The sequence below is a fragment of the Paramisgurnus dabryanus genome, chromosome 12, assembly GCF_030506205.2.
Source record: "Paramisgurnus dabryanus chromosome 12, PD_genome_1.1, whole genome shotgun sequence".
Lineage (NCBI taxonomy): Eukaryota > Metazoa > Chordata > Actinopteri > Cypriniformes > Cobitidae > Paramisgurnus > Paramisgurnus dabryanus.
Genome location: NC_133348.1, coordinates 14,483,696 through 14,555,784, shown reverse-complemented (window position 1 = coordinate 14,555,784; position 72,089 = coordinate 14,483,696). Strand labels below are relative to the sequence as shown.

At 37.2% G+C, this 72,089-nt stretch overlaps 2 long non-coding RNA genes across 2 annotated transcripts; one reads left to right on the top strand and one right to left on the bottom strand.

Annotated features, from left to right (window-relative positions):
* The first annotated feature begins 37,816 nt into the window (after nt 1-37,816).
* LOC135738712 (uncharacterized) lies at nt 37,817-44,218 on the top strand. The gene is made up of 2 exons (XR_010528767.1): nt 37,817-43,265; nt 43,376-44,218. It is a non-coding gene; the product is annotated as an uncharacterized lncRNA (long non-coding RNA).
* Nucleotides 44,219-54,592: 10,374 nt separating this feature from the next.
* LOC135738624 (uncharacterized) lies at nt 54,593-56,379 on the bottom strand. The gene is made up of 4 exons (XR_010528723.2): nt 56,153-56,379; nt 55,947-56,010; nt 55,599-55,660; nt 54,593-55,439 (listed from the first exon to the last, which is right to left on the bottom strand). It is a non-coding gene; the product is annotated as an uncharacterized lncRNA (long non-coding RNA).
* Nucleotides 56,380-72,089: the final 15,710 nt, after the last annotated feature.

Sequence of the window (72,089 nt, the reverse complement as noted above, 5' to 3'; positions counted from 1 at the left end):
ACAGAAAAGGTACAGTTTTGGACCTTTATATCTGACAGTGTAACATTAATTACAGTACCATGGGTATCATTTATTTTTCTTCCCAAACATACTGCAAGCACTCTCTTGAGTTGAGAACTATGGGCTGAAATGAGAATTCAAGTGTGGTATATCACAGTGAAGTTTTGTGGATATTGTGATACAGTTTTGTGTGTGTTCTTGCATTTATATGGTCATATCATTGTGCCGTCTGGTCACGGCCTATTCACTTCAGTGACTCCTGATTGCCTGCCAAGTGTCTCTCTGGAGCACCGTTCCTCTTCATACATGGCCCTGCTAAACATCTTACCTCTACCCCTCACACATCTTTTATAAAACTAGAACATACAGACCAAGTTGCTTATGAGTCTGTACTAATACCGCTGAAAGGATTTGAGTAATTCTATGCTTCCAAAAAACATTTAATGAGGAAGCAGCTTAATGAAGCAAATATGCCGATTTATTCATGGGCTTGAGAAGTGTGTTTGAAAGAGGCCATAGGGCTAGTGGAGCTGGTTTAAATCTCTTTTAGCACACTGGACAGTGTCAAACTGAGGTTAGAATTCAGCCTTTCTGCAGATTTGTGCTACTGGCTACACAAAAGTGCCATGACAGCTTAAAAGGCCCTTGATACGCAAGCTGTGAAAAATCTGCTATGTTGGCATACAGTGGCTACTAATGTGTGCTGTATGGGTTGTGCACTCACTATAACATAACACCCTCTTCTTTGCAGTACAGATAACCCTAAAATCAGCTTATACTAGTGCTTATTACTCTCAGGCTCTCCATTTTATAACCGTGAAAGACGGCAGCATCTTATCTTTGGGTTCAGTAATGTCACTTCAATTGCAATGAAAAGTTGTCAGTAATTAAAATGCCTTATTTTTACAAATTTCACTTTAGTTATTTCATTGGTATTTAAGAAATTTGTCTTTCGCTGCAAAACCCTCTAAGGGGGTGTGTACACCAAAGCGTTTAAACGTGGCTGGCAGATGCCAACTGGAGCGCTTGCCAGGGTTTTTCAGCTAAGCACTTTGGTTGCTATGAAACTTTTGTTTTGTTTATCAGTCATTGAATTATGCGCCGGTTGGTTCTTGTGATATTTGTCCCGCCCCTCTTGCACTGTTATTGGACAGCTGAGTGAAAAGTGACATTGATGATCTAATGGCGAGTGCTTGGCGCTCAGCGTGGAGAAAACCAACCATTGAAAACAATTAAAAACATTTGCCTTTTTTGGCTAAACCTCCACTGCTAAATCAATCTGTGGACAAGACATAATAAAAATCATTAAAGATGCAACTCAAAACATTGCAAATGATAAAAGTCAGAATTAAAAATGTAAAAATGAAGAAACTGAACCACACATTAGGGGGCGCTGTGATGCATATGGCTGCAACAATCTTGTTGTATTCAGGTTAAAATACTCAAAAGCTGGGAAAGTTTGAATGTCATCCACAGTCGTTTCACATTGGTCTTTTGTGCACTTTGCTGAAAATACCAACAAACTTGTACTTCTAAATGGCCGAAGTCCGGGACTAAATTAAATATTTACCTCCTGAGACCTGAGCTTTAGTTTGACTTTTTTCAGATTTCTTCCAGCTATTTTGGGGCTAGGAAGAACCAATAAATATATTAACCAAATAATTTTTGTTGAACATGAAGCAGTGTAATTGTCCACGTTTGTTTACAACAGGTTCAAGTTACACAGAATTAAGTATTATGGTGCAAAAAAATGTGGACATCCAGGTCTTAGGAGGTTAAATATAGTTTTTGATAAACGTATATAATACATCTTATTTTTAACAAAGATGGCATTTAGTGGCTTTTGCATCTGAGCTCTTCATAATGTTTTGTGCACCCATCTACGTACTAGGCATGCACTGCAAATAACTCTGCCAGGCCCATCTCTCATCAAACTCTTTGTCTGTGAGTCATATCAGCCCACCCCGATCCGCATTCAGCTCGAAACAACTGCACTTCATCGCCACAACCATCAAACATTTCCTTATCAACTGCCTAAAGCTCATCTTGCTCAACCACCTCTTGTAGACACTCATTCATCAACATACTGGCCTGACAGCCGCATCTTATAAACACCAGTTAGCTCTCATCACCCTTCCTAAATGCCCATCTCAGCTGTTAGACCTTCAAAACAGGGCAACAGCATTCTCATATCAAATCTTTCCAGCATGCCATCAAATGACACACACAAAGCACGCATGGTTTAATGTAATATACTTGAGGAAACATACTGGGAACGGTATCAGGGTGTTTGGAGACAGAGATGACAGTTTTGAAAAAAGAGAGAAAGAGACAAAGGCAAAGAGAGAGCAGCCTGGCGAGAAAACATGGTGAGAAATGTGGGAGCCAGAAAAACAGTATGAAAAATTCAAATTAAGAGACGCCGAATGTGAAAGACAAATGACAGAAGAGATCTTTTTTAATACAATATCTCAACTGTTTCTCCTAGACTCAAATGAGATTAAATGGAGAGCAAAATGATACTGGAACTGCTCAGAGGGTGCACACCTAAAATGAAACGTCTGTCATCGTTTACCCACATCTTGCTTCAAATCTTGCTTTTCCATTTATTTCCATGAAACACAAGATGAGATGTTAGGCAAAATGTAACAAGCTGACAGCTTTAGTCATCTTTCAATTTCACATATGCACAAAAGAAATGATTCAAACCCCATGGAAGAAATAAAGTCATACTGGTTTGGAATGACAAAGGAGTAAATGCTAACACATTTATGTACACTAATCTTCCTGCCTTTCTTATTTATCTTCTGACAAATATACCCCAAGAATAACAACAATGTCTGAAAATATCTGAAGAGTTTGGTTTCAAAACGCAATAAATCCATTTTGACTAATTTGGGTAAAAATTTGTTTTCTATACCAAGAAAGTGACAAGATGAAAACCACTATTTTCTGTTACTTTCACATAGCATCTTTAGGTTATAATTACATTAAAATAATTCAAATCCATAATTTGATTTTCAAAGATTTATTATAAAACAAATTATTTTTTCAGCAAAATGCAATAAATCCATGACAAATTTTTTTTAAAAAAATGCTATAAATCTATTGAATCAATCTATAAATGTGCATTAATCTTTGCCATGTTATATTCATTTAGTTGACTAGTGGTATACACTGATTAAAAAATAAACATTAATGGCATTAATAAAAACACTTTCTGTCATATAAAGAACACTGCCATTGCTGCTGTCATCCTTGGGACGTCGTCACTTAAATTTATTGACAGCGATCAGCTGTAAAATGTTTTGGTCCTGCTCGATTTTCATTGACTTCGAGTAAAATAATGTTACGTTTTTAATAAGATCCCCTGGGGTCAATGTGTTAACATGATAGAAGCTTGATGCTGTTGGGAGAACAAGCAACAACCAGCATTTTTCCTTCACCCGAGTGCCTCTCACGTAAATTATTTGATTTTGATGGCTCACGTTTCTTCCCCACCACAAAAACACCACAGGTTTATCAATGCCATCAAAAGTATTATTTAGTTTTGTTTGTTTGTTGATCATGAAGTAGATGAGGAAAACTAGGATTCCGTGAATGTTCAAAGCACCGCTGTTATTGTTTACAATGGGTGAAATGGTGCGCTGTGATTGGTTAAGGGGATTTATACTCTGCAGAGAAGGAGGACTGCCGTTTGTCATGATTTTACAAAAAAAGTGAGAAAAGATGACGGTATAACACGGTGGATATCAGATTTTGCATAAATTAAAGAATTAACTTTTTAATACTGACCAGATACAATACTGATTTAGGCGGTAACTCATAAAAAAAGGCGTTTAACGCATTTTGGAACCAAACTCTTCATCTGTACATCTAAACATAAATAAAAATTAAATGTTCAAAAGTTTAATGTTTCAAACATTTTCCAAAAAAATTTTGTTCCTTCCGCTTCCGCAAAATTGTTTTATTTTACTTCATTTAAAGAACTGTAGGAAATCATCTAAAACCAAATTGAAACCTAAAGCTGAAAGTTGAAACATGTTAGTAAAAAACAAAGTGCATGACTCAAGCGGCACGCCAACGGGATATGCTTTTTAGATTCATTATGATGGGAAACAGCAGGCTCACTGTCACACCATAAGGCTGATAACTGGAATGAATTCAGGGTTACTAAAAAAATAGCCCTAAATTGTGTATCCCCCTGGAACATTTCACCTGAGAGAAAGACACCCGCATAGAGGTTGCACAGTATGTGCCGAGTTAATCAGACTCATGAAGTTTCATGAGCAACGAGTGTAAAGGGCCCAATAAGTCTGATTCTTGGTGAAAAGCGGGGAACCAGCCATTCAACTTCAACCTAAGTGCTCTCATGCAATCAAGCCTTGAATCAAAAATATATTTGCCATTCACAACATGTGAACAAGTCTAAAACAGCAACCCCATTGGGTTTCCGCGAAGTTTTTTGCATTTTGGGGAGAATCCTAATTAGAAATGGCCTCTCAAGTTCAACCATTCATCAAAATAATTATAATTGATGTATTTTTCTTCTCAGAGTTACCTACTACTTTTCTTAATTTAAAAACCCAGTATCCGAGGGATTCATTCAGATGTTCTGTATAGCGGACAAACGACACATTTAATAATGAAGAGGTTCGGCAAAAGCACATCTGCAAACAAATTGCGATCCAAGGAGAGGGGAGGATGTCCTCCGTGAGGGCCGATTGATTTCAGGTCTTTATTGGAGCAAGTGCGGATACTAAATCACTGCTAATTAATATGCTAAAACTTTCCCTCTAGCACTTATCTCTCACTGCAGAAGCCAGGGCTTAATTATTTTATTAAACCCACTCTGACAAGCAAACTCAAATAACCTTTGAAACCTTGCGTTGTATCGTACACACATACACATAAACATGCGTATAGCCTTTTGACTTACTAGACTTTAATCTTTTTGTATGTTGAAAGTGTACAATGTGTAGTACAGAGTAAAATTGATACAGTACAGTGCACAACATAATATTCACAGTCTGGGAGAGGTTTATAGCTAAGACTAAATTTAATTAAATAAGCTTAAAGGTCATGTGTGTATTTTTTCCGATTCAAAAATACTTCAACTTCAGCGTAATATGTAAAGACAACTGTAAGGAAGCTATTAATACCATCTTTCCTGAAAACTGTAATCAGGCATATTTGTTTGAGCATCCTGACTATAGCAACACTGGCTCAGCCAATCGTGTGAGTTTGGGGTGGGACTATTTTTTGGTCAAACCATGCAAAGGGGAGTTTTTGGAAAACCTGTCACTATTATTGCAAAAATCCAAAACTTGGTTACAACAGTAGGGGAGAGCAGGGGCGAAAGTAAAATTTTCCGGAAAAGAAAATTCATTTTAAAAGATAATGTTTTAGACAGAGATATATTTTTGCTGTGGTCAGTAACTCACAAGTATGGTCTATCAATCCCAGGTGGAATTTTGAACAAATGTAAAACGACTTCAGTATATTTTCCACTTTAAACATAGGTAGTGAATTGTAAATGTTGACCCTGTCAGCTGGGATGAAAGTAACACATATGTGGGTCAAAAGTAACACAACAAATCAAGAAATATTTTTGTGTTACACTTGTTTGTATTGAATATAGATGGTTTTAGCAGTAACAACATAAACAAGCGGCTGTCGTGGTCCGCACTTAACTTCCGGTATACTCCGCTAAGAATAAATAACAACAAAGTCCTTTAAACGTAGATTACCAACACATAGATTACCTAGGAAACCAAAACATTTGTTATTTTCGACGAGGCATTGGTTCAAGAGATCAGTTTAGCAACTAGTCAGACTATTAAAAAAAACGAAACCGGAAGTAAAGTTCGGATCCAGACGTGTATCACGTGCGTCCGATGAAACCGTCTATACATGACTATGACCTCATTAATATGTAACTGCAAACTTATTCTGTCATTTATCTTTGTAAAAAATAATGAAATTACATTTTTATTTTACATTTCAGTTTTATCAAATGTTTCAAAAGCAACCAAGAGTACAAACTTCAATTGTTGAGAATAATTTTTTTTAACAGTTTGAACACTATGAAATTGAAATTAAATCAAATTAGAATAATATCAATTTTCAACATATACAACCGTATTAGCAGCGGGACAAAAGTAACAAGTGTTACTTTCGACCCGACAGGATCTCCTGCCGCATTCAGACAGCCAGTGATGTTATCGCTGTGTGTCGCCTGTCTCTTTCAATGAGGCGTTTCTAAATCTGCTTGTCATAAACAAATGAGTACCATCCACGTCAGTAACTGACGAGAAAAGGATGACGTGAACTCCACTGCTTTGTTCTCATTGGTAGTCGCTCCCGAAATTCGCTTGACATTTGCATAAAGTTAAACTTTTCTTAACTTTTTCGCGGTGCTGGACATGTCCATACGGTCACCAATGGTCATTTTCGCTCATGCCGCCGGAAGTCGCCCGGTTTCCATTGAAATGAATGAAACCGCTTCTCTCGGCTACTGCTGGTCGATGGCTGTCTGAATGGGGCATCACATTTAAACACGATTTACTTTTATTTTGAAAAACTCTGAGAAGTCAAACTTCAGGAAGTGTTAGAGCATTAAATTACCTGTAGATTGATCAGTTTTGTAACACATGAAACGAGAAACAATGTGTTATAAGGAAAAAAAATGACCGCTTTTGGAATTTACTTATCATGGTTGAAAACACCTTTCTGGATCTACGCGCGGTGAGTAAATAATGCGATATTTGTCAGCTCTGTCAAGGGTTTGTGTGGTAAAGATGCTGTCATAGTTTGGAATGCAAATGTTATTAGGGCTCGGAGAGAATCGCTTTGTTACTTTCGTCCCACGTTACTTTTGCCCCGGTTCTCCACTACCTCAAATATCAATAACTAAAGGGCTCAATATAGTTGTGCATAGGTCCTACGGCGTAGCCTCCGCGTCGGTTTTCATTTATACTTTTGCAAACACGCGCGCAGACCTCTGGTAGGCAGTATACACGCGTGTAACCACAGTAGCAGTGTGACCGTCAAAGAAGAAGAAGTTTGGCAACTTAACCAACAAACGAAGAAGAAACAGCAACTTGTTGTGTATGATTTTGCGAAGACCAACAATGATGGAAGTAAATAAACAGTGACTTTTGGTACAGTTTAAGTTAAATCACTCCTCAACTTAGCCATTCTTTGTTTTCACCGAACCAAACAGAAATACCTATGACGCAGTTTTTTTACCGGACACGAGGGGTTTTGCTGTACCAATCACAGTGCTTGTGGTCCGCGTAGACCTGACGCACTGTTAAAAATATTGCGAGGTGCACGTCAGGCTATGCAGAGCTACGGCATACTTACGGATAGGATACGCCATAGCTACGGCATAGAACTTACGCACATCTATAAATCGGGCTTAATACACTAAGTACTTTACCGGTACAAATGCTAAAACGGCATCCCTGTCGCTCTTTAAAATCCACTTCACTAAAGTCAAGACTTCTTGGTCAGGAAGTTCGATCAGGTCAATGGAAATGTCACAAACCAATGAGAGTGAAGTGCTGTAAGGTGATAGTTTAGTGAAAACTAAAAAAATTACCATGTAATTTACTCACCCTCAAGCAATCCAAGATACGTATGTCCATCATCTTTCAGATGAACACAATTTGAGCTATTTCAGAAATCCCCCTGGCTCTTTTAAGCTCTATAATGGTAGCCCAAAAAAGTGCATCCATCCTTCAAAAAAAGTAATCCACGCGGTTCCAGGGGGTTAATAAAGGCATTCTGAAGGTAATCAATGCGATTTTGTAAAGGAGGGATGGAAATTTTTGGGGCTTGAGAGTCATGGACGCTGTTTTCTACCGTTGTTTGGAACGGTGAAGATTGGAAGTACCAAGAAATTTTGTGTTGGTCAAAAGGATGATGGACATGTGTATCTCGTATGGCTTGAGGTTGAGTACATCATGGGGTAATTTTCAGTTTTCACTTTAAGCCTGTCCACATGAGAGATTTCTGCCAGAATGACGTGCGTAAACTTGAGGGATAAACAATGATTTGCAATAAGGAAACTTAGAAAAATGTTAGAATGTTAACAATTTTAAAGTGGCACTCGCAACTCTAGAAAATCGCAACTTTTAATTTTCCGTCTGTCTTAGTATGCGATGTAACTACAGAAGAGTCAAGTTTTAAAAAGGAAAAATATTGAAACTCTTCGGTCATTTATGAGCGGAATGCTAAATGGTCTAATCAGATTCAATGGATTATGCTAAACTATGCTAAAAGTGCTACATATTGTTTTCATTTTCAGTGTTTTCTTTCTCATTGTAATTGTTGTTATTTTGAAAGTTGTCGTTCACTTTTACTGGCACAAATCTGATTCCGTATAGCAGTGGCTATAAGAAATTAAACAATTCACCCTTTATCTCATACTCTAAGCATTTTTTACTGTATGAACAGGATAAAAGGACTCGATCTGTCAGGAGGACCAACCTTTAGGGCACCTTTCAAAAGTGCCTTATTCCTCTACTGCCATGCAAATTGCCTTATCTAACTTCTCTACTAACCACAGAAAGCGAAATCTACAACTCGCCCTTCAACCACCTTATCACCCGAGAACATCAGGCCTCATTCCTCAACTCAAGTCTGAATACATAAATAAAGTAAACCCCGAACACGTCTGTTTGTCTGTCAGTGTTATTTGCACTTCAAAGTAAGATGAATGAAACCAGAGCGGGTGCCTCGTTGTCAAACATGTCGGGCCGAATCATTTGTTCGCCCCGCGGTTGTGTCCCTCTTGTTCGCGTTTGGCTGTGGTTAAACCTGTAGCATTGATGCTGGCTTATCTCTGCCACTCAGAGACTCCACACTCTCTCTCTCCAGAGATTCACCCCTAGAGGAGACAAGGCAAGGCACACATGAAACCGACAGGATGTACTGCTGAAAGGAGAGAGAAAGAGAGAGAGAAATAAAAGTAATATCTTAGAAATATTGGAAAACAAACTTGTTAGAGGCAAAAAAGGGCATAGAGATCTCTTGGGTGATTGTAAGTCCGTAGCCTTAGATGTATTTTTCCCAGAGACAACTCTGTTTATTTGTATACTCAATATGTTTCTAGTGTATTGAAATCTTTCCACAAGGGCTGCCTAAAAGACAAAATAAAATCACTGAAACACAATACTTAAATAGATACTTTACAGATAGCACCTTTTGCTGTATATTAGTAATTTGACATACATTTTTTGTTCTTGCACTTCAACTCATACTGAAGTTTACATATCATTTCCCTTCCTGTTCCTTTCTTTTAACACTTTCCTGGTGGCATTCCCTACCAATAAATCCAACGACACTAGCAAATTAATTTAATGCTCCACCAGTTAAAATCTTTCCTTTAATTAGTTTATCTTCTTGTTTCCTTCTGCATCCATATAAAATGTAAATGTTAAACATTCATCAATTTAAATGTTATAAAACTGTTACACTGAATGAGAATAAGAGTACCGAGGTGATCGTTGCATATCAGTGGACAGCTGCATTTCTTCATTACATTCAGAGCGTCACAAATTCAATCCCAGGTCACTTCATTGTTATGCATTGATAGGCTAGTCAGTGAGCAGTGTAATGTGTCTCTGTGGCCTGAGACCTCTCTTTTGTTTTAATTAGGTTCTAATGTGAGAGAAAGAGAGATGACTGAAGGGATGCCAGTGAGACGGGAAAGAGATGAATAGCATAGTTTACTGTCCATTATTGTATCGCATGTCCTAGAAGATAAATTATATGCACCTAATAGGCACTGATTCTTCAATAGGAGAAAATATACCCATACAAAAACAGATTTTATATCCCTTAACAGAAAACAGCAATATGAGACACCTTTGAAAAATGTGTTTCTAGTTAGTGTACATTGTTAGCAATAAGGATACCCGCTTGTAGCAAGCAAAGCAAGTAAAGCTCATTCCACTCCCTGAACTGCCTATAGAGGCAGGATTTTAATTGCAACCACAATCCTGAAATTAAGGATGTTTCAAATGGTAGCCATCTTAATTTAGTTTTTAAATGACTTTATTTTTCCAAAATGTAACTTAGAAATAAATATGATAATTCTGTCCTTTGTCGAGATTGCAATCCCAGGATGCACTTCAACAAGCTCTTTCGAAAAATAAACCAAGATAATAAATCTATTTGTAATTTTCACAAATGTCACTTTAGTCATGTCATTGGTATTTAAAAAATTTGACTGTCTTTTGCTGTGAGTGCATGGGCAAGACATGGTAAATAGTTGCAAAATCACTAAAGCTGCAACTACAAACTTTGCAAATTATGTTACTTAACCACATATTAGAGGGACATTCAATTTTTAAATAATATTATGCTCATTTTCCAGCTCCCATAGAGTTAAAAATTTGAATTTTACCGTTTTGGAATCCATTCAGCTGATATCCGAGTCTGGCGGTACCACTTTTAGCATAGCTTAGCATAATCCATTGAATCTGATTAGACCATTAGCATCGCACTAAAATAACCAAAGAGTTTCTATATTTTGCATATTTAAAACTTGACTCTTCTGTAGTTACATCGTGAACTAAGACTGACGGAAAATTAAAAGTTGTGATTTTCTTGGCAGATATGGCTAGGATCTAGGGCTGTGCGGTATGACGGTATATTCCGTTACCGCGGAATAAATGTCAGACGTAACCGATTTTTCTATTCCGTTTATTTTGCGGAATGCAAATAAGTGGGCGTGGCTAACTTTGCCCTCCCACATGTTAGACTGAGTGTGATGGAGAAACTTAAAATAATTCACTCATAAAAATGAACGAGTTATTTCTGTAATTTTAAAGTGCAAGGGAATCCGCGGCAGGTCTCGCAACGAGACTCTCTCTCGATCTGTGCTCATGCAGCAGCCGGCCGGTCTCTTGCTTGCAGAGGTCTCTCTAGCCATGCGCAAGGAGCTGCGATGCCAAATAAAGACTTCTCGCACATAATGCTAATAGTTGTACAATTTTCTGAACTTTAAGCAAGCTAAGACAAAACTTTATATCAGTTTATATCAGTGACACGTGCGTTGCTGGAACGATGTAGTTTGACGCGCAATTTGCTTATAAAAACATATATATATAATTTTAGTACATTTTTATAATCAAAAAACAATATAAACTGAAAAACATTTATACCGTGAAATATACCGTTCCGTGAAATAAAATGACTCATTCCGTGAAATAGATTTTTGGTCATTGAGTTAAAGGTGGCGGGGTATACTTTCACTTTAAGTGTCTGTCTCACTGGCGCACGTGTCTGCATAGTGAGCCGCGTACTCACGCTCTCTCTCTCGTGCGCGCCTTAAAGTCAATGAGTTCAGTATGAAAGCGCAGATATCTTAGCCTATACTACTGCAAAGGGCTTTATTAGTCATGCTCTTATAAAACAGTACTGACGCATTTGAGAAGAAACACGACAAAGATTTGCATGTGAAAAGTGTACGTCTAGAGAAGAGATACAGAGCTACTTCAAACTATAACTGTCACATTAATAATCTGATTTCTATTAAATAGTATTAAGTCTGACTGAATGTTTATAGATATATTCATAGATGTAGAATAATGAGAGACAAGAGTAAGGCACCATCTTTGTAAAACTGCTTTAAAAAAAACGTAAGTTAAGTACTAACTCTGGGATTTTAAATATTTCTAATAGCTAATAAATGAATGGCAAAAACACAACTGTTACAACACTGCTTATTCAATGTACAATAAACAAATAATAATAATAATAATAATAATAATAATAATAATAATGTTACTAAATTCTGAACAAAAATGTCATTCAAAATAGTCTTGTATCGTGATGCGCATCGTATTGGGACCCTTGTATCGGGATACGTATCGTATCGGGGAATTGTTGGCGATACACAGCCCTAGTAATAATCAAGGACTTTGCTGCTGTAACATGGCTGCAGCAGGCGTAGTGATATTACAGTGCCCAAAAATAGTCCCCTTGGTTACAGTACCAGAATAGAAAGGGACTATTTTCAGTTGCTGTGTAATATCATTGCGCCTGCTGCAGCCATGTTACAGCAGCAAAGTCCTTGATTATTACGCCAGAATGAGAGTATAGTTCTGCCTAGAAAATTGCAACTTTTAATTTTTCACAGTCTTAGTTCATGATGTAACAGAAAAGTCAAGTTTAAAATAGGAAAAATAACAAAACTCTTTGGTTATTTTTAGCGCCAGGGACGTGCACAGGGGGGTTGCTCAGGTTGCCCGGGCAACTGCCCATATGCCCTTCTCGACTCAAGTTGCCCTTCCGAGGTGGAAAAAAATAAATTGTACTTTTACTTCGTTTACACTATGCAGCGTTCCTTCGTTACTGTATTTTAATTAATTACGAAATTTGTATTTTATTTTTAAATTGCTATCTTGTGTTTCTGGTGTATTCGCGAATTAATGACTCGTTTGAGTCGATTCCTTACAAAGTGTTGCAAATAAACGAGTCTTTTGAGTCGATTCTTTACAAAGCGAATGGGCCAAACGTTTAAATTGGTTCGCGAATCAGTTTGAATGAATTGTTCAGATCGCTGCAAAAACGGAATCGTTCGAAGCTGTTTTACTCGTAACCTATGTAGAAACACGCAGAATATAACCAGTGTTGGGTGACGTGGAAATGAATTTACCAATCTTTTAACTAAAAGCAAAACTTCACACATGTACCCGCCATTACATACACGCGACCTGTCCGTCGTCAGACACAGTTAAACGCGTGCAACCTCCAGAAGCATTGTAGCACAGATTGAAGAAAATCCATCGATGATTGACGTCTGATTCGCTGTATACTGTGCTGTATGATGTAAGTGATTCTCACAAAACACACGTGACATGACAACGTAAGAAAACATGAGTTTTGTCTCAAATCATTTTTATGTAAGTGTAAACTGTCAATGTCCTCAGACCATCTTAGGAGATTCCAACTTTATACATATGCAAAACTGTTGTCAGTTTACTTGTCTGATATTTCAGCTACATCAACATTGAGACTAGAGTTAATTTGTTAATTTGAAATGCTTGTCTATTCTGTGTTTGTATTCTTTTTTCTGTACTGTATGTTGCAGTTTTACACATACTGTACCCTTCATAAGTTTTCTTCTGTTTGTTGTGGAGTCAAGAAATGTCTAAACATTAAAAGATGAACATGAGACAAAAGTACAGAATCTGTCACATCATTATGGTCACTGAGCTGTGTCCTGATTGTTTACACATGAAAAGCATAAAATGTGTAGGATCAGTTTGATTCACTTATGTGCATTTGTGTACAACACACATGAGTCAACATTTAATGCTGTTGTTCTTTGTTGTTAAAGCATGTATGTGTTGAAACATAAACAAAGGTTAATAAAATGTGACATTCTAAACTTCTGATATACTGATATTTATCTTACCAATTTTTGGTCTCCATAGCAAACAGAAAAATCTTGTCTTTACAGTTCTGATACTTATGGAGGGCACTGTATTGTGTGTGTGCGTGTGTGTGTTTGCGCGTGTATATCTAGATTTATTTTTTCATGAGTAACTAGTAACTTGCTACTTGAGTATTATTTTCATTGCATACTTTTTACATCTACTTGAGTAATTATTTATTTAGTTACTTGTATTTTTACTTGAGTAAAGTTTTTGGCTACTCTTTCCACCTCTGTTAAAATCTTCATGAATCTAGGCTGAGTTTGCCACAGTTAAGCCTAAATAATCAGACAGATAGCAGCTAGCTATCATAGCTTGCAGACAAGCAGCCTAGGCTACAATTTTTTTGGTAGGCATTAGGCAAACATGTTTGCTGATTTTAATAAAGACCATGTTATTCTCAGTCCTTCATATAGGCCGTGAGTTTAAAAAAATATTTTTAGGGGGGGTGCCCTTTATTTAAGTCAGAGCAACTGCCCCTAAAAATTCCTGTGCACGTCCCTGTTTAGCGCGATGCTAATGGTCTAATCAGATTAAATGGATTATGCTTATCTATGCTAAAAGTGGTATCGCCAGACCCGGAGATCAGCTGAATGGATTCCAAAAGAGTAAAAAATAAATAGTTTAACTCTAGAGGAGTTGGAAAATAAGCATATTTTCAAAAAAGTGGAGTGTCCCTTAAAGGGGCACTGTGATCCATGTTACTGCCACATTTGGGTTGTATTCAGCTCCAAGTACTCACAAGGGACTCAAGTTTGAATGTGAAACCTTGCTTCTCGCACACTATCATCCAATTCATCTTTGGGACTTTGCTGAAAAATCGCCCTTTAGCTGATTCTGCCAATAAATTGGAATTTCTGAATGGCATGAGACCGGGATGAGTTTGCGCACGTATTTGATAAACATACGTGCCGAAAGCATTCGGATAATATCATTATCTTTGAAGAAGGTGCCGTTTAGAAGCTTTTGCATCTGAGCTCTAATTTTTTTGTTTTTGTTAAACAAAGTTAGCTTTGCAGCATGCTCTTGAAACTCTAAACTATTGAGTTTTTCCCTGGTGTGCAGACTTGCTGTTTCATTTAATCAATATGTATCAAATACCGTCTACAATGTGTGTAATCTTTCTTTATTTTAAACCATCCCAGGTCAGCATCCATACAGTAGGTTAATTCCTCAAATATCCATCTAAAGTGAGCCTGGGGAGAAAAATCTGTACATAAAAGCCTCTCTCTCTTACGGAACGCACAGTCTTATTGACTTTCATCTACAGTGGAAACATCAAACTTGAGTTACTGTAATTCAATAAAACCGGAACTAAACAATTTTTCTCAGAGATTCTGCTGTAGGTCAGTGTTGTTTTAATTAAATGAATCAAGAAATCTATAGTGTCTCTTTTCAGTAAAACAAAGAAAATGAAAGCAAATCGTAATATAGGAGGAAAAGAACGAGATGGCTCGTTTGATCAATATGTCTCTGTCTAAAATTCAATCAGCGGGGATAAAAAGCAATTCTCCATATCGCTTAAAATAATGCATCTCCATTATTCTGCACCAGCTCTCATCATATCTGACCCTTCATTTTTATCCTCACTTTACTCTATTACTCTTTTTTCAATCCTTTTAATCTGAGCAGTGAGAGGGTCATAGGAAAACCCAAAGTTGATGCTAGATTGAGTCAAAATAAATCAATCATCCAAAAATAACCCAGGGGTGCACCGATATATCTGCCGATGATGCTTGCTATGCTTCTCAATGAATTACGGTGAATTTCACTACATCCAAAGCCAGGGGGCGCTCTCGTGCAGAAACTCAATATCCGCTGGAGACGAAGAACCACACACACGCAGTTATGACACGAAGAACCACATACACGCAGTTATGACATGCAGCTCCAGGAAATGGCTTAATGATATATTTATATTGCTGTTCTTCAAACTTTTTCAGATATTTTCATGATAGTAAAGAATATCTATAATGATTATGTTTGATGAGTGCTTTTTCGAATGCATGTCATAAACAAGTCAAACTAACAGTGATTTCAGATTAATAAGGACTTACTGATCAAAAGTCGTAGCACATGAAATAGCTGTGAATAATATCGGCTGTGTGGTTCGGAATAGTTATCGGCAACTTATTATTAGTGAATATGGGCATTTATCGGTGCACCCCACCCATATAATTTTGGCAACTGTCACTTCATTGTCCTGAGCACAGAGATATGTATTTTATATGTATTTGATAATAGCAAAATTGTGCACCCAAACATTTTAGTAAGGAAACACACTCAAACACAAATATAAGTTTAAGAAAACACCTTATTTTCTTCAAATATAAGATGTCCATCACTCCAACACATACAGTAAGACACCACAATCATAACCGCACGACACATACAGTTTTCTCTGCAGAGCGTATCTCTGTCAAAAATTCACATGATTTTTATACTTTCCAAATACTCTATATTGTGTTACAGAGACAGGAAGAAAACATGGAAACCCTGTGGGGAGGGTTATTATTATTCATTCTGTTTTTGTTGCCTTTACAGGCTTTTTGATATGCATTAAAATTAGAGTATCTTTGCACTCTGCGTTGCGTGTGAGGCCAACAGGACAGGTAGATTTAAAAACAAACTATACTTTAGCTGCATAATAGCCCAGCACAGCTTTGCCGCATGAATAGAAATCATTGCATAATGTTCCCAAACTATGTAGGGGTTAAAATGTATAATAATGACATTTACATTTAAGGCATTTATTGCTGCTCTTATCCAGAGTGAGTTACAAAAGGGCTTTGGTTATATACAGGGATAAAAACAATCTTAGCAGTGAGCTATCTTGTCAACATGATATGATATCGGCAAAGCTCCCTTTCAATTCCAGAGTGATTCATCTTGTATGGGTACAAAAGCCGTTAGCTTAGCCTCTAGATATCACATTTATCAATTACTAGGTGAGACTTTGGAATGCTGCAAAAAAATTCTCTCTTGTTCATTTGTCATATTTATTAAAATAAATTAAACTGTAAACAACTCACGCCTCCTAACATTTAGTCATCACTATCCACTTTTGTTTAGTTATTTTTTACATGTATTTTCGGGTCTTCTGAAACCTGTTTGAACTTTCCCCACTTTATTTTTACAAAGAGTTTTTAATAGCAATTTTTTAATGTCTAATCCAGTGGTTCTCAAACTGGGGGTCATGAGATGGTGACAGGGGGATGGCATTTTATAAAATACATCAATTTATCATAAATTCTGTGTAATCAAACATCAGAAAAATACCAACACCACTACATTGTATAATTAATATGTTTTGTTTAATTAAAATTCTAAGTTTAAGATGTCAGCCCCCAAGATGTTTTATGTCAGCCCCTTTGCCACAACGGTTGAAAGGGGGGGGGGCAGGGGGCTATGATTCCTGCAGGGGGGGCACACAGTGTCAGTGGGCGTTAAGCAATCACATATCATTCATTTTAAATTAATTATTTACCACTGTTTATTTTCTCTCAGACGTTCCTACGTGCTTACGATGGACATTCAGATTATTAAAATGAAATAAATGTATTTTATTTAGTCTACAATAAAATTTTAGAACTGCATTAATATGTATTATAGACCCTTTAAATTATGTTTTTTTTTTGTATAACATCCATGTGCATTTACATTTGTGTACTGACTTCCTTTAATATATTCTGTGCATGACTGCATTTCCCTCTAATGCAAAATCCACAACATGTTTTCATTAAATGAACATAATGACCAAACATGATATGGTTTTGAAGTATATCTTAAATGGGTTTTTAGAACTGGGGATAAACAAGGGATATTTTTTACAGTGGATAGGAAAGCATCTTGTTTTGCTCTCGCATCACAGTATGTAAACTGTTTTTATAATATTGAACTACATATAGTACTGTGCAAAAGTCTTAGGCCATCATGCTACCATTAAATTTGTTGTTTTTGCAATTGTGTAGTGATCATATATGATTATTTCTCAGTCTCTTTAGTAGAATACAACCAGAAAATACAGGAAGTTGCATAAGCTGAAGTGTCAAGTTTTAAGGGTAAACTCCCCTTCCACTTGAGCAATAGCAGAAAACTGTAGGACCTCTTAAATCTGAAAAATGAAAATTTAAATGAAATTAAATCCTAATTTTTAATTCTAATCGAATGACTTCAGGACTTCAGTCCCCTCAAAAACGCTTAAGATGTGTTTTGTGCCAAGAGAGGTCACACAAACTACTGACTGATGCCTGAAGAAGTTAATTTTTTTCTGAATTTTTTTGTGTGTTTACATATTTCCTGTATTTTCTGTTTGTATCTTAATGAAAAAAATAAAAATAATTATGGGCTAAAACAACAAAGCTGGTGGTGGTGGTCTAAGACTTTTGCACAGTACTGTAGATGCAGATAAACCCGGGGCAAGTCAGTGCCTGTCACCCAAGCCCCCCCCCCCCTTGATGCCAGGCCTGTTTTATGTCATTAATTTTCTTTGGGGGGGGGGGCAAAGGGATGCACCTTACACAAGGGGTGGGGGCGCATGTGAAGAAGATTTTTTAATTCAGAACTATATCTTTGGTGAACATGGTATTCAGATTCAAATGTGTTTTGCAAGTAAACATGTCTCATGCTTGTAAACTGAAGACTAGCAGTCTTAAAGACTGCAATGTATGCAGAGTTTAAAATATGGTAACTGAGAGCAGAGCTAAAAATGCATAGGCTGACATTTAAGGAATGAAGTCACAACACCTGTCAAACATAAAAACATGCTAAAAACAACTACATGGGAGGGGTTTCAACTTTTAGAGAACTGTATATTAGGTTGCATTCTGAAAAAGACTCTTTAGTTGCTTGGCCACCCACTCGGCCTTATTGTTGTATGCAATAAAGTCATCTTTTGGCAATGGAACCCTCTGCTGAACATTATTTTTCATAATCACTAAAAAATCCACAACATTCCGTGCCTCTAAGAAGTAAATTTGACTTTTTTTTTTTAAAGTTTGTGTCGTGTTATTTAGGAACTGACTTGCCACTGACTTGTTTTTCCGCCTTATATTATATTTTATATTAAAAAGAAACCCGCACATTAACAGGAAATTACGCAATTTACGTGTATATTTACAGCTGGTCTATTCGCACTGGATTAGTATTACCTGAGATAATTTATCCGGACCTTTTTACAGAAGGTAAAGGTAAAAGTTGGCGTAATCTTTACTGACATTGTCCGTAATGATTACTGACATGGTGCATTCGGACTGGACTAAAATCACTGAGATGCTCTGATAAAAATTGCTTTACCCCACCTCCCTATGTAAAACTAATCCCGTCCGAATAGTACTTAATTCAACCCAGGCTAACTCACCGTATGCACCTCTGCCTACATTTCTGCATAACCTAAAATATGTTGTACACCATGCAAGATTTTAACTCTTTTAGGACAGGGATACACTTTCGTGTAGTCTGGTGTAATATGTGTCTTATATGTTCGCTTTTGTGGCTCTCCCTCTGCCATGGCGCTCCTGTTTCTAGATACACTGATTAATTTGGTTCGGAAGAAGAGATAAAAGCCCGCCCACACTGACAATTGATTGGTTGATGTCCTGAAACAGGCCAATCAGGATGCTCTCTGTCTTACATGTGCTAAATGAGGCAAACACACACAGACACAAGGTCTCACTCTCTGCCGTGCGCGCGCTAAATTACATATTCACATAGCTTTTCGAAAACCGGGACATTCAGTGTCCCGGGAGAGTTGATACATTTCCCGGGACAGGTTATTAAAAAGAAGGACAATGCCGGTAAAACCGGGACAGGTGGCAACCGTAGTCAGTCACCAGCTTTGGCTCAAACGGCTCTGCTAAGCTAAGCTGCTATCGAATCACAACACACTTAAGAAACTACACAATCAGAACAAGGAAGACGTCAGCCCGTTTAGTACAGTGAAAACAGCGCTATACAAATAAGTAAATTGTGTGAAAAATAATGTGTTTTTTACACGTGAAACATGAACACATGTTATAATGTGCACTGTAAACACAATCAAAGCTTCAAAAACACAGGAAGAACGGGACCTTTAACAACTTGAAAACTTGATACAGATGATGACGACTCTCATGCAGCCACTACCACTATTCGCTCATGAACAAACCCTCCTATTTTAAAGCCTTACTACAATCTTCCACTCTTTAGCTGAAGCCATGGAAAACATATAATGTGACAGCCATCTGCAGGCAGATGGAGAAATCTGTCTTCCTCTCAGAGAACCAGTGAGATGAGGTGCATTTCCCTTCCCTTTACACCCTATTACCTCTCTATACCATTTCTACCTCCCTGATGAGAATAGAGAGGGATCCAGGACAGAATGAGATTTTTGACTAAACATTCCTGGTGGCCCACAAGTGCTAAGGCAAAACCTCAGAGGGCTGAGGAGGTTCTAGCTCAATGGGTGGGAGACAGGCTGCAACATACACCACCCGTCTACCTTGCTGGGAAATGGCACATTTGAAATTCAATATAAACTCACATCATCTATACTTATTAATAAAACATATTAATATATCCAGTTGGGTCCAGCCTGTCGGAGAAAGTTTTTAAGGCACTTTGTCTGGAGGGATGATAGGCTGCGCTTGAGGGGTTTCCTGACATCTGGTGCTTGGGTATGTGAGCAGTTGCTATAATGCACTCACTCCATTACCTTGCCACGGCGGACAAAACTGGTAATGGGTTTCTTAAAGGAAAACTGTCTTTCTTTTTTTCTCACCTGCAAAACATTAAACAATGACAACAGTTGCTGGAAACTTTAAATTAAAGTTATTCATTGATACTGTATTAACAGAATACAACAATACACCTGTACTCTATTCAAAGTTACACGTACAGACAGAGTACCTTTTTCAATGCTAAAAACAACTTATTTTGTGTATTTGGTATAATAAAATGTGTTTGCGTAGTTTATGGTTAAAACACATTATTTTCCAAATACCATACATTTTTATAGCTCCAGATTTCACTGAAACTAACAACAAATTTGAACAGTGCTGTGTCCTTGATTGGCCAGCTAATCTGTACATTGTGATTGGCCTGAATACCTCTGACGTCAACCCGAAATGTGATGCTCTTTACCATGTTTAAAAGATTTGCACAAAATGCAATGCTAACAGGAGTTAATTTAAGGCTGTGAGTCTGAAGCTGGAGGAATTATGATAATGTCGGTCTTACATCACCAATCCCATAAAGTAAACTGTTGCGTACAATCCGTGTGTTTGTTGTAGTCCAAGAAAAGGGATTAACGCTGGAGACGATAACTCATGTCATTGTTTACTTTGGGGTTTGTACCTTTTGCATATTGTTAACATGTACTAATACACACCAAATGAAATGTAAAATCGCGAATTGGACCATTGGTGCCCTTAAAATACCAGACCACTGGTCCCTGAATCTCTTGGATTTTTGTAAAGACTTTCAAACGAAATGCACAAATACAAATAACCAGCCTGATCTCACGAGAAATAGTACATATTTTACAAGTTGGCTATTTCGAACCAATTCATACGAAGTAAATTGTGCGATATTGTACGATTCTCATGAAAAAATAACAACAAAACCAAACCACTAACCCTGCACCTAACCCCAATGTCACAGGGGTCAAGGCAAAACTTACAAATGTGGTCGTATGAATTCATACAAATTAGCCAACTTGTAAAATATGTATGAATTCTCGTGAAATAGTGTTGAATTAACACAAGGAATTGTATTTTGTCAACTTGGACTTTATGAATTCTCATTCATTCTGGATAGACTATTCGCTTTTTATATTCCATAAGGACACCTGAGTGACTTTTATTATTAAAGGAATATTCCATTTTCTTAAAAGAAAAATCCAGATAATTTACTCACCACCATGTCATCCAAAATGTTGATGTCTTTCATTGTTCAGTCCAGAAGAAATTATGTTTTTTGAGGAAAACATTGCAGAATTTTTTTCATTTTAATGGACTTTAATGGACACCACCACTTAACACTTAACTCAACACTTAACAGTTTTTTTCAATGGAGTTTCAAAGGACTCTAAACGATCCCAAACGAGGCATAAGGGTCTTATCTAGCGAAACGATTGTCATTTTTGACAATAAAAATAACAAATATACACTTTTAAACCAAAACTTCTCGTCTAGATCCCGTCCTGAAAGCGTCAGCGTGACCTCACGCAATACGTCATGACGTCAAGAGGTCACAGAGGACGAACGCAAAACTCCGCCCCAGTGTTTACAAGTGTGTTGAAAGAGGACCGTTCCGACGTTGTTGTATGTCGAATGATACTAATTAATGTCTTTGTGTCAGTTTATTGTTTACAATGGTCCGCAAATGTGCGTTTTATATATGTAACACGTGACCTCCCTACGTCACTACGCATTTACGTTAGGTCGCGCTGGACCGGACCTAGACGAAAAGTTGTGGTTTAAAAGTGTATATTTTTTATTTTTATTGTCAAAAATGACAATCGTTTCGCTAGATAAGACCCTTATGCCTCGTTTGGGATCGTTTAGAGTCCTTTGAAACTCCGTTGAAAAAAACTGTTAAGTGTTGAGTTAAGTGTTAAGTGGTGGTGTCCATTAAAATGAGAAAAATCCTGCAATGTTTTCCTCAAAAAACATAATTTCTTCTGGACTGAACAAAGAAAGACATCAACATTTTGGATGACATGGTGGTGAGTAAATATTCTGGATTTTTCTTTTAAGAAAATGGACTATTCCTTTAAGAAAAAAAGTAACTGATTCAGTCGTTCATACAGTAATGTCCTGGCACATTTCTTGTTTTACTGCAAACAAATGCACTACAATAAAATATTAATTTAAAAGTAATCATCCTTTGATATTAAACACATTTTGCTGGGTTATTTTTAACCCAATGCTGGGTAAATACTGGACAGAACACATGTTGGCTTATTAAATAAACTAAAGCTGGATTGTTTCAATGCATTTTTTTCAACTCTTGGTTGAGTTAACAACCCAGCAATACATTTATTTATAACCAAACATGTGTTCTGGCCCATATTTACCAGCACTGGGTTAAAAATAACCCAGCAGAAATTAGGGTGTATGCTAGAAACATCTTATGAATAACGTTTTACAACTTGTTAAGCTTTACTTCCAATTATCAGCTAGTAAAATGAAATATAGTGCACAGTTTAAAGCACTGAACGCTACAATAACACTGCAGAATCTATCAGCAGTAATGAAGATAATGGAGGGAATTAGAGTGTCAAACAAAATGGCTGCTATTGTAACAACTTACCAAAAAACGAAAAGTTCAAAACTCAAACAATACTCTACACTCCAAGTCTTGTTAAAATTTGACATGAAAAGCTAAAGAAAAAAGGAAGATTGGTGTGCTACAGTGCTATGAACAAAGAGAAAAGTAAAAAGTAGAATGAAAGGAGATTATGAACAATTTTTAATTTTAAACACCAGTCAGGCAGATATGAATTGATTATTACCTAACAGAAAAATGAAAGTGATTTTGTGAAGGATGTAGACAGATCAGACATAAAACAACTGATGCATATGTACTGTAAAGCACTTCAAAATCCACACTATACATTGAAAAATGGCATTACATGTTTCCCAATTATGCGTGCAGGCACTTTAAGATGTAAAATGTGCAGAGACAACATTTTAATGTTTGATAGCAGAAGGCAGAAATGATATCCAGTGTGTCATACCACCACAGTAGAATAAAGTTATTCCAAGATTATTATGTAGCTCATTATGTAGTGAAAACCTTAATGAACAAGTCGACACATCCACTAGTGGATGTGTCGACTTGTTCATTAAGGTTTTCAATGTGACCATCATTCACTACTCTACTGGGTAATGGTAATGGGATATGACCTAGCTGATCAATTAGTTTAGGGATTCATATCTACAACCTTCTATTTTAAATGACAAGACTGTACGATCAAGTCAAAGCCAGTCACCACTTCGGGTGGACTCCTAGAAGACACATGTGTTAAACAAAATGTATATAGTGTATGCGTCTATTCAATTAAATAAATACAACATGTTCTGTCCACTTTTAAAGAGCACCTATTGTCCGGCTCACGTTTTTACATTTCCTTTGTTGTGTTATGCGGCTTTCACATAGGATGCGGTGTGCGCTGCGCTCGCCGCTGTGCTCAGCGCAACCAAGCGATTTGTGCTCTGATGGTCAGAACAAAGTAGGCGGGGTTTTCAATAAATAACTACAGTGTTTATATTTGCATTAAATAGTCGATGAGGATTACAGAGACTGATGTTGCCCATCTCCATTTCACTTAACTTTAAGCTGCCTACCTACAACAAGCTACTTGACTTAAAACACACCTGACATGCCAACTTGAATTGCTACGTGTTTCCATGACACGGCTTTCCTTCCGATGTCTCTGTAGGAGCATAAACTTGTATTATAAAGCTCCGGGAATTCCGAGTATAAGCTTTTCGTCCATTTTGCTTGTTTGTATGCCCCGTTTCCATTGGCCGCGCGGGTAATCGTCACAGAGCGCGGCGCAAAAGTTTAACTACTTTGAACTTTGACCGCGGCGTGAGCGGAAGCTGCGCTCGCGCTTTGCTCGACGCAAGAACAAACCGCCCTCGCGCGGCGCAAGCCACTGAAATGAATGGGTTTCATAGTGCAGCGCACACCGTGTCCTATGTGAAAGCCGCATAAGTGTGTATTGGTACATGTTTACAATATGTAAAAGTGCAAACCCCAAAGTAAACAAATGCTAGTTATCGTTTCCAACGTTAATCTCTTTAACAAACACACGGATTATACGCAACAGGTTAATTCCTGGGATTGGTGATGTAGACAAGACCGACATTATCATTATTCCTCCCGCTTTGGACTCACAGCCTGTAAGTTAACTCCTGTTAGCATTGCATTGCGCTTGAATCTTTCAAACATGGTAAAGAGCGTCACATTTCCGGCAAGGTATTCAAGCCAATCACAACATACAGATTAGCCGGCAAATCAGGGACAAATCCATGCGTTTCAGTAAAATCTGGATCTACAAAAATCTATGGTATGTGGAAAATAATGTGTTTTTAACCATAAACCATGCAAACACATTGTATTATACAAAATTGTTTTTTTTAGTAATGAAATAGGTGCACTTTAATAAAGCCATCTAGTAGATGAATGCATGTGAATAATAGTGTGAAGACTTAATTATCTGTCAATGAGGTAAACTGATGAGGTCAAAAACAAGTCAGTCAATGAAAACCCTAATGAAACCGATGAGGTCATTATAGAGGTGACCAATGAGATATAACAGGTCAACAAACAACTCTATATAAGCCAGTTCCTATGAGCATACTTATTGAAATCTGACTTATGTGACTTATCAACTTATGCAGCCATAAAATTCATCTATGATTTGTTAGTTTTCTGTACATTTTTGAAATATTGTTTCCTGCAATATATATTGCAATAGGAAAATAAAGGATGTTTCACCAGATTACTTAAACAGTTTGAAAAGAAGAAGAATTTTTATATATATCTGAAGAGCTCAGGTGCATAAGCATTTCTGTCAAAAAAGAAAAAATATTACTGACCGAATGCTCTCGCCACGAAATATATATTTATTAAATAACTTCGCTTCAAAAATACCTTTTTTTTTGCAAAATCCATGTAATGATATTTCAGCAAAGTCCTCTAAGTGCGGTTTCACGCAGTTAAAGGAAGTTTACAGAATATATCATTTGAGATCGCCCATCTGATGTAAATATAAAAAAGGTGAACAAAACAGATACATTTCGTTTGTTATTACAGTATTGCAATAGTATTCCCCCTGGATGACCCAGGGGCATACACAATTTATTTTCAATTATCTTAAGAGTCTGTACCATCTTTTATTGGTTTTGTTTATTGATTTCCTGTGGACCACAGATTCATTTTTTATCTGTTATGGACTGAAAAGATATGCCGCTGTGTTAAACTGCACATGCTGACCTTGGTGTATCACGGTATACTCGGTGGATTTACTAATAAAGATATCTTGCTTATGTGTGTTACGATAAAATAAAAATCTTTTTATTTAATGATTAAATTCACTTTGCTTGGAATCATGAATGTTATTGAACTGAAATATTAGCCTTTTTAAAGGACAGTTCAGTGTTATAAAGGTCGAAGGTTAAGTGATGTCCACCCAGAACAGCAATTTGGCAGTAAACGCTTTTTTATCTTTTTGGTAGCTCTCTTTTTCAATCTACAATCTAAATCATTAAAACAGAAAATCAATTTTAGGAATTCTGCCCAGTTTCAGGCATTTGGTTCAATAATCAGGAAATAATTGAATACAACTGTCAAAATATCACAACACTCAAAATATGTTCAGTGACTAAGGCTTGCAAAGCAGAAAAGTAATTATAGCGGGATATAAATTTAGGACAGATTTATTTATAACACTTACTTTACACTGATCTGTACAAGTTCACAGATGTAAAAGATTATATGCTGATAACTTGTGAGAAACATTACAGCTTTCTAATTGCATATATAAATACAATATGCACCGACTCGTTCATAAGTCTGTAATGATGTTAAAATGTCTGCATTAAAGGCGGAGTGCACGATTTTTGAAAAATGCTTTGCAAGAGGGAGTCGGACGACTCCCAAAACAAACTTGTAGCCAATCAGCAGTAAGGGGCATATCTATTAATGATGACACAGAGGATACAGCGCTCATATCTATCAAACCTCTGAAGTGTTTAAGCAAATACTGTTGAAAAAATGTAGTCACGCTAAGACACTTACTTGTGCTATGCAAGTCTTTGAGCCTGCAGCATGTGTATGCGATCTATGTCAACTGCAGCCATGTCCGTGGCAAAATTCTGACCTCCGCCTCTTACTCTGCAATAGTGACAAAATGACAAAAATACACAAACAGGACAAAAATACAAAAACAGGAATATCTGTATCAACTAGGATGCGTTGCCACGAGCTATCACAAAGAAGAGCTTTAAAGTACAGATGCACATATATAAAACCTACCCCATCACTTAAACTACATTGGATAGTTGCTGATGTGCCGCATTAAAATATTGAATTTAGAGCACAGTAGCCACCGCCTTCCAAGTGTCTTTGGTCAGCCAGGCGCAAAAACTCAATTTAGTGGTAATGATTACTTTATTGACAAGCCTGTGGCTTTAACACTCTGGGATTGGAAAGCAAACCTCTCTGCAGCTTCAGCTAGGAAGAGAAAACTTAAAGAGTAGATGCTTAAAAATAAATCATAGCTCTCTCTCAAAGGAGGAGAACTCTACAGCAAAACCATCTGTCAAACACATTGTTACTACTGAATGTAAGCATTCTTTTGTATGTGTGTTAGTACAGCTTATTAAATTATTCATTTATGGAATTGAGTTTATGCATGCTGTTTCAGCTGATAAATGCAATAAGGCAGTTGATGCTGTGCATTACGCTAAAGGTGTCTTCACAGAAGAACCATTTTTGATTACCCAAAGATTTCCTTTACAGTCAGAGATTCTTACTGTGGGTTCACACCAGCCTTGTTTGAGGCATCAATTTCGTGTCTACGCATCTAGTTTGCCGCTTGAACATTTTGAATGTACGCGCTTCATTCACGCGTGAAAGCCGCGCGTGAAATTCTAGCTAGTCGAGACATTCACGCAGAAATTCGCATCATGGGAGGGGCTTCTGCGACTCTGCTCGCTTCCTGTAATAACAGTACTACTAGAGAAATCTCCTGATTGGTTAACGCGGTATTTTTTCCACCAAAGTTCAAATTTTTCAACGTGCGCATTTCCCGCCGCAACGCTCAATTTGCGTGAACTAGACACGCGAACTAAACACCTCAGTCGCGCCTTATGACCTCCAGATGCGCGTCAACGTGTCTTTACATTGACTTAACATTGAAATCACTCGCGCTTGATGCCTCTGCCGTGGCTGTTCTGAACGCAGCAATAAAACCTTGTTTTTTTTTTTCATCATGTGTTTTGTCAAAATAAGTGTCTGCTACAGATGCGTCTAAAGGGTTTATGATAAAAGAGATGCTCGCGTTTGCCAGATACTAGCAAAATCTCATGCGTAATCAGAGGTTACTGTTAAGGGAGTGTCTTGCGTGTATTTTGTGAACGTGAGCGCCTCTTTAATCATAAATGGTTTTGACGCATGTGCAGCAGGCACTTATTTTGACAATTACATGATGCACATGGTTCACATGCCACTCCGAACACATATTTTGGATTTGCGCCCCTCTGAAGAGCAGTCACAAGCTGCCAATGCCCTTTTATAGTTTGTAGCATTTATCCAATAAAAAGAACATTATGTGCAGTTCACCTTTGTACAGTACATTGATTTTCTTTCCATGATCTGTAGTGACTTAATGTCAAAAAAAACTCTTGTTTGGTAGTTTATTATTCTTTCTTTGTAACAATTGGTGTTTGTATTTGACATGGTTCAGTGTGCAGCGTTAAAAAAGTCACACCCCACAGACACTGTATATAATTAAAGCCTGTCAGGATGAAGATAGCGATCTGTGATTTTGTTTTTGGAGAGTGCAGAAGCGATTGTTTAAGATTTATCATCAGCAGTTCTGCAGTGTTTATCTGTAGTGTATTGATTAGCCGGGCTGTATGTTAGTCATGCTCATGTGACTAACAAAATAAAAGTGCTGACTACTGTTATGAAATATCACACATAAGGCTTTTCTTAATTCCACTGCTATTCCCCTTTACTCTGCGTGTCTACCCCTCTCTCTCTCTCTCTCTCTCTCTCTCTCTCTCTCGAATAAGAGATCCATTGAAGTGTGTCAGTGGAGAGGATTACTAATTCTTCTTTAAGCTGTCTTCCTCTTTGGAAAGCTCACTTTTTAGTTTCCTCCTTTTGCTCAATGCCTTCACAGCTGCAAATCCCAGACTGGTGGGGAGACAAAAGACAAAGCGCTTTATACCACAGCTTTAAAGAATCAGATCTGACTGTAGAAATGTGAGAACATTAAATTTAAGATTATTGATGTGTTGTACTTCTGTCAAGTCACTAATCACACTTTTTACTCCAGTGAATATTTCGAAGAATCGGTTTTCTTTTGAAAGTAAGTGATTCTGTACAGGCATAAAAACCAAAGTTTGGAATGGAAAATAATCAAACGTTTTTATCTTTCCATTTATCGACTTGTTCAGACAACATGCTCTAACAGAACAAGAATGTAGGCTTTTCAGCAAAATATTACTAAATAAAAATAAAACACCGAAACAATTATGAAACAAAACAATTATTCAGTCAGGAAAGAAAGAAATTACATCACACATGTTGACCAGGATTTGTTCTACAATACAAAAACATAAAAAAACCTACTAGCCTTTGTAACTTTTTATAACTTGTATTATTGAGAATAAAGGTTTAAAAAGCATTTGTGGAACCCTTAAGTCACAGCTTCTTAAAGTCCCCATGAAATAAAAATGAATCTTTTTCCCTTTCAGTATAAATACAGCTTAAGGATATATGTGTATATATATAAACTGGTATGGTCCAAAACTCTGACAAAATTCTTATAAAAAAATGCATTCAAAACCTACAGTTTTAGAAAGTGTGCTAAATAAAATCTTGAATTTTTTATTACATCATCCTACACTTCCTGTTCAATTAAATGCTCTCTAGACGCTAAAGCGTCCCGCTTCATTGGACTTAAATTGCCTGAAATTACAAAAAAACTTTTATTCTGCAAACAAATAGTTGCGATTTTCCGTTATGCAGCCCTAAAACGAAATGCTTTTGGTTATTTTAAAAAGGGGGTTGGGTTACAAAGCGTTATAACCTATGCTGAATGGTTTTAACCCAAAATGCTGTGTCAAATTTTGACCCAAATAATCAAGCATTTTTCAGAGTTTAAAGGGGACATATCATGAAAAAGTGCTATAATTGGGTCCCCAGTGCTTCAATCAACCTAGAAAATATGAAAATGATCAACTCAATAACTTAGTTTTAGTAAACCATTCTCTGCAAGCATGTAAGAAAATAGGTCATTGAAATTTGGCTCCCCTTATGATGTCAGAAGGGGATAATAGGTGGTATTATCCCCATCTGACATCATAAGGGGAGCCTTAATCTGCACTATCAAATCATAGCACTGCCATTTATTGCAGAGATCAACTCATTTGCATTTAAAGGCACGTTTTTGCTCACACCTACAAATTGGCAATTTTAACATGTTATAATAAATTATCTGTGGGGCATTTTAAGCTAGAGCTTCACATCCTGTATGTACTCTGGGGAAACTCAAGATTTATTTTACATCTTAAAAAATCTTGTGAAATGTCCCCTTTAAGGATGACATTTGTTAAGTCTTTTAGGCTTTAATAAACAACTCAAGACTGATAATTTGTTTTGATTACAAATTGATTTCAACAACAGGCATTTTAGGTGACTTATCTTTTATAGCTGACAAACGACAGCTTTAACTTATTTTGAAGGACAAACAATCCATTTCTGCTCAACAGCCACATTTATCTCAGCATGCCAAGCAAAGCCAAACATACTAATGCTAATCAGGAAAAACAATTGGATCGATCTCGCAACAATGAGCCTCAAATGAAAGAATGACGCAAAGACAAACAGAGAGCGGAGAGGTGAAAGTGACTGAAGCTGTGTTCCTTCTTGAATATTTGATCACATCAGTTTGTTGCGTTTAAGTATGCTGTAGCTATTGTTCTTGTCTAATCAGTATTGAAGGCATCACAGGAAGGTAATTGTGATTGAGGGAGTCTGAGTGGGTTTGTGTCACCATCCTGCTCAGAGCTACATGGGCTTCTCACATCTGATTTGCATAACTGTGTTTTAATCAAGTTTATAATTATCATCTGCTTTTGCCCCCTGATCTGTAAAATAAATGCGATGTTTTTGAGAGCAATGAAGAGAGAGGAATGGGAATTTATTGGAACGGCTGGAGAAGCAGGGGGTAACGTGAGTCATTGCGTGTTTATGAATTTGTCTGCGTTTACGATGCTTTGTTGTGCACCACAGGTACCACAGGCAGTGCACCTGTTCGCATGGCATAATAATGACGCACATGATTGTGCATTAAACGCAGTCGCTGTTTCCTCAAGGGCGGTAACAGAGAGAATAAAATGATTGACAGCAGTCATGGTGGAGTTTTGCCTGGATTTTAGCTGTTGTAGTTAAAGATGAAAGCACCACCTAAGGGCTGCTGATACCTGATTAGGCTGGCAGGAAACAAAATCATCTTCAAATAGCTGCTTAGCAAAATTGCGCAATGAGATTTGTCACTAATGTGCATTCCTGTTTGCTCCAGCCAGCCCCAACTTGGAACAGTTTAAGGAACAGACTGTTTTGTCATTTAAAGAGACAGTCAATTCATGATTTCCAGTTAATATTATCTCATGAAACTGGCTTAATTTTATCATTTGGTTTCATGAAAGATGACTCTTCAGGATGTACAGTAGGGATAGTGAGATAGCATAGATAGGCTATGGTCTGTGTCAGAACGCTAGCTCCTGCACCTGCTGAACCACTGCAGTCACATGGACTATTTGAACAATGTCTTTACTACATTGCTGGGTCTTGAAGTTGAAAGTGGTAGTTCCATTGTGGTCTGTGGCAAGTAAGAAAGATCTCGTATTTTATCAAAAATATCTTAATTCGTGTACAGAAGATGAATGAAGGTCTAAGAGGCCGATCACACAGAACACATTTTTAATGGTTAAAAACGTGAAGCAGACCACAATGCCTTTATTTGATTTTATGTTGCTAGGCAATTACAGAGGCAACTTTTCCTGTCAATCAAATATTAAAAAATACTTTGGTTTGCTGTTAACTCTTTCCTCACCAGCGTTTAAAAAAAAGTTGCCAGCCAGTGCCAACATTTTTCATGAATTTCACAAAAGTTGAATGCCTTCCAGAAAATGTTCTTCTTTAAATATAAAAACATGCAATATATTAAATGAAAGAACTGACCCTCTGCTTTCAAACAAAAACCTTAACCTACCTTCATTAGTTCTCTTCTTATTCCCTTTCAAATATATAGGTTTCTTCTAGTGATGCACCGATGTATCGGCCGCCGATATTTATCGTCCGATTTTTGATGAATTTGAAACCATCGGCATATCGGCAATAGCACGAGAAAGGCCGATACCAATTGTTTATTAATTAACTGCATAAAGAAATCCATTATATGTAAAAAAAAAATGTTAATGTTGTTAATAAAATAAATGCTGAATAGCAAAAACCACCTTTTAAGGTTGTCATGCTGTCTTATTATATTAGTTTTAGCTTACTTTCTGCCTCTCTTATTATCTTGGTCAGTTAAATGTTAATTAGATCCAATCCATGTTCAGTAAAAATAATTTGATGCAGAAATAAACTAGCTTATAGACCAGCTGTATAGTATTGTATACAAGTGTTTAATATCGGTATCGGCATCGGCCAGAAGTTGTCTGTTTAAATCGGTATCGGTCCAAAAAAATCCTAGCGGTGCATCCCTAGTTTCTTCAAAAACACAAAATTTTCAGCAAAAAGCTGAGATAATAACATTTTTGTGAAGGACTTTTGATAGAGATCAGATGCAGAGCGATCCTTAAAACATACACAGAGTTATTTCTCTTTCACATGAGGCGTTACTTCCCAATTGTATAAGAAGAGCCACATGGTGGATAAAAGCGGTATTGCAGAAAGACAGAAATACGCGTAAATGCAGGGAAGTGTTTTCTCTTAATTGACGAGTTAACTCGTCAATGGCGGGGAAAGAGTTAAGGTAGTGTGCACCCCAAAGCATTTATGCCGGCAGCTGACATGTGTTTTCAATGGAAGCGTGCGCTTTTCAAAAAATATCTCGTCTGCGTTAGCGATCTAGCAAGCTAATTACTTTGTACAAAATAGAACCATACAAAATATTTTTAAAATAAAAGCTTACAACAAAAATAATATAATAAACTAATATATATGTTGCAGACACGTCAGAAGTTTTCTGTCATCATCTGCTTTACAAAAAAATACTCTTATTTTTGTAAATTATTAACATACCTTACGAAATGTAGGGTTTTTTAATAGTTAAAGTGTAGTAATCAAGTGTAGGCTTATAAATGATATTTTTATTGTGTGATTTAACAATGTAGTATTCATGTCCTGTAGGTAATTTATTAACTTTACACAATACAAAAGTGGAAAGGGGAACAGAATATAATATCTAAATAATAAAATGACACAAGCAATGTGTAGATATCACTACCTATAGCCTCATTTATACTATATGAAACATATCATTTAATAGTAAGGAAGTTTGTGTTTTAAATTTTAAATCGAAATCAATCGAAATTAAGTCACAACCTCGAACTTAAAAATGGGATCGTCGATGCTGCCACGCCCCCATGTCACGTCCGGTCGGCTTGTCAAGCGGGGAAAATAAACCTCTCAGAGGTTCCTTTACAAACGGTCCAGCGGAACGCGATTTATATTTTAAGCACGAGGGATGTATTGCTACAACTCCTTGTAATGCATATCATAAACAGGATTACTACCTAGTGATCTGACTCCGGACAGAGCGCAGCTCTCTCTCCACGTGCGTGAGAGTGAGAGAGGCGCCAAGATGCAGCGGGTTATATTTTAAACAGAAGGGATAGTTTGCCTCAGCTCGCAGGAAACGCATTAAACTGAACAAATACGTAGGATTACTACTTTTATGTTTAGACTTCGGACAGATGCGATAGCACGTGCACGTGGGACAGAGAGAAGCGCAGCTGCTTATGACGCACCGATTTTATTTCAGATGCTAGGAGGAGTCCAAGACGCACGCATTAAGTCCATGTGCGTGCAAGAAGGAATCCTCTCTCTACAAGCTCTCTCGCGTAAGTAAAGCCCACAAACCCCCATGCGAGGAAAAGCACGCAATGTGCATGTTAATGTGAAACTATAATAATAATAATTATAATAATAATGAAGGCATATAATTTTTTTGTCTTTCAAAAAAAAAAATCGAGAATTGAATCGAATCGTGACCTTAGAATCGAAAATGTAATCGAATCGAGGATTTGGAGAATCGTGACACCCCTATTTAATAGACATCAATTGTAATTTTAACAACGTTCTAATGACATAAATCATGACTTTGTAGGAATTGTAATAAGGCACTAAAAAAACTACCCATGAGGGGTTTTTACAGCCAATGGAATCACACGGGGTCCTAAGGGGGCATAATTGCCAGGGGGACATTATTGCTCATGACACCAGCACTTGGCAATTTTTCCGCGCTTGACGGCGAGAGTTGAAAAGTTTGTTACTTTGGGTGAAACACTTAGCTTTTCAATGTCACTTCTCAGTCAGCCATCCAATCACAGTGGAGGAGGGGCAGGACAAATATCACATCAACCAACCACCCAGTTCAACGACTGATAAACACAGCAGAAGTTTTTAGCCACTATTAAACACTTTGTTGTACACGCCCCCTAACTTTATAAAGAGGATGCTTGCTCTGACCTTGAACGAGGTGCACGAACACGCTGTGAGGGTACGACATGAGGGTAATTAATAAAGGAATCTTCATTTTTGAGTGACCTAACCCTTTAATCGGTAATTAGGGTTGGCGCAGCCCAGCGTATTAAATTTTGAGAACCAACCATGTTTAAAGTAAAGGTCATATCTCCACTCTCCCCTATGCTTTTAAATCCTATTCAGAACCATGCAGTCGGTGAATGAGCAATGCCTCGTGGTACCCTCACAAAAGGGCACACAATCTTTCCAATATTTTTACCTTCACTATTCCTCGCTGGTGGAACAATCTCATAAACTCTGTCTGAGTAGGTGCGTCCATCACAGTAGTCAAAAAAAGCTAAAACGTATCTTGACTGGAACATGCTAAATGCTCTTCCTATCCTATATTTCGTTCTCTTTTCCTCTTCTAACTAGCAAAATTTTTCTGTACATTTTAAATTCCCACAACCTTGGTTCTCTGTGTGTGTGCAACTGTATGTAGATGTCAATGATAAATTCAGAGTCTATTTCTTGAAAAATTCACTAGTCATGCACTCTGTGATAGAATAAGCACCCCACAGCTTAAACCCTGACCCTGTGATAACACAGACAATATATCTTCTTCCTCCTGTGTCTCTTTCCATTCATCTAGTCTCCTATCGTTTGTCATTAGCTCTCTGCCTTTTCCCTATCTTTCTCCCTCTCTTACTGTTTTCCATCTTTCATGCTGTTTGCGTGTTGTTTCTCCTCTCTTTCTCATATGAAGTCAAGGCCTTGGTCAAAACATGTCCAATAACTTTAAATTACTGTTTTCACTGTAGCTCTGCTGAGATTTAATTAACGTATGATATTTACTACATTATACAGTCCTGAAGATAAGCATTTTATTTAATGAACGGACACTGTTTCCACTGAACCCTGCCATGTTTCACTAATGGTGTCAAAACTTGAGATGGTGCGGGCTTTAGTGAACTTTTCAACAGAAAGTTTAAGCTTATTTTAATAAGGAAAATATGCTCCAGTTTTTGACATAGACCAAATTGGACTTTTGACTCTTAGATAAAATATTTATATTAGTAAAATGCAGTGGTTCCCAACCAGGGGTACATGTCCACTAGGGGTGTAACGGTACGCAAAAATCACGGTTCGGTGCAACTGCAGGTTGTTTATTACTTTAAACTTTTTTTTACAATTTGTTTACACTTTTTTAAACACTTTATTAAAGTATAAAATATATATAAAATGAAAAAATAATAAATAAAATACTACTGCAAAGTTATTTTTTACATTATTTTATAACAGAAGGTAACTCTTATCTTAACCTTCTCTTAAACTTTTTCTACTAAAACCTTGAACTAACAAATTCAATTCCTGAATACATTTATGAACTATTAGCCTACATTTTTGCCACTAAAAATTTTCTGTTTTGATTTATTTTGGATTGTTTAACTCACAGAATTGAATTGGCTATGTACCATCTCTGTATAAAAATAATATTACTGCTCTATGTGTAACTGCATAGCAAGCAACATGATGATATACTTATTATACACTCATTTTGAGATTAGTGAGCTGCATACATAGCCATCTTTGATCTTTTGCACGTTTCTCCTAATCTTTGCTTGTGTCATCAATGTAAGCTGTGACTTTACTTACGAACCCCCCCGCAGCTGAGTAACAGCTGAGTAAGCCCGGGTTACAGCTCTTCTCTGTCCCGACCAGCTGATCGCATTGTGACAATGATATGATTGACGTGATATGCAGATGAAAAATCTGATCACGCATTCCTTATTCTTGCTGTCACAGAAAGCGCGTCTCATGAATGCGTAGCAACGAAAGACGTGCATCCTCTCACGCACTTTTGAAAGAACAAAGCAGCGCGTTGACACGCGTTTAACATGCGCTTTTAGATACGACACGTAAACGTTTACATCAATAATCAAACGGATATACAACTAAGTAAATAAAAATCTTTCTGCGGGCCGAATTATGTTATATGTTTGACAGAAGACTTGCGCTGAACGCGGAGACTTCCGCCACTTAATATGTTCGTGCGGAAACGCACGTATTATGTTCCGCACAGGCGCACACAAAATACTTTCGGTGCACGTGCGCACCATGCCGAAAGCCCTGAACCGAAACGGTCCGGTTCGAATACACGAACCGTTACACCCCTAATGTCCACCATAGTCAACTTAATGATATCCAGTAATAAGTTAGAAACACATTTAGGAACATAATAGGAGAACATTTCTAACGGACAAGGAGATCAGTGAGTACATAACGGCTACCGTAGTTGCAACACGCATTTGGACAAGCGAGGCGCTAGAGAGCACTATTAGTTTAAATGCAAAATACAATTTTACCACTAGATGGGGTAAAATCCTACTTATTTCACGAGTAGCGCATTGTTAAGGGCTCGTTATAGTTGTGCGTAGGTCCTATGGCGTAGCCGCGACTGCGTAGGTTACACGTCGGTTTTCATTTATACTTTTGCGTCATCGTCCGCGTCGACATGCAAACACACGCCCAGACCGCTGGTAGGAAGTATACACGCGTGTAACCCCAGTAGCAGCGCAACCGTCAAAGAAGAAGAAGCTTGGCAAGTTAACCCACAAACGAAAAAGAAACAGCAACTTGTTGTGTATGATTTTGAAAACACCAGCAATGATGGAAGTAAATAAACAGCGACTTTTGTTGCAGTTTTTGTTACATCAAACCTCATCTTGGCTCATCTTTGTTTTTACCGTTGCAAATGAAAATACCTATGACGCAGTTTTTTTTACCTGACGGGAGGGGTTCTGGTGGACCAATCACAGAGCTTGCAGTCCACCTAGAACTGACGCACTGTTAAATATTTTGCGAGGTGCACATCAGGCTACGCAGAGCTATGCACAGGCTACGGATAACCTACGCACGACTATAAATCGGGCTTTACTTTTGACCCTAAAAGTAACACACAGGTGGGTCAAAAGTAACACAACAAAATAAGATAATTTTTTGTGTTACACTTGTTTTTATTAAATATACATGACTATGGCCTCATTAATATGTAACTGCAAACATATTTTGTAATTTAGTTTGTAAAAAAATTATTAAATTACATTTTTATTTTAAATTTCAGTTTTATCAAATGTTTCAAAGGCGACCGACAGTACAAACTTAAATTTTTCAACAGTTTGAACACGATAAAAATAAAATTAAATCAAATTAGAATAATATCAATTTTCAACATTTACAACAATATAAGCAGCGGGACAAAAGTAACACGTATTACTTTTGTCCTGCCAGGATCTCCTCACATTTAAACCCAACTTACTTTTATTTTGAAAAGGATGTGTTAGAGGACTAAATAACCTGTAGATTGATCAGTATTGTAACACATGAAAAGAGAAACACAACGCGTTAAAATAAAAAAATGACCGCTTTAGGAATTTACTTATCATGGTTGAAAACACCTTTATGGACCTACATGCGGAAAACGGTGAGTAAATAACGAGATATTTGTCAGCTCTGTCAAAAGTTGTGTGCTAGAGATGCTGTCATAGTTTGGGATGCAAATGTTATTAGAGCTCGGAGAGAATCGCTTTGTTACTTTTGCCTCGATTCTCGCCTACTTAAATGTTACTGGTGGTGCCGTTGGTTTACCAAAACTAAAAAATACTGCCCTAATCCGAGCTTATCAATGCCTGTCACCAGAAAAACAACACCAAATTATAGGTTAACACTTTATTTCGATAGTCCACTTTAGACATTTTACTAACTATAAGTAACTTTGAAACTTAATTATAACTACTTATCAACTACCAATCTTTAGAGAATTAGTAGACTGTCTGCTTTATATCTACTAACACTTTATTGTGATGATATCTTGTAGTGGAGGATTTATTATGCTTTCTTTTCATATTATTATACTTTATTTTTCATCCTATTTTTCATTTTTTAATTACAAAGTTCATTGAGTGTGTTTCACATGAGAATCATGTTTTTCTGCTAACGTACAGAATTATGCTCTTTCTGTCTTTTCAGCAAGTACAAATGTCCAAGGACTTAAACATCATGTGCAGTCCTATATGATAAGATAACGAATGAATCATTTAGCTAGAAACCCAGTAAACAGTAGAGTTTACTGAGAACAAGACATATGTTTTATGATGTCATTAGATTTATGTTTAACTGTTTGTTTCTTAATCAGTGACGAATTGAAGGTTGTTTCTCTAAATGACGTGGTAACTGATGATTATACGTGTTTCAGCATCTTGCTATAAATATGTGTTCAGCCTTGTAATCGGGGCTCTTAGGTTTTTAAACTTCTTGCACCGCGAGGGTGAGAGCCTATTCTGCAGAATATAAATATATATATATTAAATTCAGACAAAGAAAATTCTGTTAACAGTGTGTCTGTGTGATCCTTGACTTTTGCTCTTAGTGAGTATTATTTGATGCGGCTAAAATTCCACGACAATAATGGCGACGAGGATGCGGATTCCACAGCTGTAGACTCCAGGTTTGGGAGAGACTGACTGATCACCCCTGAGACAAGAGGTCTCGGGCTCCGTACCCCAGGCCTAAGGGAAGGGAGAGTCTCAACCATTTCTGAAGTCAAAGCTGACGGAATCTGGAAAAGAACCGTTGTGGTGGCATCTGAATAGATAATACGGTAAGCGTTATTTCGTTCGTGACCATGGGTCAGGGTAATTCGAAAGGGAGTACAAAGTCAATGGATCTGGAAAATGGCGTGTATGCTCGAGTGATCAAATCAAAGGGCACGGGGGCGTTGGAAAGCGTAAAATCTGGGAGAAAAGGTATAATTTTCCTCCTAAAGGGACACTGAGTGTAAAAGCACTCACTTTATTAAGGGAAAAGATCATTGCGGATGGCAGAGAAATGAGAGCACAGAGTAAGATAAGAACCAAGGACGAACTGACTCAGACTAAGTCAGAGCTAAACATTAAGCAAATGTTTTTCCTACATCAGATTCATTACATGATGAACCTAACTTTCTGTTTTTTTTCCTCCTCCATATGCACCTGCACGTACCCCACCTGGGGTACATTTCTCTTATACAAAGGTACCTCTTCTAGACGGTGATCTCCAACCCCCTCCAAGAAGACTCCCACAACCACCCGCACAAGAAGCATTACCAAAAATACCAACTGCACCCCCGCCACCGCCAGCACAAGAACTATCACCTGGGCTAAACCCACCAATCCTCCTCGACAGCATCTTGGAAGAGGAAGAGGAGGAAGTCCAGATAAAAACATCAACACAGGAGAGGTAACATCCTGGGAATCCTACCTAAAAGCAAATGTTCCTCGGGGAACTTCAACCTGTAATTTCAACAAAGGTGAAGCAAACCTGCATCAGATGGGAATCAGGAAAGCTGAGTGAGGTCATTACACATTCTCTACATGCTGAACGCCTGCATGAAGAAAAACGAAAGCAGCAGAGAAAGGCAAATCAACAACTATCTTCAGCTTTTGTCAAGATAAGCGAATGGGGCCAGCAACGACATAATCAGCACAGTTTCCCTTCACAAGGACAACGTTTCCAGGAGAACTGGCAACAAAGAGAAAGAGAGAAAAAGAGCGAAAGCAGTGGCAAGAAAATCAGAGAGAGAAGATTTGCTGGTATTGCGGACAGAAAGAACACTTGAAAAACCAATGTTTTCATTTCCTAAATTCTCCAGAGCAACCAGAATCCCAGGCGGACGCGGGAAACTTTGCGGGGTGTAAAGAAAAAGGGGACTGAAGCCAGGAGGGGGAAAGAGAGAATCGGACGGAAGGGGGTAAGTCCAATCTTGTTTTTTCTGCGGTTCAAATGCCATATTATCTGCTTGCTAATTCTGTTTTTCTGATGTGTGTGAAAGGGAAAGAAACGCTCTATGCAATGAAGAACTTGCTTTGCTTGATGCTGAACGAGAGGCAACATCTCTAAACTGCCTCTCGAAGAAATAATGTTTGAGGGACAGGCATTGTTGTTTATGGTAGACTCTGCTGCAATCAACTCTGACATACGCAAAGATGAATTCCCATTTGTCACCTTGAGTGGGCAGTTTAACTCATCTATGAGTGCTACGGGGCATATAGTGAGGGAAGAATTTACTGCTCCACTCTGTTGTATGCATGACGGTAACAAGTTTATGCATATGTTCCTTTTATCTGACGCGTGTCCGGTAAACCTCATGGGGAGGGATTTGATGTGTAAAATTAATGCTAGCATCTTATGTAACAACCAAGGCCTGAATATTTCTTGTTGGGATCCCAGAATGTCATCTATATGTATGTCTCTGTTATATATGTGTATGAATGGGCCTTTCTGAATGAAGAGTTGCATGCTGAAGGGAAGATAAGATTGCCACAAGCCAGCGAGGTCATTCCAGCTGAAAACATGCATTGCACAAGCTCATGTTGTTGACATAACAGAAAGAGAGTGGCAAGAGAGATGGTTTTCTGTAAAGACAGAGGGTTTTGACTTAAACCCATATATGCTGGAATGACTCATGGTGTGTGGCACTCGTTCAGTTGACAGGAAAGCAGGAACAAATTTTTGATTTTGACAATTCAGTACCCCACATCTCCATTGCAAAAATACTACTCAGCCGTTAGAAATGCAGGTGAATTTGCAAAGGCCTGCAGCGAGGCTGTTGATTGGGAACCATTGGCAGATAGCATACAGTTCTCAGAGCAGTTATCAGCACACAGAAGAGATTATGCTGCTTTTTCATGGCTGAGAGAGAGAGAGTTGTAATACAGAAAGCTGTTTCTGCAGATTTCAACTCACAAAACAGTTTGTCAGTACACATGACGTGTGCTAGTATTGATTTACCGCAAAAAGTTCTTGACAATGTACCTGATTACCTGTGGGCTAAAGACAAGTATGATGTGGGCTTGATTAAAGGGTGTGAACCAGTAACTATCACCCCAAAGAGTGATTATAGACCATGTAAACCCCAATATCCTCTGAAAAGGGAGGCGCTTGAGGGGATAAGGCCAGTATTTTAGGCATTATTGGGATAATTATTCCCTGCCCACACTCACCTGTGAGAACACCCATTTTTCCTGTACAAAAGGTCAGGGATGCAGGTCAGCCCACAGAGTGGAGGTTTGTTCAAGATCTCCAAGCAGGAAATGCTGTGGTACAAGCAAGAGCACCTCACGTGCCAAACCCTTACACAATTTCTCACAGATACCAGCTGATGGCCAGTGGTTTTCAAGTGCATTCTTCAGAGTTCTCTGTCCATTCTGATAGCCAGTTTTGGTTTGATTTTACATTTAAGGGGTATAGCGAGAGCCGCACTATTTACAAACTCTGCATTGCATTGTTCATTACAGACACTTGTGTTGGATGATGATGTTGCTTTATTGCAGTACGTGGATGACCTCTTGGTGGCGGCACCGACTCAGCAGTCGTGCACAGACAACACCATACGGTTGCTCACTCATCTAGCTGAGGAGGGCCACAAGGTCAACCCCAAAAAGGAACAGTGCTCTGTCCAGAAAGTAACCTTTCTAGGACATGAAATTACACCAATGGGTAAGTCTCTCTCTCCAAAGAGAATAGAGGCAATAGCTAATATAACAAAACCCATCACAAAGAAACAAGTAATGTCATTTTTGGGCATGACATCATATTGCAGGACTTTTATTGCTAATTATTCTGAGATGCAACAACCATTGCATGACATGATTTATGAGAAACCTTTGGCACCATCAGAGAAGGTAGAATGGACAGAGAAGGCTGAAAGGGCATTTGTGGAACTAAAACAGACATTACAGCAGGCACCCACTTTAGGGTTGCCAGACCCAAAAAAGCGTTTTATTCAAACTGTGGATGAAAGAAATGGCTGTATGACCTCTGTTTTGTTACAAGAGCATGGTGACAAGTTGAGACCAGTTGCGTATTTTTCAGGACGCCTTGATGCGGTGGCCAGGGGCCTACCAGGATGTCTCAGGGCAGTGGCAGCTGCAGAGAAAGCTGTGCAAGCGAGCAGTGAGTTTGTGGGGTATGCACAGCTACGACTGTTGGTCTCACATACTGCTCCAACAGCGCACATCTCACTTGTCTGCAGCAAGGTGGCTGCGTTATTCCTGTGCATTGTTACAAATGTCTAATGTCACAGTTGAAAGATGTACAGTTCTTAACCCGGCGACATTGTTACCTACACCTGATGAAGGTACACCACATTGCTGTTTGTCTGCCCTACGGGAAGTATGTACACCAAGACCAGACCTTACTGACACACCCATACCTAATTGCACCCTGACATATTATGTGGATGGGTCCTCTTCCAGAGACGACAGAGGTATAAACAGGGTGGGGTGGGCGGTCGTGTCTGACTTTGAAGTAGTGAAATCCGGATGCTTACCACCTCATAATTCTGCAAAGGTGGCTGAATTGCATGCACTAACACAAGCTTGTCAACTTGCTACTAATCAATCTATAACCATTTACATTGACTGCTGATTTTACTGACAGTTTCTCTCCTATAACAAATTTTACTCCTTTCTCAAATAGCTGTGTGCAAATGCAAAGCACACACCAAGGAACAGGACGTGATCTCCAGAGGAAATGCACGCACGGATGCGGAAGCATCTCTCATGACTACTAACAAAAACGTTTCTCTTACACAGATTTCCCAGGAAAAGGAAGCCGAAACACCACAGGAGTTACTAATAAGCATTCAAACATTTTCTCTTCCAACAGAAATAGCTCTATGGAAATCGTGTGGAGCAACCAAAACTCCTGAAGGGATTTGGATGGGTCCAAATCAAAAACCTTGCTTACCTAAACATTTTTATTCCCATTTTGCTAGGTTGACACATGGGGACCACGGTGACATGCGATACTCTTCAAAATGAAAATGACATGTTGCAATATTGTATTTCTATGTCCTCTGTATTTCAAAATATCTCCAAAGCAGGTTAAATCAGCCCTACCCCGTCCAGTAGAAGAACCATTACACAACATCAAACCAGGGGATTACGTGGTGGTAAAGAACCTCAGGAGGAAATCCTGGAAAGCCAGACGGTGGGAGGGGCCATTTCAGGTTCTGCTGACGACTCACACTGCCGTGAAAGTCGCGGAGCGTGCCACCTGGGTGCACGTTGCCCATTGCCGGAGGGTTGGTCCTGGACTGCAAGGTGCAAACCAAAGGGAGGACGGCTAGTCGACTGCTACGGACCACTTTTTCGTATTGGTGGGAACCACAGATACCTGTATACTGCAAGTTTATACGAAGAACGACACGAGAGAACTGCAACAGCTCACAAGGTATTGGAGGACGACTCCAGTATTCTGGGTTTGGTTTGGACACACGCACACGACATCTTTAATGTGGGTAATCGACACGACGCTTGCAGCTTAATAACTGTAATTACAACACCAGCTTTGAGACCCCACATTCATTTAGACACTAAGATAATTTCATTCGAACAAGAAAGCAGGATAGCTTGGCACGACTACACCGTGTGGTCCTACCAAACCCGAACCTACAAAGGAAATTAATCAACAAGGGCTCACGACCCCAACTCTAACTGTGCTCAGGGCTCACGACCCCAACTCTAACTGTGCTCAATTTCTTCAAGAAAACAAACTATTTTTCTTCTTTCAAAAATGAGATTCATGATCATACTATGTGTGTGTGCATTTTTACTTTTGCAACTGCACACAACTATATGTACACTATGGTTAAGGGTAATAACCAGAGCTACGTAACGATGACAGTAAATGGAGTTATGAATAAATCATAAAAAGGGAGGAGTGTAGTGGAGGATTTATTATGCTTTCTTTTCATATTATTATACTTTATTTTTCATCCTATTTTTCATTTTTTAATTACAAAGTTCATTGAGTGTGTTTCACATGAGAATCATGTTTTTCTGCTAACGTACAGAATTATGCTCTTTCTGTCTTTTCAGCAAGTACAAATGTCCAAGGACTTAAACATCATGTGCAGTCCTATATGATAAGATAACGAATGAATCATTTAGCTAGAAACCCAGTAAACAGTAGAGTTTACTGAGAACAAGACATATGTTTTATGATGTCATTAGATTTATGTTTAACTGTTTGTTTCTTAATCAGTGACGAATTGAAGGTTGTTTCTCTAAATGACGTGGTAACTGATGATTATACGTGTTTCAGCATCTTGCTATAAATATGTGTTCAGCCTTGTAATCGGGGCTCTTAGGTTTTTAAACTTCTTGCACCGCGAGGGTGAGAGCCTATTCTGCAGAATATAAATATATATATATTAAATTCAGACAAAGAAAATTCTGTTAACAGTGTGTCTGTGTGATCCTTGACTTTTGCTCTTAGTGAGTATTATTTGATGCGGCTAAAATTCCACGACAATCTCATCAGACATTCAACTGACTATAAGTATCTTTGCAGGTGCATGTCAACTTATTCCACTAACCCAAACCTCTTCCCTAACCCCAACCCTTACAGTCTACTAATACACTAATGACAGTTAGTTGACGTATAGTTGAAAATTATTGAAAGTTAGTTGACATGTAGTTGCAAAGTTATTTATAGTTAGTAGAATGTCTAAAGTGGACTATCAAAATAAAGTGAAACCAATTATAGATAATAATATAAAAATGAACTGTTATAAATAATAAATAAATAACTCCATAAATAATTCTTCCCAACAATTTCATATTATTATGTAATGAATAAGAACTCATCCAAGCGCAGAACATGGTGATGTTTTTATTATTCCAAACATTAGTAAGTAGCAAAGTTCCAAGTGAATGTCCAAATACAAAAGCAGTGAAAACATCCCCCATGATTAGTCAAAGCAATGCACTGTTGTTTAATGTCTCCAGGCACCAGATACAGAGAAGCAGTCAATGGAACAAAGACAGGCAGGGCATTGACATTTCAGAGTATGATAAAACACATATCATGCCAATGCACAAATAACAGATGCCACGTCCTTCATTATGTGCCCAACAAATACACAGACACACATAATATATTATGGCGCAGGCAACAGACATGCAGCATGATGATACCCATCTCTTTTCATTCAGGTTTTGTTTTTATCTTCGCAAATTGCATTAGGCACAACGTTTCTCAGTACAGTGCTTTGCTCTTATTAATGACTCAAGCCAATAGCGGGAAGGCTGTCTCCTGATTCGCTGTCTCCTTGAGGCACTCGCCCAAAGAGCAAGGCAAAGCAAATTAATTGGATGAGCAGAAATGCAGACAGTGGAAAATTGGAGCTCTCGAACTCCTAATGCATTCATCATTTCTTTCTCTTGTTTCTTAAAAATACGCTTGCTGCGGTCTGCTCTCAATCGCATTTCATTTGTCTTCATTTAGACGTTGTTTTTCTATTTGTAAAGTTGTCTTTAAAAGGGCACATGACTTTGCTAACATTATTTTGTGTAATCCAATGTGTTACGCAATTTAAAGGAATATTCCATTTTCTTAAAAGAAAAATCCAGATAATTTACTCACCACCATGTCATCCAAAATGTTGATGTCTTTCTTTGTTCAGTCGAGAAGAAATTATATTTTTTGAGGAAAACATTGCAGGATTTTTCTCATTTTAATGGACTTTAATAGAGCCCAACATTTAATACTTAACTCAACACTTAACAGTTTTTTTCAACGAAGTTTCAAAGGACTATAAACGATCCCAAACGAAGCATAAGGGTCTTATCTAGCAAAACGATTGTCATTTTTGACAATAAAAATAACAAATTTACACTTTTAAACCACAACTTCTCGTCATGTAGATCCGGTCATGATGCGCCAGCTGACCCCACGCAATACGTTATGACGTCAAGAGGTCACAAAGGACGAACGCGAAACTCCGCCCCAGTGTTTACAAGCGTCTTGAAAGAGGACCGTTCCTAAGTTGTTGTATGTGAACTGATACTAATTAATGTCTTTGTGGCAGTTTATTGTTTAAAATGCTCCGCAAATGTGCGTTTTATATGTAACACGTGACCTCACTACGCATTTACGTTAGGTCGCGCTGGTCTGGACTTAGACGAAAAGTTGTGGTTTAAAAGAGCATATTTTTTATTTTTCTTGTCAAAAATGACAATCGTATTGCTAGATAAGACCCTTATGCCTCGTTTGGGATTGTTTATAGACCTTTGAATCTCCGTTGAAAAAAACTGTTAAGTGTTGAGTTAAGTATTAAATGTTGGGCTCTATTAAAGTCCATTAAAATGAGAAAAATCCTAAAATGTTTTCCTCAAAAAACATAATTTCTTCTGGACTGAACAAAGAAAGACATCAACATTTTGGATGACATGGTGGTGAGTAAATTATCTGGATTTTTCTTTTAAGAAAATGAAATATTCCTTTAAGGTTCAAAAACACTTTAGACTATACATAATTGTTGCTCCTCTGCCCGGCTTTCTGAAATGGGATGACTTTTACAAAGCCTTTGTTCTGAAAAGTTTTGAGGGCATATGGTCTCCACAGATATAACAAAACATTTATATTTATGCATTTGGCAGATTCCTTTATCCAAAGCAACTTACAGTACCGTACAAAGTCAGTAGGCATTTTTGTTCCATAGGAATCGAACCCATAACCTTTTATGCTAATGCAATGCTGAACAAAACACTGCTATTGTTATTAATATTAAAGTAATAATATATTAAAAAGTATTAAAGTATGAAGTACATGTAAACACACAGTAAAACAATTATACTTTCATGTAAAGACTTTTGTAAACCTGTTACAGGGAGAGTTTTAATTCTGCTATCATCAAAACATGTTTTGGGTTGAATTACTAATATTGAATATTTTTTTGTTTGTTTTGTTTTTAAGATTGAATCTGTTTACTTCACCCAATAATGTGTTTCACCAGCTACAGTGAGAATCAGACAAGTGACCAATCCTGAGCGGTGCCATACATTCTTTTGAAGGATAGTGAATGGATTGTTATCATGTTGTGCCAAATCAGATTTAAAGTGGAGACATAACAAATCGTTCCTTACCGGTTTGGCATGATGGGGGAAAAGCGTTAATAGATTCTTAAATTTATGTACATTATAAGGTACCTATATAACATTTCTGCAATTTAATTTGAACAATTGCACCTGTTAGTGTGTATACTGTACAGTATGTGCCTGTGTGATGTAGCTAAATATTAGACAGAGCACCTGAAGTACTAAATCTGCATTTAATCCTCATAAGACCCTGTGGTTCTTATACCAGCTGTGTACTATTATGTGCTATAACAACATAACACCTGGGGCCTAATTGGGCCACATTATGTTTTTGCTTGCTAATAGTGTACTCTAGCTCACCTCTGGCATTTTTGTAGGTCTCCATCAATTTCTGCCACTGACATAGGGTCATTTATATCCAGCACAGGAACATACAATATTTAAGGCAGACTCATGTTTGCCTGAGTATAATGGCATGCAGATAAATATGCCTGACTATGGTTGTATTCATGAGCCATGGAAAGCATAAAAAAATCATAAGAATGTGTTTTTCTGTAGGCAACTAAACTACTTGCATGCAATGCAAAAGAATTTGTGGCATCTTTTATTCAGTTTGTTGACAGAAAGAATCTGAATGTACATTTTCACAGCAACTTTCAGGCATGTTTTTCTTTCTGGGAAAAAAAATCTACAAACATGCCATCTAAATTTTATTTCCAACAAACAAATGTTGCATTGGATACGTGTTAACTATTACTATGACTAAGTCTCCAAAATCTGAACTGAGATCAGCAAACAAGAGCAGAAACCTCAGTTGAAGAATCTGGATCTATTAACCTAATTCAATAAAACCAAGCACACTTGAATTTAATCTCATCTTTGACGGATAACCTAACAAGTCAAGCTTGCTCTCACTAATGGATAACCCAGCAGTGCAAACATAAAAATGCAAATTCATAGCTCAACACAAATAAAGGGAATCTGTTAAATGAAATCAATAAAAGGGAGTGATATGATCATTATCAAAAATAAATAAATGGTATGTGAATGTGCTGTATTGTCCATGCCAGGGCTGGGCGATATTAACCACAATTCATACAGTATCTCATCATTTTGGGATGAACAGCGATATATGATGAATATCTTGCTATTGTCTTTGTAGAATCTAAAACATGGAAGTTAAAGCCACATGTGGGATGTCACACTCACCTTTAATATAACAGCGTATGATGAAAATTTGTGATGCACCGATGTATCGCCCGCCGATATTTATCGGCCGATTTTTGATGAATTTGAAACCACCGGCATATCGGCAATAGCATGAGAAAGGCCGATACCGATTGTTTATTAATTAACTGCATAAAGAAATCCATTATATGTAAAAAAAAAATGAGTTAATGTTGTTAATAAAATAAATGCTGAATAGCAAAAACCACCTTTTAAGGTTGTCATGCTGTCTTATTATATTAGTTTTAGCTTAATTTCATTCTGCCTCTCTTATTATGTTGGTCAGTTAAATGTTAATTAGATCCAATCCATGTTCAGTAAAAATAATTTGATGCAGAAATAAACTAGCTTATAAACCAGCTGTATAGTATTGTATACAAGTGTTTAATATTGGTATCGGCCAGAAGTTGTCTGTTTAAATCAGTATCGGTATCGGCCCAAAAAAATCCTATCGATGCATCCCTAATGAAAATAAAATTAAAAGACAGGATTTTCTTTCGTGTTTAAAAATATACAACTGTACAACATGCGTCTGACCCAGTGGAGATTCATGACTGCTCATCCGAGGGGTGCAAATTCAAAATATGTGTTCGGAGTGTTATATGTGTTGCTTGCAATTACCAAATATTGGTTTTTTGCGTCATGTGAACAATGTGCATCACGTGTTTCGTCAAAATAAGTGCCTGTTGCACACGCGCCAAAACCGTTTGTGATAAAAGAGACGCTCACGTTCACAAAATAAACGCAAGACACTCCCTTAACCGTAAACTCTGATTACGCATGAGATTATGCAAGTATCTGGCAAAAGCAAGCGTCTCTTTTATCATAAACCCTTTAGACACGTGATGCACATACTGTAGGATTACTCGATGTGCAGAACACATATTTTGAAATTACGAGCCAAACACGACGGGCTACATACTGTACATGTTGTGACAAACTTCGCATCGAGCGCCCTCGAAAAAGAAGTCACCGGCCGCCACTGGTCTGACCTCGGTGTACATTTCTGAGACTTTGTTGCAAAGGAGGGTCATTTTAGACCATACGGACATAGACGGTGTTGTCTTACTCCATATCTCTAAAATATTGATATATCACCAAAACTCGATATACTGCTCAGCCAGTTTGTGCTTCAGAATAGCGAACAAGAGACAGATTGTCCCTCTATTTGAGTTGTTGTCAGGATAATTACTAACTTCCTAATGCCCACTGAGGCTTAGCACAAGTCACTGTCTCTCGCTATGACAGTGTGAAAGCTTGCATGTCTCATTCCAATTTCATTCCGACCGCCTCCACTTACATCAGCAGCATCAATTTATTATCAGATATACAAAAATAATCATTACACGAGCCAGAACCTGTTGTGCTGATCATTACATTGATGGTTAAATATTAATGTAATCAATGTCAATACATTGTGGGATGGCAGTATAATCACAAGCTTTTGAGGAGAAGAGCTAAATTATTGTATTTACATGTCCCTTTGTTCTACAGTGAATCAAAACGCAATGCTGCTTGATACACGCACACACACACACACACACACACACACACACACACACACACACACACACACACACACACACACACACACACACACACGCACACACACACACGCACACACACACACACACACACACACACACGTTTTCCTGTAATAGTGAAGACATCTCATAGACTTTTATTGTTTCCACACAAGACTAATCCTATTTTCTATCCCACAACAGACCCAACCCTTGCACAAACCTGTTGAAATGATTCTATTAAATGTAAAATGTGATTTACCAGTGAAGACCACCTGAACTGTTTTAGACATCTGGGAGAACATTTTCAATAAATTGACAATAAAGCAAAACCTGTACTACGCACAAACCACACACAATTCAATCCTATTACAAACCTGCATAGTTTTGGCAAGACAATAACTGAAATTTCCTTTTGCTTGACCAAAGGTGGCGATAAGACTTGACTTTAATGCAAAGATGTTTGGCTTCGCAATTAAAAAGTATTATATTTATATGGACTTTCCACAGTTTTTAAAAGGGAAGTTATCCATGGGCAAAAGTGTAAACATTATCAGAATTGTGGTTACCAAGTAGTGAGGTGGTTTATATCAGAATCTTTTGAAAATCCTAACAAGGACATGATAGAGCCAATATAAGTATGTCAGTAGTGAAATGAGGTTTATTGAATTAACAGAAAATGTGCAATATGCATCAAAACAAATTAGACAGGTGCATAAATTTGGGCACCCCAACAAAAAAAATATCCAATCAATATTTAGTAGAGCCTCCTTTAGCAGAAATTACAGCCTCTAGGTGCTTCCTATAGCCTGTAATGAGTGTCTGGATGAATGTATTTTGGACCATTCCTCCTTACAAAACATCTCCAGTTCAGTGAGGTTTGATGCTGGCCGAGCATGGACAGCCCGCTTCAGATCACCCCACAGATGTTCAATGATATTCAGGTCTGGGGACTGGGATGGCCATTCCAGAACATATCAAAATGTACTTGTTCCTCTGCATAAATGCCCGAGTGGATTTTGAGCAGTGTCATTGTCTTGTTGAAATTCCAGCCCAAATTTCCACTTTGTGATTCCTTAACATCATTCTCAAGAATCTGCTGATATGGAGTATATCACCCTCAACTTTAACCAAATTCCCAGTACCGGCACTAGCCACACAGCTTCACAGCACGATGGAACCTCCACCAAAATGTATTGTGGATAGCAGTAAAGTGTTTTTCTTGGAATGCTGTGTTCTTGCTGCATACATAACACCCCTTGTTATGACCAAATAACTCAATCTTGGTTTCATCCGTCCACAGCACATTATTCCAAAATGAAGCTGGCTTTTCCAAATGTGCATTTGCATACCTCAGGCTACTACGTTTGTAGCGTGTGTCCAGAGAAGACTTATTTCGCATCAAAGTGCAAAGTGCACTGAATTGTTAAACGATGCACAGTGACACCATCTGCAGCAAGTTGATGTTGTAGGTCTATGGAGGTGGTCTGTCTGTTTTTGATCACTCACCATCCTTCGTCATTGCCTCTCCAATATATTACGTGGCCTGCCACTTCTGGCCTTAACAAGAACTGTGCCTGTGGTCTTCCATTTCCTCACTATGTTCCTCACAGTGGACACTGACAGCTTATATCTCTGTGATAACTTTTTGTAGCCTTCCCCTTAACCATAATGTTGAACAATCTTTGTTTTCAGGTCATTTGAGAGTTGTTTTGAGGCCTCTTTGTTGCCACTCTTCAGAGGAGAGTCAAAGAGAACAACAACTTGCAAATGGCCACCTTTAATACCTTTTCTCATGATTGGATGCACCTGTCTATGAAGTTTAAGCATTATTGAGCTCACCAAACCAATTGTGTGTTTCAACTAATAAGTGCTAAGTAGTTCCAGGTATCAACAAAATGACAAAGGTGCCCAAATTTATGCACCTCTGTAATTTCATTTCGATGCATATTGCACATTTTCTGTTAATCCAATAAACCTCATTTCACTAGTACTGAAATATTACTGTCTCCTTCAGTTATTTGATAGATCAAAATGAAATTACTGATCCAGACATCCAAATATTTATAAATGAAAATTGTCAGGGGTGCCCAAACTTTTGCATACAACTGTTTTAGGATACATGGTGTCAAATTACAGTAACGTTAATTTTATAATGTTTAACCTTTTTGAATCCCCAGCAAAGTTGTCAGTTCAAAAAGATGTGTGTCATGGATAAAATGTGTATACTGTATGGGGTTTCCTGTATCATAAAAGAGAATACATTAAACTGTATTTTGATAGGAAATATAAAGTGGCAATTTAAAGTCATCACATTAACTACAAAAAGTTACATTAATCACAATACATTTTTAACTACTGACAGCCCCAGGCTACTCAATGCATTTATAATGCATGTTAGATGGGAACCACACTGTGGATTTACTGCAAATGATATCTAGACCTCATAATAAGTTGGCCTGTGTTCGGTTTGCTTGAAAGCAGGTTGTTGAGTGTTCATATACTGTAGGTCAAAATTCAAAGTCATGTAAATTACTTTTACACCTCTGAAAATAACCAAAAACTCGATTTTTAATAAAATGGATGCAAATTGGAATTGTAATGGATTGCCATGACAGATGCTAATTCATTTTCTCACTTTATCTATATAAAGGTGGATATGTTGATATCCCAGTTAACCAAGCATCTGTACCCTCTTTATGTTTTTTATGATTAAAACATAAACTCACAGTAGCCTATGCTGTTTTATTCGTAAATGGAGCGGGGCATCACCCATAGTGCACTGTCATATGTGTCTGGCAGTTCATCCGCATGTGTGCAGTCCAAACACAATGAGTATGAACAGTAAATTAAGATGTCAAACCAAGTACTGCTGGAGCAATAAAACAAACATCAACAACATGCCACAGAGGACAAAGAACAGAATCGAAAGTGGCAAGCGCAAAAAGACAAGACCCACTGCGACCACACCACAAATTGGACCTCAAAATGCACCACAACCAATTAAACAATTTATGAAATAATCGTCATTCTAAACTAAAATAATCATTCAACAGTCATTTCATTTTCTATTGTGCATGCACGATGACACGCTAACAAAGAATTAAATTACTGCAATCAGATTTAGTACATCGCTAATTAGGGGAAAACATATTGACACTACAATGCCAAATGTGATAACATTCAGCACCCTTTTATTGAAAAAGGTTGTGATGGAGAACAATTCAAATCAGCTGCACAATCTCTACCAAACAAATTATAGAGTCACAGATTGTTTATGAAAAAATAATCTCTTTTTTTTGCTTATTTTCAAGGGGTTGCTACAGTTCAGTAGCATTCAGTTTTAATTAAGAGAATGTTGGAAAGTGAAATCAGGCATGTATGAGTTAATTTACTATGCCAATGTTAAGTCAAATTTTTGAGAATGAGTCACTGTCTTTTGTCTAGAGCTTCTTTAAAATTCAGTCAACAAAAACTTTCAATACCCAAATGATCAGCTGCTGTATGACAAAAGAAATACAATCTCTTGAAAAGATGCCAGTTTAGGGCCGTGTTATCCAGACATCACGGTAGCAATTGTAAGCATACAGTACACCCTGCAGACAACTTATATCACATATTTCCAAACTTCTAATGGCATCGCTGGGACAGAAATAATTGTAAAAAGTAAGTGTTAGCAATAAAAACCTCTTTATTTAGGTTCTGTATCAATAGCAGACAAACTGTAGTATCTAAAGTAATGTTAAATATTATAGTAAAGTACAAATGCTGTTTTGATATGACACTCCATCCCAACTACAATGGATCAAGAAGCGATCCGAGTGCACATAACCAATTTCATACAGAATGATAGACACAAATGTCTTAGTCCACAACAGTAAAATTGCATCTGAGAGAGTCAGTTGAGCACATGCAAGTGCAGTTTGTGACCACAGGAACTCTGTGTAATGGCGTAAAATGACTTTTCAATTTTCTGAAAGTATGAAAGCCATGAATTTTACATGTCAGGGGTTTTTCTTCTCCCCTTCACTTGGCTTCAAATGAGGCACTTAAGGCAGCGCCTTTAACAATTCACAGCAATTAAACAATTAGGAGAAAGCAACCTCCATCAATAGATGACTGACCATCATCTATGTAAAGAGAAAGACAGAATAACCAGAGGCGTCATGCCCATTCAAACTGAGGGGGCACCTGCCCCCTTGGTTTTTTTGAGCCAATGGATTTTGCATCCAACCTCAAAATCAAATAAGCTTCCATTAATCTGTTATTTGACTTTTAATCTGTTAATATGCACAATATTATACATTCTGTGCTGCATCCTTGTCACTTTTCGGAGATTTTCGCCGTTTTGATCGTGTTTTGATCATGTTACATTACTTTTATTCTGGCGGCAGCTGCCGCTGCAGTCAGAGCGCAGTCGCAGACGTCATCAGTGTCTGGGCGCGCTCACAAGCTCTCTGCTGTTGCTGGCTTGCTGCTGCATTTGGCTATCTGAGGAATTAAAACGTGTTAGAAACGCTCACAACATTTCCAAACCCCAGTACGGTAATGTGCAGTTAACCTTCTCTGTGTAGAAAATGTATGGTTTTAAATGTGACCGTCTCAACGTTATATTAGCAGAGATTCATCTTCTTGGCACAACGCCAAAGTTCGCCAAAGTTCACGCGGGCGCGGAATCTCACATGCTCACATGAGGTAAAATTTAATGCAAAAATCCGTTCCTCTAATAATTGTATCTAAACATATTTTTTAAAATCATTATTGAACATTAAAATCAATCACGTGGCTATAGCTTATGTCATTTTCGTTGTTTATATACTTTATGGATTTAAAATTACATAAATTTTATATGATAATGTAGTTGTTGTGCAAAATGCATTAATGACACAATTAAACAAGCCATTAAGACTTAGATAAAACATGCCGTTTCAGATGTGAATATGATGCAAATGTGTCATTATTCCGATTGAATACACTGTTAACGATTTCCCTGTATTTTTACAGTACGGTACTGGCAGCACGGTTGCCAGTAAGTTACTGTATTTTGGTTTTACAGTACTGTACTGTAATACCATTTTACAGTACACAAACTAGTACTGTATAGTTACAAAGCAGTACTGTACTGTAATTTTACAATATTTTATTACAGTAGTCTATTTTTTACAGTAATTTACTGTAATGTCTATATTGACCCATAAATACTATTTATTACTTATTACAGTTAATACAATAATATTATATAAAATAGCTAGAGATTTAGGTTTAAATCTATAGTTATTAATATGGTAAAAATGCTAAATTAAAACATAATGAATTAAAAGGCAATCCAAGCAATGTTTGTATCAAAATTTTATTTAAAAAAACATTTAATTGAAACAAACATATTTAAAACAAGATTTTAAACAATAATAAACATATAATCAAGTAACATAAAATAAAATCAACAAGTATAAACAAGTTTGGAGACCCCTGCTGTAACATATTTAACTCTGGCAAATAGAACACTGTTCCATAGTTTGAAGTTTTCAGTTTAAAGTCCATCATCGACTAAAAGGTAACATTTCACTGTGGTAAAAACAACACTGGCCCATAGTTTTAAATATTCTACTTGAATTTCATTTAACACTAAAAATAAATGCATTAAACTGTGGCAGACAGACCACAGTGGCCTTTACTTTGAAGTCGTCCATTCGAACTCAATCAGGGACTGCATGAAGCTGTTCACATGGGGGTTAATGGCCACAGCTTTTCTCTGCACCAAGTTCCTTGTCTTTTTGCTTGCTCCTTGTCTGGATGTGCACTTTTTCCCATCTTTGGAATTAATTCTATCCAGAAACCTGTTAGAAATATCATAAACTATAAGTCAACAAATATAAGATAGAAAAAGATTCTTAAAAAATTTAACTCAGCCTTGAATTTACTCCTATTCTGAAACCTTTTGCTCTTATTCTACTGTTCCACACCTAATTTCACTAAAATACAGAAGATTCACTTACCGCTGAACAAACTCTTTTCTCAATGGACAGCATCCACCTGGATCCTGTCATGATTGAATGTCCTGAACAGAAAGTACAATTGTTACTGATTTGGACACAACTTTTTATTCTGAAAACAAAATCTTTTGTCAATAAAGTCCAGCGACACCTCTGCTAAATAAATACAATTATTAAATTAAATTTCTTATAACCAAAGTCTGAATATTTCTGTTTGTATATTTCTACATGGCAAACTAAGACAATTGTGTACATGTTGTGTATGGTCGTGTTACAGTGTTGTGTGTGAATGAGTGAATGAGTGTATACATGGGTATTTAAAGAAACTGTAGTGGTAAAGTGCAAACTTACCGAACATAATGTGCTTGGTGTGTGTCTGGTATCACCCGTTGTGCCTCCACATCTGCCTTAACTCCTGAAAAGTGCAATGACACTCAGGTAAACTACAAATAAAAAGTGATTAGCCACATTCCTGTGTAATTTTGCATGTGACGTGAAAGCATTTAATATTGCAGTCGAAAAAATACATGACTTGTAACTGTACATCATGTACTTGCCTGGTGCCTTTAAAGATGATCCATCTTACCCAATCCAGCTTACAAGCAATGGTAAGCCTGTAAAAAAGACAAATGTTACAAAATCTGTTAGCCATAGAAATAAATAGACATTGTGAAGGAAATGGTAAAAGAAAATTTAGTAACACTTTACTATAAGAGTTTATTCCTTAACATTTGGTAATGCCTTAGCTAATATGAACTAACAATGAACAATATATTTTACAACATTAATAATATTTGATAATGTTCATTGTGCAGAGACAAAGTGATTGATTTAAAAATTTATTAAGTGTTTAAATCTAATATCATGCTATGCTAACAAATAAAACATTACTGTAAGTGTTAAGTCAGTTGTAAAACAAATATATAAATATATATATATATTAGTTGTTATATTATATATTATATCTAAATATCTAAATAAGTCTTTTTTTAATTATAACATCTTGTCTACAGAAAATCTCTGAAAATGTCTCGTTTAGTGCAGAAAACAGCGATTTATAGTGATAAGGTAAAAAGACTGTCCCTTTAATGTTTAACCCGGACCGGCTGCGGTGTAACACGCTATTTCACGCAAAGTTTTTTAACAAGTTAGTAGCTAGTAGGGATGTGCATTTATGTCATTTTTTCATTTCGATTAATCCATAGGTCTGAAGAACGAGTACTCGATTAACTGGGGGCGGGGCAATCAAAGGGGCGGGGCGTACACGTCATGGTGAAAATGAAAATATTTTCATTAAAACACTCAAATAAAACTTAATTTTGAAGAAACTTTGACAGAACAATGAACACATACTAGATTCCTAATTAATCAAATGTTTTTAACAGAAACCTCTAACAGAAAAGCTGCGTGATGAAGTGAAACTAAAGGGTTAATAAACACAAACCGAAGCCCTTTCTATTTGACGCACTCTGCATAATATTAAGCCTTTATACAACATAAATGTACAACGTGCATCTATCTGCATAAAATGCAAGACTTCAACTAAGGTTTCAACCAAGTTATCTAAAAAAAAAAGAAAGGAAAGTTTAACTCCCTTTGTGGATGTGCATCATAAACGGCGCACTTTTAAACACGTCCAGTCAAAGCTCAAGCTTCATAACATTATGCAGCTTTAAGTGTTTTGCTATCATTTTAGCGTTTAGCTGTGTCGTGTCGTCCTCTTACCTCAGTCAAGATGTAATGGTAATGCTAGTATGGCTCTCTGGTATCTCTTGACATTTGATGTTTAAATATGAGATGATAATCCATTGAACTTTTGACGGCGCTGTACATTTTGCACCTGACTGACTGTATTTCCGAAAATCACGACATCCTTTTAAACCATAGTGCCTCAGTGATGTGAGGTGTGACCGGCTTCGCGGGCTCGCGGGCTGCGCGGATCGGCGGGTTTCTGCGGTGCGGTCGCGCGGAATTATCTGTTTGTTTTTGAATCACGCATGGTAATGTTACTGATGTCATACGTCGGTCTGCGTAGCTTGACACGACGTCAAACACGCATCTCCAGACCCAGTCTTTACTACCATATGCGCTCGTAATGCTAACCAGACATCCAAATGCCGCCATATCCACAATAAATAAATTAATAAACCCACATGATCATCGTTTTCGTGATCGATCATCGATTAGGTATGATGACAAAATTTTCAAAAACCCCAAAACTCTAAATTTATCACATGACTAGACAGAGCAGACATTACCATTTGCAAAGAAACAAGGATTGTAAAAATCTGTTGAGTATTGAGAAAGTTATGATATTTTTAATATTAGAAATCAGGGGAAAAAGTTATATATGGATGTCTATGGAATGTGTGTGACCGAAATGCTGCTTATTCACAAGTTTTTGCTTGTAACTCTCTCATTTTATCAGATATTTGCATGAAATTTTAACAGAAGGTAGAATTTTGTTAGTACTTTCAAAATAAATTATAAACATTTACTGTTTTAGTTGGAATGGGCATCAAACTTTAGTTGGAATGTGCATCAGACCCATGGTAACTATGGTTTTTAGAACGATTCCTGCAGTGGACGTTCTGACAGAGCGTTCACTGTAGTCTATTAATAGATACGTGACTACCAAATTTCCGCGGTTTATTTAAATACCTTCTCCACCATAGACTCAGACTACAATGTTTCAGGACCAAGATAAAAGATATTTATTTGGGTCCATCTACCTTTCATTAGAGACCAGAGCTTAGTGGAAGCACACCGCCCGGTTGAAACTGACACAAATGTTTAAACAGTTGCTGTGAATCAAAAACACCTCCGAGTTGAAAGTTAAAAATATCAAACGCTTCCGGTGGTCGGACTTGACCTATTTATTGTCGTATTTAGTAAAAACATACTACAACCTTGCGGCGAAAAGTGGATATTGCATGACACACATTTAAAAGTACTGCGTGGGCTGAAACAGATTCTTCGACCCAGAAATTCGACGCGCGTGCCCGCGATGTCAGCATTGCTACATCGATGCCACGTTCGAGTACTCGAGCAATCGAGTACTCGTGCCCATCCCTAGTAGCTAGCTGCTCACTTTAAAGATAAACATGATCGCCTAAATCTGAGCAATCCTGGTGATGCCAGTTTCCTACACGATGTTATTATGGACTATTTTACATCCAGAGATGAATGATCAGATGACAGAGACGAGAAGACAAAGGTACGTAAATGCGGAGCCCATTCTCTTTTCGTGCATTGATTTGATGTGTTTTGGAAACTTATACAGCGTGTAATGCATCTGAAGTGGTGGAAACAATATGCCATAAAAATGTATTGGACAACTTACTGGACGTGTAAAACGCTTTAGAGAAGATATTCTCTGCTTTTGCTGATATACCGTAATATAACTTAATAACAACAACAATAAGCGCGGCAATCCCGTTCGTTCATCTGATATTAAGAGGAGCCCAGGTCTGAATGATATTTGGTCGAAGTTAAAGCTGCGATGAAATCGATGCATGTATCCAGTTAAATATGAGGTTTCTTGTTTTCACTTCTGTGGAGGAGGACTGCGGTACTACAGTATGATGTGTACGGCGTGTCAAGTCCTGTCTGTTTACAACCACGAGTCAGCCTTGCCAAACAGTCAAACTTAATACTTTTCTCTGACGCTAACTGAACGGATGAAACGCCGAGATAAACGACCGTTATGCTGGGACCGCAAGACCGCGCTGGCGGGTGGTCTTTGTCCATTTCGTTAAAAATAGTTTCATTGTCACCACACTTTCAACACAATATAAACTCACCAAAACCCTCATAATTTAGTTAAAACAACCCTATATTCATTAAAAAAAAGGTGTAAAGCGAGTTAAAGCAGCGGTAGACATCTGTGTGTAAGCTTACTTTCTGGGGGAGATTGAAACTTTGTTGGCGACCGTTTTTCTCTCTCATTGCACGTTTAAAACAATATTGTGACAAACTATTGACAACATTCTTAAACTAAAAATTAAGTTTTCATGAAACAGAAATATTTCAAACTTACCGAACTGCCAGAAATCAATCGTCCTCCTTCAGCTGCAGCCAAGAGTTGTGCTCTCCCTCTGTCTGTGTGATTTGACGTTGGCGCACTTTCTCTGATTATTGCAAGTACACCTGGCACATTACAGCAATGGCTACAGCAAGGTTACATCAAGACCAAAATATACTGTAAAATTTTCCCGCTCAAACAAATTTACCCAGAATGCATTATGAACTGCAGTACTGTACTGTAATGTATACATACAGTATAGTACTGTGGATTTTTACAGTAATGTACTGCTAAATCTACAGCGACATCTAACAGTGTAGTATTTGATATGAAAGTTAGTCATCACTTTTATTTTGGAGGTTTTTGCATGAAAGCAGGGGTTTTCAGATTGTTAGAAATGTAAGTGCCATGGAAAAGACTGAAAGCTCTATAATATTTCGTTTGATGTCTGTGTATACACAAATTTCTGGGAGCTGTTGACACTGTGCCCCCTTAAAAAAAATTGGTGCATGACGCCCCTGAGAATAACCAATAGAAAGATGCAGTCAGACATGCAAAATACACTTTGGGTTATTTTCATATGTAACCCACGCTGGGTTGTTTTAACCTATTGTTGGGTCACATACTGTAAAAAAATTTAATTCAATAAAAATTTAATTTAATTTAATAAAACTTTTCTGGGTTAGATTGTGGGCTCGTCCCTTTTCAACCCTATTTTTTGTAATGTAGAGTGTAGTGTTTTTTTGTTGTTGTTGTTTTTAAACAGGGACAATACACTACACTCGAATGGATGGGTTATTTTTGACCCATAAATGGTAAAACAGAACACATGCTGGTTTAAAAATTACCCTGTTCTGGGTTAAAAATGACCCCATGTTGGGTTGTTGTTATGCAACCATGGGTAAAAAAAAAAACCCAGCATTGGGTCCAATATTTGCCCATTATGGGTCAAAAATAAGTGTAGGCATTAAAGTCAACCGATGCAGAGTACACTGGGCATATAACTGGGCAAAAAGTAGGGCTGGGCGATAAAATTATATCAATATATACCGTTGATACACCTTTATCGATAACAATAGGAAAAACGTTCAATAAGTCATCTGTTAATGCATTGCTAAAACTGCATTGGATTAAATTACGTTGCCATTCCTAGATCTTAAACATTACAGTACATTAAAAAATGTAGGTGAGGAAAAGTAGCCGATCCACCATTGCAAACAAAGTTTAGAACAAACAACAAGAAACAAAAAAACAGGAATCATTATGGTGAAGAAAATGCTCCAGAGAAAGCATTTATAGAGTTTATTTAATACCCAATTTAATCTTTATGTAAGATATACACATTTTATTGTACTGCTAAACTAAAATTGTTTATTGTTTATTTTAATAAAGTTTGTAAATAAAACATACAGTGGTTACATTTGTTTTAAAGCTTAATAAAATGTATTAATCGAATGACATAATGCATAATGATATAAAATTGATGATAAATATTTTAGCTCTTTCGCCCTGCCATAGCATAAAGCTAATTTGCAGCCCTCATCCCTGGTTTTCAAACCATGGTTGAATAAAATATGAACAAACCCAACAGCTGGTTTTAATGAACCTAGAAAATGTCCAAATTCAACCAAACTATGACTTAAAACAACATACTGCCTATGTAATTTTCTAGAGTGTATATTTTCGATGTCAGATTTCAAAGGCGACACACATAAATTTCAAATGAGCCTCAAATGTAAATCTTTGGTTAATTTCATTGAATGTCACCCAATGTCAGGGGATCTTTGATTTTCTGATCAATGGCACAGATGTTCTTCTTTATAATAAGCAACCTAAAATAGTACAGATATTGAATACAGTTTTTGGTTTAAACATGTTTGGTTCTGTTCATTTAAGGGGCTTCAATTTAAAATTCCATATTTGTGCAATGACCTCAGGCTTTGAACCCTATGTCTGAATGTACAATATAATCTGTACACTTCAAAAAGACAAAAATCTACAAATACACCCCAACCGAGACTTTCTTATCAGCATTCTGTGCCATATCTGTCTGCACACATGATTTCCCCTGGTATTTTTATGTTAATAGATTACGGCTCAAAAGTGCTGAGTATCTTACTGTCGTGTGCTGCCAGCTGTCATGCATGCATCTCTCACTTGCTCTCCAACACACAAAGAGCCTCATTTCCCTTCAGCACACGTTTACTAGAAATTAAACTGTTAATTTGCCAGCTCTGTGAGAGGAAAAGCTGACTTCTTTTCCAAGCCTGAACTTGCAGGATAGCGTATGAATTAACAGCACGGCGACAAGCGGCATATGTCACGAGCCAGCTTTAAAAGGGAATCTGGGGTTACGTCGCTGTGAAATTGCGTAAGCTTGTAGTTAATAAAAACGTTCTGTGATGAGTAAACCCTGCCAGAATTCAGAATAAAGTATTGGACATTAACCGCTTTCAAAGTCTGTTGACATTTTGACATATTACCTACTTAAGTGATGTTGGAAAAAGCAGCTCTGACCAGATGAGAATTTTAAATTCGTATCTCGCTCGAGTACGTATAGTAGTATTTTCTCTTGCATCTTTTCAAGGATGCCAAATAGTTTTGAAATGCAAGTTTGAAACTTACACTGGAAAGCCTGGAGGTGCACCATCAGTTCAGCTTGTCTGATCTCATTTGCTGTCACACCGGAATAACATCCAAAGCAAAACATGGGATGTAATAAATTATGGGGAAGTTTTGCTACTGTAGCAGTGTTAACTTGCTCTGCGGGTAAGCAAGTAGGTTTCTAAAAAAAGACCAAAATTTTGGATGGGAAATCTGGGTAAGAAGATGCCATGTGGAAAAATGCCAGCAACTGAACTTGTTTTTATTTTGACTGTTTGCTAAAATGCTGGGTTGTTACAATCCATGGTTGGAGAAAGTATGGACAAGCTAAACCCTGGCATAAATTAATCTAAACATATTTTACCCAACCATAGGTTAAAACAACCCAACATTTTTTAGAGTAATGTTTATGTTTATATAAACTTTTAGATTTGTAAAGTAAATTTACAGTTTAGCTGCAACGTGTTTTACAAAGCTTTACTACACCAATCCCAATTTCTCTTCATCTACTACAAGTCCACCTCAACATCAATAATAAATTGAAAATGAATTGCCATATGCGCAAGAAATAATGCAACATAAGGAAATCATACAGCTCTTCAAAACATAATGACAGGCAGCTGCTACTAAGAATACTGAATACTTTGGATCTAAGCCAGTGTATTTTATTTGTGTAGGTAAAGTTTTTACAGCTCACTTTTGTCCTTTTATTTGTATTTGCTACTCAAAATTCCAATGCTTGATTCTGGTTTGGACACTTTGGGAACAATTTTTATTGACAGACTAAAAATAAAATAATATGCTTGCAAAATAGTTATGTCTGTCTGAAAAGTATTGATTGCCATTGCCTCACTATCCCCTTCACACTCATCAAACATGACAGCAGATTAGCAGTTTATTGATTGTGCTTTAGCTATTTGCTTGCACATGGCATTCCTGTAAATGCCCAGAGGCAACGCTGTGAAAGGTTCCAGAGGGTCACAGATAACGAATTTCCAGGTATTTCCACAATATTATTGACACTGAATTCACAATGTCTTAAAGAACTTAAAGTACAACAACCTATACCCGTGTTATCCTCAGCTTCTACATGAAGAAACTATGGTAACATACGTGGTCAAATGCGGAAGTGTTGGTTATACAGTACCTAGCATGCCGCTGTATCGTTCAGTCATCATGGATCACAATTATCCATTGGCGATTACAGAAAATCTAAAAAAGCAAAAATGTATTATCTCATCTGTGAACATGATTCATTAATTCCATACATCTCAGGATGGTGAAAACAACACCTCACATCATTCCACTCTCCTTCTAAGCATAGTTTCGCTTTCTTTATCGTTTTGAAAATGCAACCTATGGCATTGAAAACTTCACATACTGTGCTTTTAAATGTCACTAATCTTTTCAGCAAACATAAGCAATAAAGGGCACATATGTCCATTTAAACAAGATGTGATATAAGTCTCAGATGTGTCCAGAATGTGTTTTGGCTCTAAAAACCCCAAAGCTAAATTATTATGGCAATTCCAAAACGTCACTATTTTGGTGTGTGTGTGTTTACCTTTAAATGCAAATTGGCTACTGCTCCTCGCTCTCCTACCAAAAGAGACTTTAGTAAGATTAAGCACTTTTGGTTAACTCTTTCCCCGCCATTGACGAGTTATCTTGTCAATCTGCAATACCGCTATTATCCACCAGGTTCCACAACTTACTTGTTGTTTTAAAGCAGAGGATCTATTTTTTCATTTGATATATTGTATGTTTATATATTTAAAGAAGAGCATTTTCTGGGAGGCATTAAACATTTGTAAAAAAAAAGATAGATCTGATTTCGTGGAGAAGCGAAAATACGATCAGTGTACAACTTGGTGAGGGCAGAAGTGTGACATCACATTACTAAGAAAATCAAAACAGCATGTTTAATGAGACTGTTTTGGTTTAATAGGGATTTCAAAAAGAAGTAGTGGGTGGATTTTTGTCATTATAGGGTGGTTGTGTTAACAAACTGGCAACACACATTTATGTCCAAACGCCTTGTATAAGTAGATTTTGTATAATAGGTGCCCTTTAATGGAACTAACACTGAGTTACACACAAAATCTTTACTGCAAATAAAGTGATAGCAATAATAAAACAAATATTTTAAAAACACATAGTGTCCACAAATAAACATAAACAATCAGACTCATATGATAATGTGACTAAGTGTGTCTGCTTCTATTTCACATGTTCACATTTAAAGGGGACGTATCATGAAAATCTGAATTTTCCCATGTTTAAGTGCTATAATTGGGTCACGAGTGCTTCATCAACCAAGAAAATGTGAAAAAGAACAACCCAGTAACTTAGTTTTGGTAAACCATTCTCTGCAAGCATGTAAAAAACAGGTCATTGAAATTTGGCTCCCTTGTGATGTCAGAAGGAGATAATACCGCCCCTTAATCTGCAACCAGAATCTATCAACCACGACACTGCCATTTAGTGCAGAGATCAACTCATTTGCATTTAAAAGGACGCACCAAAAACGGCACATTTTTGCTCACACCTACAAAGTGGCAAATTTAACATGCTATAATAAATTATCTATTTGATATTTTGAGCTAAAACTTCACATACGTACTCTGCGGACACCAAAGATTTATTTGACATCTTAAAACGTCTTGTGAAATGTCCCCTTTAAATAAAATGTACAACACTGCTACTGACACACAAGCTGTGATGAGTTTCTTAAACCTTTAAGGAAAGTAAGTCACATACAGTATTGAAAAGCCTGAAGAAACATCACAATAAACATGGTTGAACTGGAACTGTTTTCTTTCTGTTATGTCACATTTTGGCATATTAAATGGTGCTCCCTCTGGAGAGAGATTGTTTTCTGGAGATATCTTGGCAGTTATGTCTGCAAACCCATTTGAGGATTTTAAAGGTGTAAGCGCCAAGCCATTAGCGGCAATGCAACAACAAATGTTTAAAACCTAAAGAGCTCTTGCGTCCATCTTGAATGCTCATATTATGCTTTTAAACGCAATGTTTTTTTAAAGGATTCATTAATAAATTATAGAGCTGTTTAGGTTAGTGCTGCACAATGCATGTCAAAATATACCTCTTTAACAGAAGACCTAAATCTTTTGTCTTCAAAACCAACATGACACACACTCAGAAAAAGTTGTCATTTTTTTGTTACCGTGACAGTACCTTTAAAAAGGTTCTAATATGTACCATTAAGGTACAGATATGTTCCTTTGAGGTACCAATATGTACCTTTTAGGTACAAATGTGTACCTTTTGAAAAGGTACCACCCCCTTTACAACTTTTGTACCTTCACGTACCCTTTAATCTGAGAGTGCAGGTGCACAGGTACTGAATAAAAGAACAGTGAGGGATTTCCAAAAGAAATAATGTGTTCTCTATTGCTGTTCCTGTGCACACTGAGCAGCAGAGGGGTCCTGCGTGCCCTACGGCAATTTCGCAGAATAATGAAAGAGTCAAATTATAGGGGTGGGATTAGCCTTAAATAAATAATTGGATTCCCAATCTGCAGAAGATGATGTTCAAATTTAAATGGAAAGATTATTTCTTCCTTTAGGGAAGGTATGAAACTCATTTGACACATTCTACGCTGACAGTGTCAGCAGACGCCTTTCCAATACGGTTTAATGTGGTCAAACAGGCTTGAAGGGAGTCTAAATGAAAGCACATGTGTAGATATATGCTCTGCAGTTATGCCTCTCAGTCGAACTCGATATTAAACAATCTTGACTTAAGCATGACCTATAGCATTAAAAAAAACCTTTGTGCTAACATTACCTAGATTTTGAAGTTTAAATCCTTTGTTGTGTCTTACAGTTATTTTTATGTCCATTATATTTAATTAAAAGCAGTGTCAAAGATCAGAGCAATGGAAATGCATTAAGCATCCAAATTAATGAAATATAAGCACAATTTAATGTGCTGATGGCAAGATGGCTGCCTGATACTCAGAGCTAAGGATGACCGACATGACACTCTTTCTCATTCGGCTTTAGTCATGTGGAAAATTAAACAAAGAAAGAAGCGCCAGTCAATGCAAATGCCGCTAGAGGATATTTCTGCTTTGGAGGAGTCCGAATCAAATTCTCATTTACTGCAGTTTTTCATGCTTATTGCACCACTCACTTTCTTCTGGTTGTTATGGGGTGTTATTATTCAACAATACCACTATTTATTAAAACGGCAATGTAAAATTTATAAGCTATTCATTTGTATTGCTTAGCTACATTGCAAAAAAAATGCTGAGTTGTTTTACCCACGAATCATTTTTTTTTTAATACGGGTCCAGCTGATGTATCAGGGGTAAGACACATATCATTACTTTTTATGGGCACTTCCCCCATGAAAAAAACGATGTCCACGCGTCAATCAGCAGGAGAGTGAGAACGCAACAGCTTTGTTTTATATCAAGATTTATCAATGGCATGAAAGAAGAAGTGTGTTTTTGGATGTAAGGAGAAAAACGCCAGCATTATGGAAACAATGGATATAGTTTGTTTATCCGGGGTAGCAGCGGAGTTTTGCGTGTGTGTTTGTTTAACTCTGGATTTCGTTGAAAAGTCCCAACCGGGTCATGAGTTGTAAGACTTCTGTGTTATGTTGGAAATCGGCGCGTAAGTGCATATATTGTAAACGACATAAATATGTAGTGAATCATAAGTTATCTTGCTCCTCCCGCAGCTCGTAACTCCTTCTGAATTTTTGTACGTTATCGTATAGAATCGCTAAAGCTGATCTGTCTTTTATAAATCTAATAAAATTAAAGACACTTCAGAGATTTGAAGGATGTAATACTACTTAAGAGGTACTCCAGATTTACATCAGATATGCAGAAACAGCATGTGTTATGGGAGCTTTAAAGCGTAACTAAACCCCTGGTCAGAGCCTGACTCCACCCACTGCAATATTTGAAAAATGCAAGAAAAGTGGGCAGATCCCAACGGAGACAGAGGGGACGAACTAAGTGTGTGGTGAGATCGTAACAAGGGCGTGGTGAGCTTGAACCTTCTTACGTCACGAGTTATTTCTTGGACCCAACATCCAATAGGAAAATTCAACTGCAGTAGCCACCGTTCAACCTGAAGAGGGCAGCACTCAGACGTTTTTACACCATATATTGTAGTATTGAAACACTTTATATCCAAATGTCAAAAAACTTACTAAAATCAATGAACAGCACTAATAAAGCATCATTCTTACAGATCATTAACTAAAAAAAGTTGGTTAGGGTTTAGTTACTCTTTGTGGATTTTTTTACGCTGTGTGGATTACATCTGTAAAAGATGGATGCACTTTTTGAGCTTTAAAGTCAGAAGTTATTCCCCGATCCCTGTTTTCTCCCATTAAAGGATAGAAAAGCAAAGATATTTTCAAAATTAACTCCCAATGTGTTTGTCTGAAAGATGATGGACACATGTATCTCGGATTGCTTGAGGGTGAGTAGATCATGGGGTAATTTATTTGACTGGAGCAGAGTGGGACTCATTTTCACCCTGAAGTTTCATGCCTTAGACCGGCCCATTTTAGTTCACGACTGACTATATTAAAATAATATAATTAAATTCTTAATTATCTGCATAAGTCTGCTATAGTGCATTATTCTCTGTAGCCTTGCAATTCGTTTTATTTTTCAAATATATGTTTTTAATTCAGTGCAGTAGCCTAAACAATTATGATTTTTGCCATAATCATGCAGCCCTAAGGGATTTTAATATTATTCAATTAAATTTATTAAAATACTACTGAAAAGGAACAAATATGTGTGTCTTTTCCCCTAAATTTCTATTTTTTTTAATAGTGGGTCTTGATTACCCGTTGGGTTGAAAAAGTTTGGAAATACCTTATATGCAATATATAAGATTTATCAAGTATGCAGGGGAAACAGATGGAAATATGAAAATCTCAATCTTAATTTTTAAGTACTTCATGTATATTTCCAAATAACGTATGGTAGGCCTACCTTGTGTCAAAAAAAGAACAAATTTAAAAATGGACTTTCAAAATTTTGTTTTACTTGAGATATTCATATGAAACTTACTATTTTTTTGTAAACTGATGAGTTTTGCATCAAAAAAATTTTGTTATTCTTGCAATAAACAATGAATAATGATTTTAAAAATGATTTGTAGATCCTTTCCCTTTTAGAGACCATTCTTATCAAGTCGCGCTCAAGTTTATTTTAAATCTATACGTGCTGCAAGTGCACTCAAGACGCGTCTGAAACAAAACTGGTGTTCACAGGCAAGCGCTTTGAAAAGCAGAAGAAAGCGGTACTCAGTCGGGACAAAATCAACTTGGGCATGAAGCGGCGGGGACATCTCCACTTGGAAATTACACGAATGGGGCTGGATACTGGCAGCCTAGGGACAGCAACTTCAACCTTGTGGCATGACAACACTGGCCCTCATGGCCAAAAAAACAGACCAGACCACCGGGAATTCTCGCGGTCCTCCCTGTGGCCAATCCGGGTCTGGACTGAATTATTGCTTTAATCATTTCATTTGTATAAACAAATGTGTCTTTTGTAAAACCCTTTAAATACAAGCAAAAATGTCTTCTTCTAAAAAAGTCTATTTACTGTCCTTTCTGAATAAAGGTAAAAGGCTCAAAAATTCAAAATCCAATACTCTCAGTAAACCTCCTTTAAATGGGTAAAAATGTTTTGCACCATTATGTACAGCCATCATTGTTTATTCATTTCTGCACTTAGTGGTTTTTGCTGAAAAGCATTTAACGATTTCTGCAACAAACAAAAAAACAGTATTTCTAAATGGCCTGAGGCCTGGATTAAGCTGATTTGAAGCTACAATATTTGATGAACATATAATACGTGTCGAGAGCAGTCAAACAATATCATTATCTCATTTTTGTTGGAGCTCCTCATTTATTTCCCATGCCAAACCACGCTACCGGCATATTGATGCTGTTGCCTAAACGTAAAGCCAGCTAGTGTACTTTAATGTCATTTGTTGCTTCTGATATTTCTTTTAAATCATTCATCTCTTGGAAGCAGAAAGAACACGGCAGAAATAAACCATCAGGAAATGACCTCTGCAGCAGCAATGAATGCAGCCATCTGCACTCATATAAATACATCCAAACAGAGGGAACATCCAGGGTAAATGCAGAATTGCATCTTCATCAAAGCTCCAAAGTGTCAAGCTATTCTCTGCCTCTTTTTGTCACCAACGTTCTTTCTTCCCCTCTTTCTCGATTAAGAGACGCCTATAAAGTTTGGAGGCTGAGTGGGAGATGATGGCTCTGTGTAATGATGCTGTATATATTCGTGTGCGTGGGTTTGTGAGTGACTGTACGCTGTGCATTTGTGTGCGTCTGTCTTGAAGTTGTAATAGTTGTTTGGATGCTCACTGGTGTGCATTTCCCCCGTTAGTGTGCATGTGTGAGTGTGCGTAATGATGCTTTTCCTTAAATTGTCTTTTATGAGGCGAAGTGACGCCTACGCTGTCCCGCTGCTTGGCATTCTGGGTAAATGAGGGGTTAAGGCCAGTAATGGCGGCGACACTCAGCATGTAGGCCAGAGCTGTAATGGCAATAATCCTCCTCCGGTTTCTTGGATAACTTATTGTTGACTGCTGTTGACTGTTACTGCAAATCAAATGAACACAGTATTTTGGCACGACTAAGAAGAGGAAGTCCTTTTATATTATTGTATTGTATTGTATGTGAGTGTGTTCGTGTCTGTAAATGCTCAAGTAAGTAAAATCTGACAAAACATCTCTATGAGATTTATGGACATTGTCAATGGAAAATCTATCTCTATATAAAGCATTTTAGGCTAGGGGGAGTTTAAAACAGTATTTAAAAACTTTATAAAATACAATAAAAGTATTTGATATGTCCCTATTTAGACAGTCAAGTACAGTACCATACAAGCGTGTGCTATTAAGCACTGACTTGTTTTACTGCTCAAATGCAATCACCAATACCTACCCAATACAACCAATACTAATAAAATATGAGTGTGTGCACATACACACCTCAACAGCAGTTAAAAGACAAACTCATTTCCCACTTGAATTGGGGCTGTGAAAAGTGCTTACACCGCAAAACACAGTGAGGTGGACATGCAGAGGCTATAAATTAAACTTTGAGCATGGAAATGTCATTTAAAACCAAATTGCTTTTCACCAGACAGTACACACACCTAAACATACTATCTTCAACACACAAATCTCTTCAAACTCTGTAGTGCATAACGTGATTTCATCCAATATTTGTTCAGCAGATTTCAAGTAAGGAACTCAGTCGGATCCCATACCCTAACTATAATTAAACCATTAATTTCACCCAAAAATGACAATTTTGTCATCTTTTTCACTCTCATTTTGATACATTTTGTTTGTTTTTGTTCTAAAAATGTGATAAAAAAGAATACTATAGCAGTGGATGGCGCTCATGAATACTTAGGTTCCATATATTCCTCAAAATATCTTCCTTTGTGTTCATCAAAACAAGAAATTTATACAAGTTTCTAACAACATGAGTAAATGATGACAGAGTTTAAAATTTTTGGGTGAACTATCCCTTTAATCTAGAGGGAAATGTGTCATTAAAATGCCCCCAAACCAGTCCTTAGTCTTAAGGGCCATTCACATTATAACGACAAATATAACGTTATATATAACGATAACTATAATAGCGTACACATTATAACGATAACTTTATGCTAATTCGCTCACACGTAAATACTTGCCTTTAATGACATTATCTTTACTGCATATTTCTTGTAATAAAAACTGTAGCAATTGTTTACATGTCACTGAATATATGCTGTTCTTGTTGCATTTACAAAGCTGGTAACCATTCAGATGTCCTCAACACGCCGGGTTTTTAGTGTAAGTCTAAACAGTGAATCTAGTTTGTGTAATCTAATCTAATTAATATCTTACCTTTTGGCGTAGTCGTGTGGTAGGAAAAAGCATTACGTAGTGAATTTCACAGCAACTGCATCAGCGCTGGATACCTGAGGTAGTGTGTGCTGAGTCCCAATTCGCCTACTTATACTACGACCTAAAAGTGTGTACTGTTTTTGTGAGGATAACGTAAATACTTTTGAGTGTGTAGCAAAAGAGTATGCACGTCCTGGGACATACTTCGATGACGTCATGCAACGTGAACGAAAACGTGGTTGCCTAGTTACGCACACCACCACTGTTACCAATATTTAATTCATTCTTATAACTAATGTCCAATATAATTTTTTTTTACTATTCCCATATTTTTTCTCTTCGTTTTTTTTCACAATATATTTTATAATGTGTTCTACCAAGTTGAGGAGTGAAGCAGAGCGTTATTACAACCAAACGCATGTCGTTTGGGAGGCGGGTGGTTCTGACGTTCATGTCAATGTGTGTAACGAAAGCTATTTAAGTCAAAATATTTAAAGTTTATAGTATAACTATTGTTTAACGTATTTTATACTTAATTTTATACTTATATAACGTTTTATAACTCAAAAATAGATGAAAATTAACCATGCTTTTACTATAGTAAAAGCGTAGTAACCATGTTTCTTTCGTTGGACTAATAAAGTTAACATTTTTACAGCCACAGTATTATAAAACAGTATATAAAAAGATTTTCAAAACTATATTTTTTAATAGTTATAGTTATCGTTATAATGTGAAAGGCCCTTTACCCTGAAATCAACACTAATCTGAACCCTAAAAACTAATTGGCTGTTGGGAAAGATGTTGATAGAGTAACATAAAAAATGTGATAAAATCAGATCTATAAGGTCATTTTGTTTTTGGCTTTATACAAATTTTACTTTTATAACACCAGAATAACCCATGGAGAGCTCTAAACTGTA